Source organism: Ambystoma mexicanum, chromosome 6p (genome assembly GCF_040938575.1).
Source record: "Ambystoma mexicanum isolate Mex_15411 chromosome 6p, UKY_AmexF1_1, whole genome shotgun sequence".
NCBI lineage: Eukaryota > Metazoa > Chordata > Amphibia > Caudata > Ambystomatidae > Ambystoma > Ambystoma mexicanum.
The window spans coordinates 132,081,264-132,153,352 of NC_090935.1; the positions used below are offsets into that span (position 1 = coordinate 132,081,264).

At 43.9% G+C, this 72,089-nt stretch overlaps 1 long non-coding RNA gene across 1 annotated transcript; it reads left to right on the top strand.

Moving 5' to 3' along the window:
* Positions 1 to 23,872: 23,872 nt before the first annotated feature.
* LOC138510890 (uncharacterized) lies at positions 23,873 to 24,583 on the top strand. Its single transcript, XR_011280444.1, has 3 exons — positions 23,873 to 24,154; positions 24,266 to 24,377; positions 24,479 to 24,583. It is a non-coding gene; the product is annotated as an uncharacterized lncRNA (long non-coding RNA).
* Positions 24,584 to 72,089: the final 47,506 nt, after the last annotated feature.

The window sequence follows — 72,089 nt, forward strand, 5'->3', positions numbered from 1 at the left end:
AATGGACGGAACCCGAGGTCTCAGTAGCGATGATTAGTGTGGAAGAGGGATCGTCGGAATATTTACCAATGACGGAAGCACCAATCAGAATAGAAGCCCTGAATTACAATTCTGAATTAGATCCTGTTCAAAGATCGGAACTTTCTAGTTTGGTGAAGCAATATGCAGAAATATTTTCCTCAATACCAGGGAAAACTTTGTTGACCTGTCACCATATTCAGACCAATCCAGGAGCAAAGGTGAGAATGCGGCCTTATAGGATCCCGGAAGCAAGACTTCAAGCTGTAGAGAAAGAAATTCAGGAGATGCTTCGTTTGGGTGTGATTGAGCCCTCACATAGCGACTGGTGTTCCCCTCTGGTGATGGTACCAAAACAGGATGGAAGTATCCGCTTCTGCATGGACTTCAGAAGATTAAATGAGGTGTCAAAATTTGACGCTTACCCCATGCCAAGGATTGACGATCTCCTGGAAAAACTGGGCAAGGCAACATTTTTAACCACAATTAATTTAACCAAGGGGTATTGGCAGATTCCGTTATTCACCCCAGATAAAGAGAAAACTGCTTTTGCTTCTCCAGGTGGACTATTCCAATTCACAGTCCTTCCATTTGGACTCCATGGGGCGCTGGCCACCTTCCAACGACTGATGAACCACTTGATAAAGGGGCATGAGAGTTATATTGGTGCCTATCTGGATGACATCGTTGTTTTCAGCCAAAGCTGGTCAGATCATTTGAAACATTTATCAGCAATTTTTCAAACCTTGAAAAGGGCAGGCTTACACATAAACCCCAAAAAGACTAACTTGGCAAATTCACACACCAAATACTTGGGATATTATGTTGGCCAGGGGACCCTGAGACCTCAGCGGGAGAAGATGGATGCCATACGTCAAGTGCAGTTTCCAACAACTACCAAACAGGTTAGAGCATTCCTTGGTTTTGTGGGGTATTACCGTCGGTTCATTCCTCATTTTTCAACGTTAGCAGCTCCCTTGACGAATCTTCTAAGGTCGGATGCTCCACCCAGGAGCGAATGGAAGAATGCTAAGACTGAAGAAGCATTTGTCGCCCTAAAAACAGCGCTTTCCGATAAAGCTGTTCTGCATTGTCCAGACTTCAACATGCCATTTTATCTACACACGGACGCTTCAGGATCAGGACTAGGGGCAGTCCTCTTCCAAAACAAAGGAGAGGAAGAGAGACCTATCCTGTTTATTAGCAGGAAGCTGATGCCTCATGAGACAAGATATGCAACAATAGAGAAGGAATGCTTAGCAGTGAAATGGGCAGTTGAGTCCCTAAAATACTATTTGTTAGGTAGAAACTTCACGTTAGTTACCGATCATGCCCCACTGGTGTGGTTATCACGAAATAAAGAGTCGAACCCCAGAGTATTGAGATGGTTCCTGTCATTGCAACCATATTCCTTCCAAACTATCCATCAAGCAGGAAGTAAGATGGCTCAAGCGGATTTTCTGTCCAGAATGTACGCCCTTCCCGAACGTAAGGGCTTAAGGGGGAGGATGAGGCCAGAGGAGGCTGAGATATATCAGAGCCAATTAACTACAAACCCCATAGGCCTATGCTATGCAGGAAGAGTACATGGATGAGGTCATAAGTGAGGGGAGGGCCATAGCTATGGGAAAGACATCTGAGAGCTCCAATGAGAGATAAAGAGATGACCTAAGAAGGTGCTTTACTTTAATACTGGACGTTTTTTGTGGTTGTTGTTTTTTTTAGCCTGCCGAGAAGGGTGAGGAGGAAAAGGCTACCTCGGAGGAGGAAATCGTATATGAATGGGCCTACTGAGACAGAGGGGCCATGAAGGTTAAGTCAAGATACGCTCCCGTTGAGCATCTTGTGAAGTTGTCATAGTTTACCATAGTTTGTAGCAAAAATTCAGCGGAGAATCGTGAGAGAGGGACAGAGACTCCGTGTGGGAAGAGGGTCGCTCCATCTGCCAACGGAGCCCCGTAGTTTGGACCGGCTCGCTGAGGGAGAAGGGGAAGAGGAGCGGTGACAAGCCCCCACCTTCGTGGAGGAGGAGTCCGCTCGCCGAAGACAGCTGAAGCGTGGAGATCAGCTGTGAGGTCGATCAGCTGGGAGGACACTGCAGAGCAGTGTCGAGGCCCCCACCTTTGCGGAGGAGGAGCTAAGGAGTCCGCCCGACGGCCTGACGAAGACCGCGAAGCCGCATCAAAACGGCCGCTGCGGAGGAGGAGGAGTCAGTCAGTGCTACGACGACTGAAGCCGTATGATCAGCTGTGCGACTGTACCGGCACAGGCTGAATGAAATAGCGATGACAGAAGACCCAGGAAGCTAACGCTGACTCCGTAGGAGGTACAGTAATAGGGTAACACCCTATTGCAGAGCAGAGGCTCCCTCCCACGGCCGAGTAGCAGGAGAAGAGCCCGTGACATGAAATGAGGTGAGGAGAAGGCAGTTGGGACAATCGGGTATGACGTCAGGAGAGGCGGCAGAAAAGTTAAGACATTGACAATAAGAGAATCAGCGCCCTATCCATATTGTTACGAGGCCACAAGGGGGTCAAGGGAACTGTAAAGAGAAAGAAAGTTATAGAAGAGGCCACGTGTGAATCTGGAGGAGGTCAATCAGTATAGAAGATATGCACAGGAAGTTATAAGGGCATTACCCCTCTCATCAAAAGCTTATGGTCAAGAGAAGCAAAAAGACTGATCCAGGAAAGTAGTAGTCACCAGAGTCAAGAGTAACCTAGTTATTCGCCAATATTGTTTGTTCCCATGTTACAAGGGAAAAGGAAATAAGAAACTATTAAAACAAAGTTGAACCTCACATTTGTCTATTGTGTAGTCTATTCCCACTCGCTTTGTAACACATACCCAAATCCTTTGATCTAGTCCATAATATAGGGCGGGCAACCATATCAAAGGCCATGGTAAGATCCATGGATGCTATAAATACTGTCTCCTTGCCCTGTTGAAGTACTTCTCAATAACAGGCCTCCACAATCTGCACCAATTCCTTTTTTAAAGCCTATCTGTTTTTTGTCGAGAATATGGTTCACTTCTATCAATTCTTGAACATGTAATAAGACAGGTGAGGTGAACATTTTTGAGTCGACGTTGGCTATTGCTATAGGCCTACAGCTGTTGGATTTAAACGTCCACCCTTTTCGTAAATCGGGAATACATAATAGAGTTTCCATGAAGCTGGCATAGTCCTTGTTTTAAGAACATCTGCAAAAAGAATATGCAATACACTCGACCAAAATGGTAAATTGGATTTCAGAATCTTGTTTGACAGATTGTTAGGACCCGGTGTCTTTGAATTCTTTGATCTCACAATTATCAGAGAGACAATCTCTACTGTATTTTCTATTGTCCATTCCTGTTGGACATTATCCCATTTATCATCCCACTCCTCAAGTCCTTTATATAGGTTCTCAAAATGGTCAATCCATACTGACTCTTCAATAGGGTTAATGGCCATTTGAGTTTGTGTTGTCTCTACGCTGTTAACAAGATCTCAAAAATTCGAGGAATGTGGCCCTTCAAAGAACGTAACATATCCTCTCCATCCTTCTGGTACTGTAAGAGGATTCAATTCAGCACTACAGCTAAGTTAACGCCTAGTCTAGAAGACTGAATGAAAACCCTTATTGATATATCTTTAGGTCCAGTTCATGCGTTCTGGATGACTACCCTTGTATAACACCCCTCTCTTGGAATCCCCCTGACCCCACTGAGCCAAGAAGTAGTTCTGTTTTGCAAGTTTAAAAGGTTTATTTGATAAATTAAAATATATATATCACACTTTATAATAAATTAATAATTGAATAGCACACTTAATCTGATATGATAAAGATCAACAACGGAGAATCTGGCACTAGCACACTTCTATAATCACTAATGAGTTGACATGAAATGGATAAGGTAGCACACTGGTAAATAGGAACAAAAGTATAATGTGGTAGAGGATGCTTTATGTAAGCTCAGGTGGATGCAATATTCAATGAATACAGTACAGAAAATACGCAATATGATTTCAACCAAACAATGTAATCACTTTTCTCTGGCTACTCCCTCCCCCCCTCTTTATGCAATGCAAGGAAATGGAAGGAAAACACACAGTCCTCAGAAATGCAATCAACTGTAATTCAGTTCAATCCCAGCAAGCTTACAGAATACAGATAGGAGTTTTGAAAACACAGGCAATGCTTGGATATGTGCTGGCAATGAATGAGAAATATGCTAAATTTGCTTTTAATTCCCTTATAGAGGTTCAGGGTGAGTGGTATCTAGTTAATATTAGTCCAGGCTCACACTAGCAATGATGCAGGAATGATTAGCAGGTTAAACGAATTTCTGGCAAATGGAAAGCAAAACTGCTGTCTTTTTACACGTGAAGAAATTTGCAAATCGCGGTAAAATTCGCGGATGCGCCGAGCGCTATTACAAAGGAACCGCAAGGACTATCTCTACCGTTTTGGGGTCCTAGAAAAGCCTGGGATCTCAGCTTCCAAATGAAAGTTATTGCAAGTCTCTAGCCCAAACGGTTGCGGAGATATGAGTAATTTAGTAAAGGTCGTTTTTGGTTTTGTAAATTTTAAACGCACACTTTTTCAAAATGACAAGTGACAAATTTTTGCAGCTAGAATGACAGGTGACAGCTAGGAGGCAGTTCTACTTAGGTTAAATAGATTGAATTAGATGAATTTAAACTAAGAGATGTGTTCTGAGTTTTGCTAAGTACTCACAAGAGATTTTGAACAGGAAAGCGACTTGGTCACGGACTTCAGTCTGGTCAGGTCTTTCCGGGTTCTGCTCACAGCGCCTGGCCTCTGGAACTGCTCACAGGGGTCTGGTCTCTGCTAGGCACCGGTTCTTTGGGTCTCTCTGCTCTGGATAGATTGAAGTCTCTAGTTTGGCTTTCTGGAGTTTGATGGAGGTAAGTATGGATTTTTCCGGCAGAGCTTTCAGCGGCAGATGAAAAATGAAACCCCTATCTGTCCTGTCTGTCTGCTTTTATGTGTTTAGAATGTGGGTGTGTTCTAGCATCACTGACCCTACCTCTCTCTCAGCTTCTAATTGGTCAAACTTCCATTTCTTACTTGATTGGGGGAATGAAATGAAGTGTCATCAGGATGAGGTCTGTTTATGATACAGAGAACCCACCCCTGTCAACTTTACACACAATCTATATCTGACCTAAAAACATATTTGCACAGGTACACATTTGTTTAAAATTACATATACATGGTGTGGCTGAATTTAGCCATGTCTATGTCCAAATCTGCTCATTCTCGGAGCTTGCATTCAAAGAGTGTACATAATTGACTTTTTAACTGCTTTTCCAATTTCCGACATGGACCCAACTTTACATACATGTGTGCAGGGGGTAGGGACATTAACTGATGAAGTTTCAGATTTTTAACATGCACACATTTAGAGTAATATCCACTTTTCCGCTAAAACCCCCCTGAACATACCACCGGTTCCTACCACGTCTTAAACTGTGGGCAGAAAAATCACAAGAATTATGGTATCATTTATAAAATTTTCACATGTCCGCTCTATGAATTATCCCCCTTTTTATAAAACCATAGCCTTGCTGCAGGGGTGTGTCTTTTCAGGTCACATGGTACAGAAACCAGTCTTTCCAGTTTCTGCCAAGCCAGCTTGCTTCTCACAGGCAGTGCTCCTCCCAGCTTCTCCAGGAGGAAGCCACTTTTTACGACGTCTGTAATAAAAAACCTTTGCCTGAGTGGAGAGGGCTTTGTTCACTCTCTGGCAGAGCACAGGAAATTCAATTATCAGATAGATGGCATATCCTTAGCCTGGGCAGCAAAAGGAAGGTTGGCCTGGGAACACAGTGGTGACTCAAGTTTCACTGCTGATGGGTAGTTGCTAGGCAAAATCAAGTTCCTTAAGCCAGACTTTCAGCTAACTTTTTGTTGCTTTTAAAATAACTTGTAATTTTACACATGCAGCTAGAATGCTGATTCTAAGTGCAAAACTATGACATTTCAACAGTTACAAAGGCATGTGACACCAAACATAGGTCACTCATTTAATTTAACATTTTCGATTTTGGTGGTTTTAAATCCAGTTGTAGTTAGGCTTAAGCTGCTGACTCCATAGCATTTTTGTTATAAGCATTGTTTTTGGGCTCTTCATTTCCCAGATTTTGTAGGCACACAAAACTCCATTCTGCCAATGTCTGCTGGTGTTCAGTAAATATTTTGCACATGTTGCAAGGTTTGAAATAGGCATTTGGCTTGCCTTCAGAAAAACACACAGAGTGGTTTTAAAACGCCGGCTTTTGGATAGTGGTGAGTACTGGTACTGCACCCATTTTTGGGATTTAAGAAATGAATTCCCCACACTTCTAGGTTGCATTTGGCAATCAGCATTGCCATTCCCAATGGTTTCAGACTACTGTGCGGGTAGTCCAATGGTGGTTTTAAAGCGCTTTGAAGCTAACCGGCGCTACTGTTTTTCCTTTGGCAACCCATTTCCCTCATGGCAACCCGGCCTTTCATTCTCGCACTGGTGGGTGGCAAGTGAGGCAACCATTTTGGTGGGCGCACAAACTGCGCAGCTTTCCTGGATTTCAGCGCACATGTGGGTTTTCCGCCATCTTGAATTTTCTAAGCCCACAGCACCAAATGTTGTAGCAGGGTAGCTTAAACGTGGGTCAGGACACCCAACAAGTCCCCCCCACGCGACTGCACTTTGAATTTGAGTCGATGGGGAGTCGCGTGCACAAGGGTTTTGACCCATGCACCGGTCTGTCCGCATAATCTTCTTCCTCTTCTGTAGATGACACAGTTCAGCGTTTTCTTCTCCATCCGGTACTGATCGATCGGTTCTCCTCGCCGGTCCTGATGGGAAGATTGGGCGGTACCCCGGGCCCATTGGATCTCCGTTCCCGGTCTCCGGATCGTCCTTCTTGGTCATCCTTCATGGTTTCATCTCTCCTAGGATGATAAAGCAAAAGCGGCAATATCTACTCATAGACGTTTTTCCACCACTGTTGAGGTAGTGGGGCAGCATATGCATTTTATCATAACGAAACATTACATTCTTATTTTGAGAAAAAAAAACAGTATAACTAAGAGACAGTTTCATGCAAATCACAATATTTTAGAGACTAGATGTGGTATGTTTTATGGTTGGAACTGAATTAGTCTGATACAGTACCTGCTAGGATTCCAGAGGATTCCTCCAGTTGTTGCAGAGTGTGCCTGGGATGGCAACATTTCAACTGGTTTATGTGGACCCACTTGTCTTCCCCCTCTGCCGAAGGACCTTTGGGGATGTGGATTTTGTAGGCCACAGGGGAGATCTTATCGACGATCTCAAAGGGTCCCTTCCATGTAGGCAAAAATTTGCGCTGCTTGGCCTGGTTCCTTTGGAAGTTGTATAGATAGACCCGGTCTCCCACCTGATATTCCTTCCTGGAAGTTTTCAGGTCATAATGGGTCTTCATGCTATCAGCTGATCTTTCTAGATTCCGCTGAGCATAAGCAAAAGCATGTTGGAGGTGTTTCCTTAAATTCTCTACATACTCATGAGTAGTGGAGGCATTTATCAGTGTCTGCTCTTGGGTCCTGTAGAGCAAATGCTGAGGAAGCACCATCTTGCGCCCAGTCATCAACTCAAATGGTGACATTTTGGTTGCAGATGAAGGGGTAGATCTGATAGCCATTAGGACCAGAGGTAATCGGATATCCCAACTTGGCCCAGAATCTGCCACAAACTTCTTTAATATGCTCACAATTGTCCGGTTATATCTCTCTACTGCCCCAGAAGAAGCTGGCCGGTAAGCAATATGCAGCTTTCTCTTGACCCCCAGTATCTCCCACATCTTTGTCATTACCTCACTGGTGAAGTGGCTACCTCTGTCTGACTCAATCCTTTGAGGTAGACCAAAACGGGAAAAGATGTGGTTAATCATCAAGGCAGCTGCGGTTTCTGCCTTGCAATTTGGGGCTGGGAGACATTCCACCCACTTGGTAAACAAGCATGTGACGGTCAACATGTACTTATTCCCCCTAGCCGAGCGAATCACAGGGCCTACAAAGTCGATTTGTAAATCTGACCATGGCAGTGTCATTCCCCTCTTTTGTAAAGGCGCCCGGTGCGTGAGGGATGATGGCTGAAATTGTGCACACACAAGACACCCCTTCAAGTATTGGTCGAGGTCCTGCCCCATGTGTGGCCAGTAGGCAACCTCTCTTAAGATTTCCAATGTTGTGTGAAACCCCCTGTGACCGGCCGTGGCCGCATCATGGGCGTGACTTAACATCAGGCTTCGGAATGAGGTAGGAACCACCCACTGATCGTGGCCAGCTTTGGATTTCCTTACCAGCAAACCGTCTTGGATTCGGAACATTTTTGGACATTTCATCAACACTCTTAGGTCCTCTTTCCCAATGTAATCGGTATCCGTCAGGGGAAAGTTCTCAGGGTCCTCAAGGTGCTGGTAAAATTTACCAATTATTGGATCCCCCTTCTGAGCAGTAATCAAATCAGCATCAGGGGTCTCCTTACTCCATTGTGCAATTGAAAGGTTGTTGTTAGCATTTGTCTGGGACCTAGTGATAGCAGTGACCTGGATTTCCCCCAACAGGGACTCAATCTCAATTAGATCCCCTTGGATGGCCCCGGTTTTGGCCAGCTGATCAGCTAAGTCATTTCCAGTTTTGTCTGGTCCCTCTACTTTGGAATGACCCTTGATCTTCTTCCAATAGATGGTCATCCCATTCGAGGTGACCAGATCATCAATGTTTTGGATCAACTTCCCATGTTTCAAGGGTTTGTTGTTAGCACATACCATGCCTCTGGTCTTCCAATTAACCAGGTGCTCCACGAACCCGTTCCGTACATAATCCGAATCTGTGATTATGACCAGTTCGTGGAGTTGATGCTGGACAGCAGTGAGGATGGCCTGATGCACAGCCATCAATTCTGCCACCTGACTACTTCGGGGACCAATTTTGTATCCAGCGGAGGGTTCTGGGGACTCATTCACCCATGCATTCCCTACGCCGGCCACCAGTTCTTTCTCCCCGTTGTTGTCGACATGGTAAGAGCATCCATCCACATACACAGTGGGCATTCCCTCACACTTGTCTTCTTCAAAAACTTTGTGGGGGGAATTAAGGTATGCCTCCATGTTGTCCTTTATTTTTAGACTTTCGTCCTCGAGACAGTTTTCTCTGGCACAATCATGCAAGTCAGCCAGACCTTGCGCGAGGGGACTCTTCTTGTTTTGGCCATATCTGACCTCCACAGGAAAGCCTTGCATTGACAGAATCCAGGAAGTAATTCGGGAATTACTCACATTTCCGGCCCGGATTCTGTCACTTTGGAGATATTGCAGAGGCTGGTGTGGAGTCTCCACTATGATGTGTTCCCCCTGGATAAACGGGCGGTAATTCTTCAATGCCCACACCGTTGCCAGGAGGGCCTTCTCACAATCGTTGAATTTTTCCTCCACAGAGGATAAAGTTTTGCTCGCATAGGAGATTACTTTATTGACCTTGTCATGCTTTTGATATAATACTGCCGTCAAGCACGTATTAGAGAACCCCGTCTCCAGGAAGAACTCCTTGTTTCTGACAGGGTAAGCTAGGCAAGGCGCTTGTGAGAGGCTTCTTTTGAGTTGTTTTACTGCCTCGGCTTGTTCTGGACCCCATTCCCACTTGACCCCCCCCTTCAGGAGATGAATCAGGGGTCTGGTGATCTCTGCGTAGCCCTCAATGAACTTTCTGCTGTAATTAGTCAGTCCAAGGAGGCTCCTTAGTTCCCGCAGAGTTGTGGGGTCTTTCAGTTTCTGAAGTGCTTCCACTTTCTTTTCCTGGGGACAGAGACCCTGAGGAGTAATCTCATGCCCCAAGAAATTAACACGGGTTCTACACCACTGTGCTTTCTGAAAGGAAAGTTTTGCTCCGGCGGCCCTCAACTGTGTCAGAACATAACGGATCTCTGCTATGTGTTCCTCCACAGATGAACTTTTGATGAGGACATCATCTACATAAGCCAGGTTACCCCTCGTACCCAAGTCAGGCATGGCCTTGTGTAGAAAAATGTTGAATTCATTGCCGGAGTTGAGGTATCCGAAGGGAGTCCGGGTCCAGGTGTACTGCTGGCCCCCAAAGGTAAAAGCCAGCTTGTATTGGTCCTCCTTACTGACAGGCACAGTCCAGTATCCATTGGTCAGGTCTATTGCAGTGAATACCTGTGACCCCTGGATCTGGGCCAGCCCTTGGTCAATGTAGGGCAGAGGCCATCGGGAAGTATGGACCCGTTTGTTGAGCTCCCTGAGGTCGGCACAGAGTCTCCACTGGCCGTTTGGCTTCAATATTCCCAGCACCGGATTATTGAAAGTGCTGTGGACGGGACGGATTATTCCCCGGGACTCAAGGTTCTTAATTATTTCAGTAAGGGACTCCATTGATGCGAGAGGCAAGCGATATTGCTTCACAAACACTGGAGTCATGCCAGGGTCCGTGGGGATTGTTGTGGTGTGGATGTCGGTGCGACCACAGTCATATGAGTCTACCGCAAAGAGATCTTGGAAATCCAAGAAAACTTGTTTCAACTTTTGCTTTTGTTCCAGAGTCACACAGGCATCAGCTAGGTTGACTCTCTCTTCCACCATCTGCCTGAAGCCTGGAAAGACTTCTGGTTTGGCTATCTCCGCGGCCTCCTCCAGCTGGGTGGAGAAGTCCCTGGTCAGAGTGCTGATTTGGACCGGAGGCTTCAGGTGGGAAAGGCAGCCCTCATGGACCTGGAAAATCACCTCATCCCTCCTGAAGTCACAGGTCACATCTTCCTTACCATAGGGGCAGGAAGTGTACACCAGGAAGTTCCCCCCATGCCGGGTAAAAATCCTGTCTGGTGTTGTATTGTCATCACTGTCACTGTCAAAACAGTCCTTGGGGATTGGTCCTAACAGTTCATTTACTAAGTCGATGGAAAAATGTCGGTCATCAACCGCCATTCCAATAATGGTGCCTGCGGCTAGAGTAATACTCTTTAAGTCGCTGTTATCCACCTCTATTAGAATGGGGTCATGTTCTATGTTGACTAATGGAGTCGGGTTTACCCCCAACCCTTGCTGTTGGAGAGAAGCATTTAGATGTATGTAAGCATCAGGGTTTTTCAACTCTTGTCCCCTTTTAACTTTCACTTCCAGGGAGAATTGTCGGGTCCTTTCTGGGATGGTGACTTCCTCTTTAACCTGAATTTCAACTGCATAAGGTAGCAATTGAGCTGACCTAAATGCTTTTTCTGGATCATCAAAGCCCATGGGATTATCCGCTAATCGGGACCAAGCTTTGAAGTTTATTAGGTCCAAACTAATGGCAAAGCGATTGAGAATGTCACTGCCTAAGTAAAAGGCGGCAGGGACGTCTCGCACGACCCAACAATTATGGACTATGCTCTTGTTGCCAATGGAGATTTTGAGCATACACCTGCTTGGCAGGAGATGTTTGGAATTAGGTACTTCCAGGTCCATTTCCCATTTGTCTATCAGTTTGAAGGTGGGAATGGCTGGTTCTTTTGGGAGTTGGCGAAACATGGCTTCGCTGATGAAGCTCTTACCGTTGTTCACACACACTCGAGCGAGAACAGAGTCCTTCCCATCATTTAACTGAACAGGGATGAACAACTGCTCTCCAATTTGCTGAATATCAGCCAGGCTCTGAGCTGATTTCACATCTTTCTGGACTATAGGAGTGGGAGTTTCAGATTGTGGATTGGTATAGAATTTCAGAGTGTTTCCTTCCAGCGTGGAGTACCACTTTAGACTGGAAGGAAGGTTGATTTTCAGAAATAGAGAGGACCCCCCATCACCAGTCTGTTGTCCTACTGCTATTACTGTCACGTCTGGAATTTGGCTATTCTGGAAGTGAATTTCTACTTGGTCAGATTTTTGTTCAACCATGTGGCATGTGCCGTTTAAACTAACATGGTTGGCACTCTGTTTTAATTTTATTGGTCGGCTAGTCTGGGTCCAGAGGACCTTGTTTACGCAATCTATTAGGGGTGACAACCTTCTCAGGAGGTCATTCCCTAGTAAACAAGGGGTGCCCTCTGGGGTCACAACTATGACCGGGTGTTTCAACTTGTGTCGCCCGATCTTAATGTCCAAGTCTGCCGTCCCCTCGACGGGAATTTCCTTCCCGTCAAAGTTCTGCAGTTGTCCAGGAAGAGAGGTGAGAGGAATTTGGTAATTCTCTCCCCTTCCTGCATTCAGTTCATCAAATGCCCTTCTGGACAGAAGGGTAGCTTGAGATCCTGTGTCCACCAGTGCCGAGATTGTACCCTGCCCCTGTACTTGTACCGGGGCATAATATCTTCCCTCCTTCTCCTCCTTCACTCTATCTAGATGACTTTGCAGGGTGGCTACCTGCTCCGTGCATGCCCTGTTAAAGTCTAACTGTTGCTCCAGCTTTTTCTGGCTCTGCAGTAAGGAGTCCAAACTGTCTTGGTGCTCCTTCTGCAGGGCCAGAAATCTAGTATCCTGTTCTGACTTTTCCTTTTGCAGCACATCCATATCCTCCTTTATTTTAGTAATGTACAGTCTGCTGTCATTTTCTGACTCCTGGCTCCTCTGCAGCCTCTGCTCAGAAGAGTCCAGATCAGATTGGACCTTCTGTAATGCCATCTGTTGCCTTTTTGCCAGATCATGGCCTTCAGCACATTTATTCTGTATGGCTCCCATGTATAAATATAAATATGCCGCTATCCTAACAATCTTGTCGTGCTCATCTTTGGCCTTAGGAGCCATATATAGTTCACTCAGGGCCACGTGTAATGGACCCTGATCTCTATATATATCTGACCCTGTTTCCGTGACCTGTTGCATGATGGCCTGCAACCAGACTGTTTGGTCCTGGTGAGTCCACTCACCTCTCACAAATAACTTATGTAAGAAGTGCTCTCTGGCTATTTTCATATCTACCAAGGTCGTCATTCTAGAGATTGGTCTCTGTCCTGACTTACAGAAGTTAGTATTTTAGTTTTGCAGAACAGAACTTTTCTTGGAGTGTCCCTTTTGAGGAATGCTTCACAGCGTAATGCAGCGTGGTGATCCGACTGGATGTATGTATCCCGTCAGTTAGCACACTGTATTAAGCTGCACAAGTGGTATTCTAACCCAGAATCCCGGATACGAGCCCCCACTTTGTAAGAGGATTCAATTCAGCACTACAGCTAAGTTAACGCCTAGTCTAGAAGACTGAATGAAAACCCTTATTGATATATCTTTAGGTCCAGTTCATGCGTTCTGGATGACTACCCTTGTATAACACCCCTCTCTTGGAATCCCCCTGACCCCACTGAGCCAAGAAGTAGTTCTGTTTTGCAAGTTTAAAAGGTTTATTTGATAAATTAAAATATATATATCACACTTTATAATAAATTAATAATTGAATAGCACACTTAATCTGATATGATAAAGATCAACAACGGAGAATCTGGCACTAGCACACTTCTATAATCACTAATGAGTTGACATGAAATGGATAAGGTAGCACACTGGTAAATAGGAACAAAAGTATAATGTGGTAGAGGATGCTTTATGTAAGCTCAGGTGGATGCAATATTCAATGAATACAGTACAGAAAATACGCAATATGATTTCAACCAAACAATGTAATCACTTTTCTCTGGCTACTCCCTCCCCCCCTCTTTATGCAATGCAAGGAAATGGAAGGAAAACACACAGTCCTCAGAAATGCAATCAACTGTAATTCAGTTCAATCCCAGCAAGCTTACAGAAAACAGATAGGAGTTTTGAAAACACAGGCAATGCTTGGATATGTGCTGGCAATGAATGAGAAATATGCTAAATTTGCTTTTAATTCCCTTATAGAGGTTCAGGGTGAGTGGTATCTAGTTAATATTAGTCCAGGCTCACACTAGCAATGATGCAGGAATGATTAGCAGGTTAAACGAATTTCTGGCAAATGGAAAGCAAAACTGCTGTCTTTTTACACGTGAAGAAATTTGCAAATCGCGGTAAAATTCGCGGATGCGCCGAGCGCTATTACAAAGGAACCGCAAGGACTATCTCTACCGTTTTGGGGTCCTAGAAAAGCCTGGGATCTCAGCTTCCAAATGAAAGTTATTGCAAGTCTCTAGCCCAAACGGTTGCGGAGATATGAGTAATTTAGTAAAGGTCGTTTTTGGTTTTGTAAATTTTAAACGCACACTTTTTCAAAATGACAAGTGACAAATTTTTGCAGCTAGAATGACAGGTGACAGCTAGGAGGCAGTTCTACTTAGGTTAAATAGATTGAATTAGATGAATTTAAACTAAGAGATGTGTTCTGAGTTTTGCTAAGTACTCACAAGAGATTTTGAACAGGAAAGCGACTTGGTCACGGACTTCAGTCTGGTCAGGTCTTTCCGGGTTCTGCTCACAGCGCCTGGCCTCTGGAACTGCTCACAGGGGTCTGGTCTCTGCTAGGCACCGGTTCTTTGGGTCTCTCTGCTCTGGATAGATTGAAGTCTCTAGTTTGGCTTTCTGGAGTTTGATGGAGGTAAGTATGGATTTTTCCGGCAGAGCTTTCAGCGGCAGATGAAAAATGAAACCCCTATCTGTCCTGTCTGTCTGCTTTTATGTGTTTAGAATGTGGGTGTGTTCTAGCATCACTGACCCTACCTCTCTCTCAGCTTCTAATTGGTCAAACTTCCATTTCTTACTTGATTGGGGGAATGAAATGAAGTGTCATCAGGATGAGGTCTGTTTATGATACAGAGAACCCACCCCTGTCAACTTTACACACAATCTATATCTGACCTAAAAACATATTTGCACAGGTACACATTTGTTTAAAATTACATATACATGGTGTGGCTGAATTTAGCCATGTCTATGTCCAAATCTGCTCATTCTCGGAGCTTGCATTCAAAGAGTGTACATAATTGACTTTTTAACTGCTTTTCCAATTTCCGACATGGACCCAACTTTACATACATGTGTGCAGGGGGTAGGGACATTAACTGATGAAGTTTCAGATTTTTAACATGCACACATTTAGAGTAATATCCACTTTTCCGCTAAAACCCCCCTGAACATACCACCGGTTCCTACCACGTCTTAAACTGTGGGCAGAAAAATCACAAGAATTATGGTATCATTTATAAAATTTTCACATGTCCGCTCTATGAATTATCCCCCTTTTTATAAAACCATAGCCTTGCTGCAGGGGTGTGTCTTTTCAGGTCACATGGTACAGAAACCAGTCTTTCCAGTTTCTGCCAAGCCAGCTTGCTTCTCACAGGCAGTGCTCCTCCCAGCTTCTCCAGGAGGAAGCCACTTTTTACGACGTCTGTAATAAAAAACCTTTGCCTGAGTGGAGAGGGCTTTGTTCACTCTCTGGCAGAGCACAGGAAATTCAATTATCAGATAGATGGCATATCCTTAGCCTGGGCAGCAAAAGGAAGGTTGGCCTGGGAACACAGTGGTGACTCAAGTTTCACTGCTGATGGGTAGTTGCTAGGCAAAATCAAGTTCCTTAAGCCAGACTTTCAGCTAACTTTTTGTTGCTTTTAAAATAACTTGTAATTTTACACATGCAGCTAGAATGCTGATTCTAAGTGCAAAACTATGACATTTCAACAGTTACAAAGGCATGTGACACCAAACATAGGTCACTCATTTAATTTAACATTTTCGATTTTGGTGGTTTTAAATCCAGTTGTAGTTAGGCTTAAGCTGCTGACTCCATAGCATTTTTGTTATAAGCATTGTTTTTGGGCTCTTCATTTCCCAGATTTTGTAGGCACACAAAACTCCATTCTGCCAATGTCTGCTGGTGTTCAGTAAATATTTTGCACATGTTGCAAGGTTTGAAATAGGCATTTGGCTTGCCTTCAGAAAAACACACAGAGTGGTTTTAAAACGCCGGCTTTTGGATAGTGGTGAGTACTGGTACTGCACCCATTTTTGGGATTTAAGAAATGAATTCCCCACACTTCTAGGTTGCATTTGGCAATCAGCATTGCCATTCCCAATGGTTTCAGACTACTGTGCGGGTAGTCCAATGGTGGTTTTAAAGCGCTTTGAAGCTAACCGGCGCTACTGTTTTTCCTTTGGCAACCCATTTCCCTCATGGCAACCCGGCCTTTCATTCTCGCACTGGTGGGTGGCAAGTGAGGCAACCATTTTGGTGGGCGCACAAACTGCGCAGCTTTCCTGGATTTCAGCGCACATGTGGGTTTTCCGCCATCTTGAATTTTCTAAGCCCACAGCACCAAATGTTGTAGCAGGGTAGCTTAAACGTGGGTCAGGACACCCAACAGTACATCTTCCCTCTGTAAAAAATCACCCAGTTCTTGTATTGTGTCTCACTCGCTTAAGCTTAATTTGTATTTCTTGCTCTATCCAACCCTCTTTTCTAATTTGACAAACTTCCTTGCGCATTAGAACTTTGCGATCATGAATTAAGATGTCTGAACTATGTTTGCGGAATTGATTTTTATTATGACATAAATTATTTTTGTCCTTAAGCTTTACCATATTGTCCATTTAATATGTTGGGACCGATGTCACCAAATATCTCAATACGCCTTTTCCAATCCAGTTGTCTCATAATCGTGTATCATAGTTTTCATAAATTGATTTATTTTCTGTTGATTCCATTTACGTTGGTGCCTCTTGTGTTCACCCTAACACTTACATTAAAGTAGGTTGAGATTTCATTTGACACCAAACCTTCAAAGTGCACTACTAACATAGAGTGGTCATTGGCATTTGAATCGTTTAGATCAAATGTGTTCGTATTTACCCAAATGACTTGAAATAAAAATAAAATCAATCATCAATGGCCTTCCCATCGCTTTCTAGGTAGGTAAATTATTGATCACATCTCCAAGCCCCATAAATGCACAAAAGCTAACCACATTGACCCACAAAGTTTTCTATTCCCTTCCTTCAGTACTTTGTCCCCTAAGTGTAACATCCATTTATCATCGTCCCCATCATGGGGTGGTGTTCTCCTACGCAAAACGTGACTATCAGCATAGAATTTGCTATTGACCATTCCCCTCTTTTCACAATATGTTTCCCCTTACGATAACCCATGAATAAGCCGCCCTAGGGTCGCCCCCTTTGTCCCATTGTGGCATGCACAGAAATAGTATCAAAACCTTCCAACAAAAGATTTCCTCTTGCTCAGGTTTCTTGCAACAAGATAAAATCGAAACAGGACAATTCATCCATTAGTTTCAAATTTTTTAGCAAGTGTGTATGGCTATGGGAGTTCCAACTAAGTATGCTCAGCAAGCCAGGAAGATAAAGCGGTTTCCCCACCATCTTTAATTGGGTAATTGAGTCTCGCAGAAACAGGGCCAACCATCACCAATCTTGTGGGTCTGACCCCCTACGAACCTCAACATTCGCCAGTTTCTGTGGATTCTACTTTAAACACCCCCCCTATCATTATCCGTTCTCCTCTCAGTTTGAGAAGACACAGGATTGAAAACCATAATATGAAAAAACCTTGTCTCTGTAATGCCCCTGCCTCCTTCAATAACAACGATGTAACCAAGGGAGAGGGTATTACAAGGCGCCCATAGTCATATCGCTGCTTGTGTATGAAATCCACCCATAAGATATCAGCGGACGAAATTAATCTTAATTCTGGAATCTCTGTGAATAAAGATAAAATATAAGGGTGATTCAAAGAATATGGACCTCCCTCCTCAAATATGTAACTCATTGTGATGCTAGGTAGGTCTGGATTGACTGGCGTTGTAAGATCACCATCATTGTTACCCGGGCATCTTCTCTTGTTTTCACCAAAAGGAGCCACTTTGTGACTAGTGTCGATGCATCCTATGCCATTATCCAGAGCATTTGTATCAGCGTTCTTAGCCTTCAACGTCCCCAGCATTTCTCCTACGATCAGTTTCAGTGCCTCTTCTTGTAAATTCCCATTATTGTGACTCTTTAGGTCTGAGTCTTTAGGAATGAATACCTCCTTGTTTGCACTCTCTATAATGAGGTCCGTTCCCTCTCTACTATCCCTAATGCTATTTTTATCTGGTACTGTAGCTAGATTCCACTCATGACTTTTCTCATGATGGCTCAAACCTGTATTCACAGAGTAAACTGGATCTCTGTTTCTTACAGGTGGGGGTACTTCTTCAGGTAACACGTCCTGATGGCTGTTGGGCATCAAGGGGTGTACCCCATTTCCTAAAGACATATGTGGAGGAAAGTTCTTACAGGTAACGGACACAGGGGTCACAGTTCTAGACGAGGCGGCAGGATTTTTTAAATATTTCGAATATATCATTAATCCCATATTCAATTGTCTTCCAGCCTTCCTGAATCTTTTTTTATTTTTCAAAACATCGGAAAGGTTATTTTCCCTATCTTGATACTCTCTTTGAGTGGGCTGATCGACTCTAGATTTAAAGGGCTTCCGGCTACTGTTGGGAGGTTCTTGGGTATCTTTTACTTTATCTGCTTCAGGATTAAGGTGTTTCTGCACCCCCTCCTCAGCGCAATCCTCCCCTATTCTGTTTCGAAGACCCTTATCCCTCAAGAACTTTCTCAAGGATTTGTTCTGATTCTATAAATCCAGAGCTTTTTTCTGCTTCATTATTTTTTCTTTTATTTAATATAATTTCACTGTAAAATCGGAGGATCCTATCCCACCATTTTCAGGGTCAATGTTTTCATCGTTCTATTGAGCCACTGCTACCCACACCATGACTGAGCCCATTTTACTGCTTTCATTAGGCAGGATATTGGTTATTTCAATAATATACTCCTCTTCAATAGCCACACCATTGCTTGGTCCACCCTTAGCCACCTCCCTTAAACAGCAGTCCTCTTGCATTCCGAGTAAAACAGTACACAGTAAACCTTGTATTGCTTCTTTTAATTTCTCGTGCAACGAACCAATCACTCTGAGAACCTCATTCAATACACCTGTTTGTTTGCAGAGCTCCTGAATTATCACCCCGCTATGGATCCCCATCATTCTGGAAATCTCTGACCTTGGAGTGTTCTGTCTGTGTTCCTCTTCCCCCTCTTCATTGTGTATAGTTAGCTTAAGCAATGATACCTTGCTGTTTTGAAATATGGCCGGTGTGTCTGTAAACAATCTATTTGGGCCTAGCACTGTGTGGGGGCTGCCCCTTACCCCTAGAGACTTAGGGTCAAGATCCTTGCACCACCCTCTCTATACCGATCCTCTGCAAACAGAGATTGCGAGGAATAAGTAGACACTTCCCGAGGGGAGCTATCTACGTTGGCACTCGATGGTGTGTTTTCAGTGATATTTCTATTTTTTATTTTTAAATGGTTAGAACAATCCTGGGCACATTCTAATAACTCCTCCTCGATGTCACTTGAGTATGGTAACGGTATGGTAGCTGCCATTGGCAGGCTTGCTCTGCGGGTATTAATTGCTGCAAACATATCCGGAAGTGCATCCTTTTTGGACGACATTGTTTTTTTCCTCATTATAGTAACAAAGAGCACCTACACCCTTCACCAAAAACCAACTCGTACGTTCAATGGTACAATTCTCGTAAAGGTAGAAGAAAAATAAAGCAACAGCCAAACAACTCTGTGCAGTACGGAGTTGGCACAGTATCTACACAATTCTCAATACCTTTCTACAGGCAAAATAGGCAATAATACAGTAATTAGCATCAACCCCCTATTCCCTCCACCGCGCACCCCCACACACCCGAACAGCCAAACAGCAGGTACACTTGGTGTACACTTTGGGTGCATGCGCGGGTGCGCGTGCACGGGACAAAAGTAGGTTTGATGGGACCAGGGGGCGGGGCCCGTTGCTCAATAGAGACGCTGCTGAAAGGAACGTTGAAAGAGACTGTTATCCACAGGCAGCAAAAACAAAGAGCTGCTAGAAGCTGACCTTAAAACCTTCCAAGTCCAACACAGTAAAAAAAAACAATAATTACTTTCAGTCCAATAAATGTGTCACCGCCTTTATGGCAGATGGCACTTCCGCTTGCTGACAGAGGTCCCGCTCAAGACAAGGAAGGCAAAGTCCAAGGGCAGACGAGAGCACGAGAGTCCCCAGCCAAATAGCAGGTACACGTGGTGCGCGTGCAGGTGTGCGTGCTTGGGACAAAAGTAGGCTTCAATGGACCAGGGGGTGGAGCCCATTGAGCAGTTGAGACGTTTCAGTCCAGGTAAAGTTTTGCCGCCTTTACGGAGGATGGTGCTTCCTCTGGCTGTCGGAGGTGCCGCTCCAGACAAGGAAGCCAAAGTCCAAGGGCAGACAAGAGCACGAGAGTCCCCAGCCAAACATAAGGTACACTTGGTGTACACTTCGGGTGAAAAATGAAAAATATCTATACATTTATTGTCGCTGGACCAATAGACACAAATAAACTTTAGTTATATAAAAACTGTTAACACAATAAATACTCTGCTATATAACATATATACAATATGTTTCCTAATGCAACAGATGAGTAAAACTCAGCCACAACCTATAAAGAGAAGGATGAGTTAACACACTAGGAGCATTATGCAATTCTCCAGAGTCGTTCCCTAACTTTCGGGTTCAGCCCTAGGAAGTGGGGAGCCATGTGCTCAACAGTACAGTTGTGTGTAAAAATCCACAATCGCACATTTAAAATGAAAAGTGGGTCTTTTTGGGAGAGCTGTAGCAAGTCAGGAAGATGCTTGAGGTGATGAAGCATTGGTTCCCACTATTCAAGTTGGGCAATTTCCAAAGGTGAGAATAGTGATTGCATGCTAACCCAGCAAAAGAAAATACCTTCTTAAGGATATTCATGTTGTGCCAGGGGACCACCAGTAAGTGATGTAAGTACTCACCGACCACCGGCAAAGTCTGGACCAAACATTGCCAGTTTAGTGGAGGTCACTATTAGATTCGATTATTTTGGTTTTGCAGCACTCTGACTCTCAGCGGCTATGGAACAGAACGATTGTCCGTGGCGGGACAGTTGCTTTTTTCAGATTCCATAGGAGATACTAAGAAAATTCCACTGCAGCAGGCTTCAGGGCACAGGAGAGCAGAACAGCAAGGCACCTACAGCAACCGACACCAACAGGTAGTGACGTGGGAATCACATATGTGGGCAGCATTACACACACTCCTAATTTGGGACCTAGAGGGACTAGTCCTGTAGAATTTGGCGGGATAGGGCACAGCACCACAAGCAAGCATTGTTCCAAGTCTTGGGTTTCAAGTTGAGATGTCAGTGAGATGTCAGTGATTCTGCAGGATACCCTGAGGTAGAGATGGACAGTTCACTGTATGGCTCAGGAACACTTCCGAAGGGGCTCTTCAGTGGTTAAGTAGGGGGCGCTGAGAGTAGTTGTTCCCACTACTCCAAAGCGAAGAAGTGTCTTGGCGACGAACAAAACAGGGGTCCGATGAGACAAAAGAGGGTGAAAGGTACCAAACATTCCAAGGCATCTCTAGTCCACGAGTCTGTATCATTGTTGCAGGATACTTGGCTCCTTCTGTGGTTTCGAGAGAAATCAGGGGATTGACCTAGAAGGGATGCAGAGTCGCTTCGCTTATCCAAGATTAGCTTTGTGCCAAAATGGAGGACTTCCAATCGAAGATCTGCTCTCAAGCAGGCATCCCAGCCATGGACCAATCATCTACAAACTACAAACCTTCAATATCATCTCACCATCATTGTCACCATCCTCAAACAACTGCCCATCCGACACCCCACTCAGTGGTTGAGCAGGGTCAATACAGCAAACTGTGCATCACTTATCTCCCTCCTCATCAGTCCCTATGAACACCATCTTCTAATTAGCTCCCCCTTCAAATCTAGTGTAATAATGGTGCCCGAAGCACGATTTTGGGGCACTCCTGGCCTAAACAAAAGTTCTGACTGCACCCTCCAGGGCTTGTTGCTAATATTCCTCTCATGGCACCATCACTGTACAATGCTTGTGTTATCACCAGCACCCTAGAATAACAAATTCCTGATGTGGAGCACACCAAAAGTTCTTACAAAATGAGATTTTAATATTCTACTTACTTAACAGATCCCTACCTATCAACTTTACTGATGTTGCAGATGAAAACAGTAACAATGTTAACACCTCTTAGTCACCTTAAACGGAACCAAGTGTATTGCCCCAGAGAACCTTTGCATGTGTATTAACTTTCCTGACAAGGGGAGTCGTCCTTCTTTTAATGAGTGAATTAATTACACCTGTGTCCACAATGCAAATGAATTATTTATTGCCTACTTTTACACCTACCAGAGGTTCCTCTTCTTGGTCAGCAGTAACTGGTAGGACTGGCCATGCCAAAGCACTCTGTGGGCTGTCCTAATCTGGCTATGTTTTCAACCCTAGCAATATGAAGGGATTACCACTCACCACATTTGCCCTTGTACAGGGTGCCACTGTGCCGTGTGGAAAATCATTTTTGGCCCCTTCTTTTGGTGTGGGCTGTTGTCGCTGTTAATATGCATACACGGAATGCTGTTGGGCACTGGGAGTTGCATCTGTGGTGGTACTGGTGCTTAATATTTATATGAAGGCATCATTCCATAGTGCTGTTGATATGTGACGGGGGGGCCCCCGTTAACTGGCATATGCACAGGGATATTTTGCAGTTGTTTGCCTGCTCCTACAATCTAACACAAATGGCCCTTTCTCCACATGACGAAGATGGTCCTGGTCCACCAAATCTCAATTGTAAACACTGTAATAATGTGATAAAGGGTGATACCATCTCCCACCCACACACTGGGAAGAAGATCAAGATACAAGACGTTGCCACCTGCTTGTCAGCGGGGGCAATATACTGTATTAAATGCTAATGTGGCAAACTATACATTGGACAAACCACCAGGGCTGTGGAAGATAGATGGACGGAACATAAGTCCACCATCAGATGTAAAAATATTAGATCGCTAGTAGGCCGCCACTTCGTAGAAAATAATCACACCATAGCACAAATCAAGTTCCTAGTGATTGAAGTGGTAAAAAGGCCCCAACGAGGCAGTGATTATCTCTCCCTCCTCTCACGTAGAGAAAAATTCTGGATTGACCGACTTGACACCTTACAACCAAGAGGACTTAATGATGAGTTCTCCCTGAGTTGCTTTATTTAAATTTATAGACTTTTACTCTGACTTACCTTTTGATCTTCTTCCTAGATGGGAGTGTCTAGGGAGCGACTCTTGCTAAAACCCTTTGAATATGCTCACACTGTGATTAGTAGGTATAACACTGTATATTGGTCTATATTGATCAGATCTCAAGTGATTTCCTTTATGTTTTCACTCTGCTTTTCGAATGAAAGAATGGATATAGGTACGAAAGTTATTTCTGAATTTTAATTATGCCAAAATTTAAGTACTCAATGTGGTTTTATAAGGTCCACCGATTAGCATTGAAGTTCAGGAGAACCATGAAAATGGGCGAAATGATGTAATCACTTCATTTTACAAACTGTGGAAACTTATCCTTTATTCTAGTTGATACCGTCTTTATGTGGATTTTGAATAAAATTTATTTGGAATCAATATTGTTTTGTTGTGGATTATGCATTGTGCTTATAAAACTGTGCGTATGCATATATGTGTGCACAGGGCAATGAACATGTATAGTCTGAATTCTGTGACTAACGTCATCTATTCTCTTAATATCTCTAATGCTTTAAAGACATTATAACATTGTATCTGGCCATCATTTCACACTCTTAAAATGGCCGCCGTGTTTTTTCGTTCCTTTGAACTTAGTCCTTCGTCTATGTTGTTAGAAACTCATCAACATCACATAGAAATACGCTGCTACACGGCTTCCATGGTTACTGTGACCATGGACGTGTGAGCAGCCTTTGCAGTGCCTTTCCTCACTGCTCAAAAGGCCATCAGTAGGTACTTCTAATCATAACCCATATTCAAAAGCATGACCGCAGTGCACAGTATCTTTTACTTTGAACACCATGATTTTATTTAGGCATGCTGAACTAAGCATATGTTCCCCTATAGGGAGAGTGAAGTCGGATCGTACTGTTCCCTACGTAATTTGCCAACATTCCGTTTGGAAAATAACCTGCATACCTGACTAACGGGATACACGGATGTGCACAGAAGTCAAGCACCTCTGCTGACATCCTATGACTCAACTTACTTCAGAACACAAAAGGTATGTTTTTACGTTTTAGCATACTAGGTCTATTGCTAGTTAATGAGCAGTTCTCTGAATATACTCAGAAAGCTGCATCCGTAACAACACGTGTATGTGTTCCCCTATTAGGACACATGGATGGAGATTCACAAAGGTTTTCTCTACTACCACTTGGTCGGCTTAACTTCTCTTGACTAAATCAGTCAGAAACACGCACCACGGTTCACTCTTACTTCGTGGGGTACGTACATTCTTAATATATTACTCTCTAGTCTCTGAAAACACAAAGCCAGCTTCCAGCTCTAATCTATTCATACCGTGTTTTTTATATGTTGGGTATAGGATTAGATATCTCGCCCTTTGGGATTCCGTAAACTCCTCTGGTAACACTTACTACCCTCGTTGGGACTCCCCTGACAGCCACGCACAGTCTAGATTGATAAATGGGTGAGACTGTTTTACACTTTTCATGTTGGATTTTTTTCTATAGCTACCTCTATACATGTTCAGTCGCCATGTGCACGCATATATTGATAGTAATCTGAACATCCTCAGTATTTTTTATATACAATGTATCCCCTTGTGTGTGCCTTGTTACAAAGTGAATTCATATTTAATGGGCTTAATCCCGGATGTAATTTAAGTATACTTCTAGCGGTAGCCGCGGGCAACTCTGAATATTCATGCAAGAAATGTGACACTATGTTAAGAAGTGCATACTTCAAAATCATCATATTGAATGACCAAATGTAAAAAGTGTTTGTTTGTTTGATGATTTAATCAAAATTACGTTTTTTCTTTACATATTGTTTACATTTTCTTTATTATTATCTTTGCCTTTCTTTACATGCTCTCAACTGCCAGCAAAATGCACCACAGGCTTCTGATGAAGAGGTTGAATCCTTGAAACGCGTAAAGCCGATAATTGTATTTGGAGTATGCCTGTGCTTTGCCAATTGCGCTTCGTGCAAGTTAAACAAAATTAAAAACTTGACTGTGTGTTTTTACAAATTTGGTGTACAAGTCATACTATCTTTAACTAAAGAATACCTAGAGTGTTTCTCTATTTAACTACTCTTTATTACTACCTTTTTAGGTGGCTATATGTTAGTGTGCATGGGACGGGAGGGACCAATACTACGTTCCTTTTCTTCTCTTATATGTGCATATTAAGCCGTTGTGCCATGGCTTTATTTCCTCACGTGCACCTCTATACCTTTAAACCAGCTATGCTGTCTCTTAACTCAATCCTTTAGTAAATTACCAACCTTATGGTGTGCACCTAGTTCCCTACTTTCCACCAAACCTCATCCCCATCCTCCTCTACCTCCTCAGAATCCCCCTCCCCCTCTTTAATAGCCTCCCTGATACCCTCCCTGATAACATCCATGGTAATCTCTCTGGTGCCCTCTAATGTCAGGATAGCCTTCATACCTTCCTGTGCACTCTGGCACCATTCTTGTTTTCACCAATGGCATTCATGGCGCTCCCTTCCCCCATAGGTGGTCCTGTAATCACTGCTCCTTCAATGTTCAACTTCGCTAATATCTTCTGTACTAACTTTGCTTTAGCCATCTGCGCGTTATCCACCACTTCCTTCTCTACACAACAACATCACAGTTATTTAAATAATGGTTTAGAACGTTTTTCTATCCCTTTGCCTTGGGAAGAGGGAATGTACCTCCTCAAACTCTGTTTTTCATAGTGGAGGGATTCCAGGTCCTCCATACACTGGACCTCACCTCTATTTTATTTTGCAGTGCTGCCTTTCCTCCACAATGGATAAGATGCTGTTTCCTCTCTCGCTTTTCTTTTACCTCACAATTTATACCATGATGCCACCTTTCTCCTATGTGGAGGATATCCATTTGGCCACTTCTATATATAAAACCACTAAATATTGCCACATGGTCTTTTACACACCACACACTCACCATCAACTCGCTCTACACATGCATCATTAATAGTTTTCTCCCGCAAAGATGCAGTTACATCTATGCATTCTACCAAGTACCTCTGATACCGCATCCCATCAATGGCCTGCACAATCTGGGAGCAGCGGCACACTCTAGAGAGCAGATAGACCTTCTGGAAACACGACACTTGCAAACCTCTTCAAGTTGTGCATGGGGGACTTGTCAATGCAGATGTGTGCCGCACCTTAGGATGTGCAGCTGGGACACCCCCCACTTTACAGAGAGTCTGGGATCTCAGCGGGGTCACCAATTTGTAAAGAAAATAGCAACCCAAAACACGAAAAACAAAAAGTCACCCAAAAGTCCAAATAATCACTGCACATCTTTGCAAGGGAAAACAAGTTTTATTGCATGCAAACACGTCCCAGACAGTCCCATAGAACAAAAATGATTCGCAGCACATCACTCCCCACAAAGTTACAGATTGTATAGCGGTAAACCACAGAATTTGGTTACATAAGTTACAATGTTCTTCCACCACCCTCATTGGCTGCCTCCTATAGAATATGCTAATGTCCCCTTATAATCCCTGAACTGATTAGTCACATATTATCTAAACTCATTTGCCTAGACGCATGGTCCCCTAAATCATCATTAATAAATCCACATACGGGATTGATACTTTTTAACTAATTGCCATATTAATATTTAGTGACTGCCACGTGATATGCACCCCTCTGATCCAGATGCAACCAGAATAAACTGGTGAGGCCAACTCTGTTTTGGATACAATTAGTGTTTATTTGTGCACTGTCTGAGCCTCTGACCTTGTATTCCTCCCTGGGATCATGTCTGACTATCTTCCACCTGATTCAAATCTTCCTGCGCACCTCACTACGGTTCATAACTAGGAATTCAACAAATAAACACAGGGCCTACAATAGTGCCCTATCTATAACTTTCTTAACCTCAACAGTAATACATGTGTTGCTTGTTCTGTGTTGCTATATGCAATTTTCTAATATGTGTCAAACCTAGCTAAAAACAATGCGTGCGCCTTCTACTGTGCTTACCTCAGCCTGCTTTACTCAATAATATTTAATATGTGCTAATATGTTTTTCTCAACCTAAACCTGTTTGCCTGGCTGGGATGCTGTATGTGCGAACACTGGCTCCTGCTCTGCTGCGTGCAGCAAGACAGCCAGTTTAGGGCTGGGCTCAAAGGGCTGTCATTAGTATGATAGCAATTTGATTTGGCTTTAATAATTATGGGAGATAAGACCCATCATTGCTCAGGTATGGCGTATATTTAAAGTTAATAGAGGTGCATATCTTAAATGCAGCAACTGTGCTGAAATTACCTAGCTGCCACTGCAGCTGTCAAGAGGGCACCTATGGCACCTATGACCCCTGACCCTGCTGTTTGCCGCTACAGAGCAGGTGCTGCAGATCAAGGTACTGATTGAGCAAGGCAGAGGTGCACCCTATGCTTTTGGCATCAAGGATGCTGAAAGAGCGGTCTGGTTAGCAGGGCACGCTTTCTGGGATGGAAATACCAGCATCATGTTTTTATTACCGCAAATCCAGAAAAATCCAGGTCTTCTACACCCTTTCGACAGGAAATCCTTCACATTCAGTTATGCTTCGGACTGGTGGAACACATGGAAACCTCCAGCAGCCATCCTCACATTCTCAGTTTAAGTTCAGCTGACCTTCACTGAACACACATTCATGCCATGTACACAACATTCCAATGAGCTGTGCAACATTCACAAGCATTTTGAGACAGCCACTGGAGCAAGAACACAACACAGCACAACTCAGATAGATAGATAGATAGATAGATAGATAGATAGATAGATAGATAGATAGATAGATCTATCGTAGTTTTTATATAGCGCAAAATCAACCATAGGTCTCAGAGCGCTGACAAAGAAAGAAAGAGAAACACAAAACAACACAATTCCACTATGCTATGGTATCATCTGAATAGTTATCTCCCTCATCAAACAGGTGGGTCCTAAGTTGTTTCCTAAACACAGTGAGAGATACACTATTCTTAACTGTATGAGGCCGGGAATTCCAGATCATAGGATTCTAAAAGGCAAAGTTTGTGCCGCCAACTCGTTTGAGAAATTGACGAGGTTGGTGTAGATCTTGTTTGCCATTTGAGCAAAGTTCTCTTCTAAGAGGTGCCTTCATTTATATGTTGGCTAGATAGTTTGGAGCATCGCCAGCTAAACATTTGTAGACCATGACAGTACCCTTAAATTTGATCCGCCATAGGAGCTTTCTCCTGGCTGCTGTGACTTCATCACGTCGGAAAAGTCCAGCAACTGCTCTGACTGCTCCGTTCTGTATAATTTGCAATTTTTTCATGTTGCTCTTAGACGTTCCCATCAGGAGACTACTGCAATAGTCTAACTTTGAGTTTATTATAGCCCCAGCAATCAGGGCAAGGTTTTGCTTGGTGAGGTAGGGGCATTTTTGCTAAATCAAGTTTGATTAAAAAGCACAGGTGGATATCAGGTATGATACATGTCTCTTAAAGGAGAGATGTGAGTCCATACAAATTCTGAGAGTTTTCACATGGTCTAAGAACTTGATATGGGTATTATTGATTTTTAATTTTCTATATTTAGGGTTCAGTTGTTTTGTCTTCTGGGGGGTAACAAATACCAATACTTCGGTTTTCCCTTCATTGAGTAAGAGAGAGTTGTTTTGCTATCCGTTTTAGGTCTATGTGCAGGCTTATGTAACCCTTGGGGAGTAGCCAGCATCATAGTGTGGTGATATGTTGGCGTCATCCATGTTTCTGTGATAAAGAAGATGTCCAGGTTTTTTTTCTGGATCAGATCTGCTACTTCAGTAGCATGTTTGACAAGGGAGCAGGTGTTTAGTAGGCAGCACAAAAGTTTGGCAGTCAGAGAACTTGGGACGCTGACTCCCTATAGTCCGCTAGTGGTTATGGCATCAATATACCCTAAGGGATCTCCATTTCCAAGGGCCTTGATAGCTATCTCTCAGATAGGAGAGTCAACAGTGGTATTGGGCTGGTTAGAAAAGACTGCTAGCGTCAGGGGAAATATAGATGTATCCTTAGGGGGTGGATTATTACGCACTTGCTCCCATGACCCTGTCTTGCATGGTTTTTCTTCCTTAGTAGTATGAGGAGCATTTACCAGGGGTATATTGGTAGTTGCTGATGGGATGTATCCCCTACATAATTAGGTATGGTCAGAATGGTATAAGCAATTTGGTCTCTAGATTCAATAGTGTTTTGAATATTGGGTAACAGTGTGGTCACAGTTGAAATTGCTTGAAAACAATGATTTCTCATCAGCGACTGCTCCTTGGCTAATCTCGGAGCCTCTTGGACCTCCATCAGCCCCATGCATGATTGTACAGTTAAGCACCAGGGGCAGTACCTCTACAGACTTTTTTTACGGACCGTTACAGAACGTCTCTGACACACCAGCGCTGACGCGCCTGTCGTGACAGTATAACGGTATAATAGAATACAAGTCTTCTGGGACTTGTAGTTCTGAGGCTAGTTAAAACATGTAGCTGTCTTTTACCAAATTGAATGTCAGCACCAAGGGAAGCGGAACAGTTTGACAGTACGTCCTGAGGCGAGTACAACTATATTCATGCAATATAATGTAGCAAAGGTAAAAAAGGGAAAGCTAAAAAATGTATTAAATAAATATGTACCAGTATTACTTTCGATTTAAAAGCTAGTATTAAAACAGATGAATAGTGCTTCCCACAGCACATACAAAGCCTAACTTTCATCCCACATACAGCACAGCTCCTCTACTTACACAGCATTCATCTCAGAGATAATACTTTCAAAGCAAACAAGTATTAGCAAAGTCAACCGTTTTGGCTTCTGTGTGTGCACGGGATACCTTTGCCAGACACTGCCATAATGTAACTGCCCTGCCATAATATGTTAACAACTGCAAAATGGTGTGATTATCTGGGCTTATGATTGTTGATTTATTTATAAACAATCCAAAAAGGGTTCCTCTGTCAACCCTTGTTTTTAAAAGGACTTCAGTTTAGAGAACTGTGTAAATCAAGTAACTGAAAGAACACTTGGTTGATCCACTTTTTAGTCCACTAGTAGTACATTTATAGCTGTAATTAATTAAATAACGCTCAGCAGTCTGCTAAAAAATAACACTGGCATGTCAAATTGTGATGTTACTGCTTGATGCAGCTATCCCAAATAGATCTCAGGAGGTTGTGTTTGAACTGGGAGGGAAAGGTAGTAGTTGGGAAAGTTCATAGGAATTAGCATGGCCATGGGAGGTCAAGGGGTGGGTAAATAGACAGCAACACCTACAAGCTCTGTGTGTCTCCTCACATCATTGATCTCCTAGCTGTACTCAAATGCAATAGTTTTCTTTCTAGACACAACCCTTCTTTTCACAGCAGCAATTCAGAATGCCAAAACGGAAAATGAATACAACATACAATACACCTTATAAAGACTCACCAGACAAAAACAAACCACCACCACTAATCAAAAACACAAATATTGACAACTACTCATGAACATATCGGTCACACTCTCAGCCTCCTAAACTCTACTATCATAGTTCAAAGTCCACAATAAAACAATAGATGTGCACAGACACTCTACTGTAGGAGTCACTACATCTCAAACAGACTCACATTGGCAGCAGGAAATAACACACACCTTAAGTCCTGCAGCCCTGTGACGCCAACTACAGACCCTATCCAAGAGCTAGCAGATCCTGTTACAAAAACAAAAAAAGTGCAACAGCAGGATGAGCAAGAATTCCAGAAGTCACACCAAACAGCCACTTTTACACATGCCTGCACAGAGGCCCACGTGAAAACGTGGAGCATGCTTCATACGGACAGCCACACTAGAATACAGAGCCCCTACGGAGAGCTAAAACACAATCAACATACATGCAGACATAGTTAGGCGCACCCAATGGTTTTTAATCGCATCACAACTCACACTCAGAGAAAACAGAACATAAGCTTTCCATTGACGAAATAGGCATGGTCGATCAAATACTATTTAAAAATTGCATAACTTTTTATATAACTTTTTTATACGATGTAAAATTAATTGACTGCTGAAATACATATTACTTATTTATTTATGTATTTATGTATTTTTTATTTGTATAGGGCACCAAGCCCGAAGGCATCTGGGTGCTTTTCTTAAGAGAGTTGGATACAGTAGTTACTTGCAGTGGTGATAGGTTACAAACGTTACATTATTAGCTTGCATGGGTATTAGGTTACAGACATTGCTTAAATCGGTTGCAGGCATTGGTTGCATAGGTTTCAGATGGTGGTTACATTGATTAAAGTATGCGTTAGGCTGAGTTCCTTTGTCTACCCAGGATAAGGAAAACACATTGCAACATTTTATTTTAATAAACCTATGCTGTAGGAGACCCACAACATGTACACTACATCTCCATGCACAAAGGACAATGGTTCATAAGACATCTAATATAACGTTATATAAACTTCCCTAAGCATCTGCCCTGGAAAAACAATAACTTTCTACACTTGACATAGCTGACTATATATTGGGCCGCAAAAGATTAATCTCATTCTTCCCATCTATTCCCTTCATGACACGTATGTACGTCATAACCCTATATTCACTAGACACCTAGGTCCATATTAACCAAAAGGTTGGAGACCTGAAGTGGTGAATGAAGGAGAAGTTGGAGGAGCAGCGTGAGCATAAGGGAGGTGGCCCTTCAGAAGACAGCACCCTCACCCAACCAGAAGAGGCAGTGTCAGCCATGATCATGCGAGTGACAGTAGGTGGCATCGGTGGACCTGACACAGCAGCAGAAGATGGAGAGTCAAGGATTATCATGGAAGTCTATGTTCACTGTTCTCTTTGGAGGCCAGTAGATTCACGCAAGCATACGTACAACCCAGTACCACAGTGCATGTGTAGAGGAGGCCCCAGACATGGCCTGCACCCCTTCCCCTCATTTCGAGGTACCAGGAGCGTACTCACCAAGGTATGTGATGTATGAAGAGCAAATGAACCTACAAAGAGCTGCACTGGGACTCTGCCCAGTATACATCAAAAGATCCATACCGGTAGAAGCACCCATAACCAGACAACCGTGGGCAGCACGGTACCCTATCAGACAGCCATACCAGCCACTGATACGAAATGATGAGTACCTACACACGGTCCACGGAGAGACCCCAAAAGCCTTAATGGAAGGCCAGTGGAAATGACTCAAGAGCCTGAACAGACTTGTGAATGAACAAAAGCGGCTATCCAAGACAAGCACGCCAGTGCGAGTAACTACGAAATTAAATGTAATGGACACAGAGAAAAGACAATGTTAAAACGTGAGGAAACGGTGCTACGTGACAAGATGGAAGCAACCGACCACTTAAACGTGTGTAAATAGGCTTGAAACACAAGATGCTAAGAAATCGATACTGCTTGCAATGCTTAGTAGAAGATAGAGCGGCAAGCGCCAACCATATAGCTACCTCAATAAGGCACATTAAGTGCGACTCCATTTTGTAAAAGCAGAAATGTACCCAGGCGGCCAGGGGACTGACAGGCCAAGTTTCGTAAACCAGCCAAAGGCAAGTGAAGGAGCGGAATCGAAACTCAACGAAGAGTGGCTCATGCCTAGGAAATCGAGGTCAACCAGAGAAGGGGAGGAGAGCGTCAGCTAACAAGATTCCAACTTCAGAGCATACCAGCCTGCCTCATGAAGGTCAAGATAAGGGGGGCCCATGCAAGTGGCGAGGCTGAAACAGAACTAAATGCACTAAAAGCTGGAAACTGAAGCAGATTCATGGTGAACTAACACGTGACCAGCCAGGCGCGAAGGGGTACCATCGCCTGATGTCATCCAGGACCTGAGGATGCCATAACTTTTCCCGATAAGAGACTACAGTTTCGACGCCATCCTTAGCCAACTAATTGACACAACGCCCTAAAACACTGATTGATGGAAGGGAGGCAGGGTGAAACTTGGGACACCAGGCACAGGGGTGTCCATTCTGCATGCTGCTAATTAAAAGTGGAAATGTATGTCTAGGGGTGTAGCCTGCCCAATCACAATGGACAAAGTTATCTGGAGTCCTATATAAACTGTAACCAATAGGACGTCATAGATATAGTGACATCTTTCACGCGCGATGTAGAGGGATGGGCGTAGATGCCCACCCGATAAGAGTTATCCAATCTGCATTCCCTATTATCATATACAGATATAACACCAATACTTAAGTTACCTTTCCTAACCAATTATATTGCATGAGGATTTTTTATAGAATTAGACGTCAGTGATGATGATTTTTGCCTATAAGAATTGCTGTTCGACTGAAGTTCGAGGAAGTCGGAGCGAGATAGGTGATTGCAACGCTGCTGATTTCCATTTGTTTCGTCTGTTTGATGTACTTGTCATTAAACAGACTTCCCTTTGCCAACTTACGGAGTCCTCCTTATTGAGTCGTGTTGGAGTAATTGAATCCTGCAACCCCCTTCCTCACATGGTGCAGCTATCTTATCTTACAAGTTCTAGAGGGTGAGCGCTGACCTATGGGCCCGTCAGTGATTTCCTCTCCTCCTGAACACATGTACATAGTCAAACCACTTCTGTAAGGTCAGCACCAGTGTTGTAGCACATGTCAGTTGATTGGCATAATGTGATAGACAGCTGTGGGAAAGTAAATATGTGAGAGGAAGTTGAGAGGGTGATAAAGCAGGCAACACATCCAAAGACCAAAGGATGCAGTGGAGAAGGGCAAGGCACTTGGGAACCCAATCTTGACATGTGAAACATGCAGTGTCACCAGAGCCCCAAAATGGTAAATGCTTGTCTGCCCTCTATCAGGAGTACCGCCATAGAGCAACATACACAAAGGTGGTGCGCACAACCTGCACAGGTGCCTGAACAAATCCAGGAACAAAGTAAATGGGCAAACTGAGAAGGGTAGTGCCTGGGATAAGCTGAATTGATTCCACCCTGCACCGACGCCTGTGACTAGTAGTCTTGTCCAAAACAAATGACACACTCATGTTCTTCATCGACATTTTCCCCCTAGGACATGAAAAACCAACGGTGGATGTGTGCTCAGTCCATGAAATGCCACCAGTTGAGAAGGCCAGGTGTAAAGTGAGCCAACCATGGTGTCAACCGCATCCCAACATACACCAATGTTACAAAGAGAGGACAATGACTATAGACCCACAGCCTGGACAATGGGACATGCCACCCTCAGAAGCAATCACACCACGGCATGCAATCAGAAGAGCAAGAACCACAACTCCCCAATACCTAGTAAACTACATGGAAAGAAAAGATGCATCAGCATCAGCTCACAGTTTGCACCCAACTAACATTGATATGCAGCACACTAGGAGAAGGCCTACTTAGATTGACAAGAGAGCTTTCTTACTGCCGCAATTCAATCACACAGGAAGCAAGGGCCACCAGAGATGAGGTGAGGGTAATAAGTAAGATGTTGGGAGGGACAATGACCGCCATGCAGAACACCGCCCGAAGGCGAAGGAGTCGATAGCTGCCATGAACAGTGTTGCATCAACGCTCGAGGAGTATGTTACCACTATGGTCATGGGCACAGATCACAGTACAGCACCTAGCCTTTGATCCATTCGGATGACTTACAATAGTACATGTGTTGCATATGTGTTTGTTTTTCATGCATGTATTGTTCTGTTCGGTTGTATTATGTTGCATGGATGATTTTCATAATCTCTGCTCTGAAGACTAATACATTTTATTTTCTCTGTTATGTGAGCTGAGTCATGATTTCACTGTCTGCGTGCATTGCAAATGGCAGCTTGACAATGAGAATGTTGGCCTCAGGGGGTTTCATCTCTTCTGCACTGTAGGTACTTTGCTGAAAATGTTGGGGGAGGGCAAGTGATCTAAATTAAATGAGTTCCTGCCAAATGAGTGGGACAAAATGGTGTCTCACAAAGGTCGGGGGGCAGTGCCCCCCTAAAATTACACCCATGCCCTTCTGGCCTGTTGCATGTGTGAGTTGGTGTGTGGCTTCATTTGCATGCCTTTCTTGTCCTCCTGATGAACACACATGCTTTGGACAAGCGTTCATCACTTACAAACTGCCCTGATAGCCTGCTCATCTGTCATTATACATGCATGATGTATTGCCCTTGACTGCACAGACTGGGAGAATTCCTGTGGTGATACCATTGGTCCTCTTGTAAGTGCATGTGGTGAATATATACAGGGCTGACAATACCTTGAATAGTAGAGGTATGGAATGGCCTTGCACTGTAAGTGTGGTAAGGTCCCTCTCTCACTGACTCACTCTCTACATTATGATGTGGTTGGGGAAGTGTTACCTCTGGGTGACCTCATCAGACAGATGCAAGAGACTTTTCCTGCTCCTACAGATCCATTCCCTTCCCATTCTCCTCATCCTCATGAGTCCACGCATCAGCAGTATACCTACTTCATTGTGGAATTTTGGAGATGTGTACTTGTGTTTCTGTGTGGGGATGTCATACTGTGTTGTTGGTTGTGGTTGGTGAGACCTATGTGCTTCTTTGGTTAAATAAAGGATTAGAATGTCATGGATTCGAAAAGAGTATGCTGTGCGCTTTTGACCACGCCTTAAGTATGTGAGCAAGTTATTGGTAGATTCTGTCTAATCGGCAGCGTGATCTCTAAAACCCTCCAGCTCATCCACCAAGAGCTGGAAAAATCAAACAAGCAGAATTGTGGATAGTGGGTAGGGACCACACGCTCACGTTTACACAATTAGTGAATAAGTAACCAAAATAAAATAATCTCAAAATGGAAATTTCCACAAATGCATATATTCTCTTGTGAAAAACTTGAATTTATTCAAGGATTGGACAGCCGACACGTGTTTCGACCTACGGGTCGTCCTCAAGGCTGTATAGGTCCAACATTATACATATTAACAAATCACGAAGTACCACAATTTAATATACAAAAATAAAGAGTTATTCAGTTAGATATTAGATGGCACAAATTGAAAAAATAAAACAATACATAAGCACAAGTATTCATTGAAGAAACACATACCATATTCCAGTGCAGATGGGAGGGTTCAAGTGAGTGATGGTCACATACAAAAGGATTAAGAAAGAAATGCCATAAGGCCAAAACGAAAACAAAATCCAACAATATCCAATTAAATGATCCCTAAAAGGACCATTCTGTGGCTATGAATGTACTCAGAATGGTGCATAACTAAATAAAAATGAAAGCATAGAATTAAATATACCTCAAAAGGGTAGATCAAGTAAAATTAGGTCCTGTGCTAAGTGAAATGAGCCCTGTAGGATTTGCCACCACAAGTGCCATGCTCAATTGTCCCCCTATGGGTGTTACATTGTGAATTATTTAGTGTGTCACAATATAAGCAATAGCGCCAATATTGACCAATTGCAAGTACGTGACTTCCCAATTCACGAAAAGGAGAGAGAGAGGCATTCTTACAAAACCCACCCCATAGGTCAAAACACAGAATAAGCAAAGATAGTAGATGCAGCACTTTGGGCGATGAATAAGGGGTGAACGGTAAGCAAACATGTCAATTTTCTTCAACAAGGACATGTACTTCTGAGCAAAAAGAGTTCAATGTGACCTAATCAGTCTCTGGGGCCCAGAAGAGGACAGAGGGGGCAGTCAGCAGTCAACAGTACCTTGTTTGCAGTTCTTTGTGGTTCAGCAGCCCCAACCCAGAATTCTTGGTGCTGTCCCAAGATCAGTAGAGAGAAAAAGGCAGCAATGGTGGGTCCTGCTGGAACATTTCATGAAACATGCTCCATGCAGTTCAATGGTGAAACACACTAGAATCCAACTGTCATTGCTCTCAGGCTGCTGTGAGGCCCAATCCAATGGCTCAAGGACAAGATGAGTCCTTTCATGTGCTCCCAAACACAGAGGAGGCTGGCACGCAACTGCAGGGGTGAACCAACATATTGGGGCCCTGGGTCTTGCTGAGGCAGGCAGAGAGGTGGTCCGGCTCCAGCAGCTGGTCACTGCTTAGGTTGCTGTGAGTCCCACTCTATGGACGCAGTGACAAGATGGGTGCGTGTTCTGTGGCCCCACAGCATGGGGTAGACTGTAACACAACTGCAGGTGAGGTCCTGGGTACTGCTGTGGCTGGCAGACAGGCAGGTCATGTTCCAGCAGCAGATCACCCACAATGGTCCCTGCGGATGGTTACGGGACCGAGCGTGCTTCTGCATTTGGAACACCTGCCTCCACCTCACAACTGGAGAACTGTCACACCCTTGACAGATTGCAATTCATCTCATTGAGAGCATGGAGAATCCCATCAGCCACCCCCCCCCCCTTCACAGTTGAGACACAAGTGACACCCATGCAATACTCACTCATACAACGCTCCCAATATCATACTAAAGCTCACCCCCCCTCTCCCCACCGCAGGCACTCAACAATCCACAAGCATCCACAGATCCCTCCGTTACACAACATTCATTCAATTCATTTTAAGTAGAGGACATTCTGCGCTAAAAATAGTTTCAATATGTTCTGCCACACCTGTTCATTTTGATAGGAACACTCTGGGGTATAAACAGGAAAGGCCTGTCCTCCAATCGTCTCCAAATGTTAGACTTTCCTGATGATATACAGGAACTGACTTCATAGTAATCTCACATGGTAAAAGCACCTTTCCCCCGAAGTGGTTCAAGCCGCAATAAACAACATCTCCCAGGGTCATTACAACCCAATTTAAATGCATTAGGAGGAGAACGGATCGCACACGATAACCTTTCCCGGCAGATAACCTTTTCATCTGCTATTTTCTGGGTTGTTTTTCGAGGATATAGGAGACATATAGTCCCAACTCTCTTATCATAGAATAGTCATTTGTTGCAACATGTTTTCGATTACTTGCATGAATATTTTATGGAATTCGACAAAGATACAGGGTGGCTATCTCCATAACCTGTCTTCCTCCTTCTCTTATTATCCCTTTGAAGCAGGGGACCAGTGTAGCAGCGACGCTCTGTTGCTAGCTCCAGGGGGTGTCGAACATAAGCAAGATCACGTGATGCTGTCAGCGAATCCGTCCCCATAATTATATCATGGGCTCGACGCACAAACAATCATGTACGTAAAAAAAGCGTAGAGGATGCTCCACTATTCTGTTCAGAAATTGACATGTCGTCTTAGTTGCAGGAGAACTACACATTTTTTGGGGGATTGTGCACCAGGGCAAAATCGACCCTGCCCAGCCCGCTTTAATTGTATGATGTATTATTACAGACACCCAGCATCCAGGCGGGTGATGGGAGTGCATTTGACCATGATGGGCATGTCATTGCTCAACATGAAACAAACATACGTACATTTGCCTGGCTGCAGATGCAGTGCAGTGCTTTGCGTTTCTTCGCATATCAAGGTGAATCATGATGTGTGTTAAAAATGCTCTACACTGTCCATTTACAACGCTCACACCCCACTAATGTGGAGAATTGTGTATGGGGGAAGCTGAATGGTTCCATCACCTTTGTGAATCGAGCACTGTTGTTTGGTGCTTTTAAAGGGGATGCGTTAGACCATCTTGTCATAGCACCGCTATGTTGTTTTATGACTGCAATCCCCTCACTAAGAACACACAATCAGGCCACACTGCAAAGGAAGATGTGTCTAAATGGTTCTTCGTCCATGGTGACCTACCACATTGCATCCGAGAGGCGTAGGAACGGAGGACAGCACAGGGTCCACGCGCTGATCGTGGAAGCAAGACCATAAATAGCAACAAAGTTTCGAACCCCGGATCTGTGCTTAAAACCAGACTCAAGTGTGGTATTAGGCACCGTGTGTTATGAAAAAATAAAATAAAAAAATAAAAAACGGAGTAAATGCATACAGTTTCAGGTGATTGCACTCTAGAGCACTTACTTAAAGCAAAACGTTCTGCAGGAGAGACACGCAATTAAAGGGGCATGAGGCTTATTAATGATTGCTTCTGCATCGATGCAATGGGCACATAGGCCATGCCCAGCAGTCTTTAGTGTCAGTGTTGGACTCAAAGGACAAGCCACTCTACTTGCGAATCTAGATAATGACATATTACTGGTCTCTCTGTCTACTATGTGGTGCGCGCAAATAGAACTTTGCAAGCATGGGTGACTTGTGATAAGTCCCTGGCTGTTGACTATGAAGAACATTTTTTAGATTGGTTTGCGGGTAATAAGGGGAATTTTAAACAACTCGCTAAAATGAGCTATTAGGCCATCATAGCGTATTTTCAAATTTCTCTCAATCGGGGGAGAGGTAATGAAAACGGAGCAGAGTGAATTGTGTTCGTGTGGATCACTTTTCAGGTACCAGTTCAAAGTACACAAACCTTTTAAGCACATTGTAGCAATCCGATAATATAGGTTTCATTGTTTTCATAACAGAAGTGAGAGAGTGGCTAGGAAATTAACCAGTGGTGACTCTTCCATACTAAGGGAGGAGGTGTCGACCCGCCAGTATCCATGCCCATTTTGGAGAGGCCAAGTCAGCCTAGCGTAAACTCTGAGCTCTCCATAGATGCTTTCTGATACAATTGCAAATTCAAAATGCTCGTTAAAATCTGATGCCACAGCAATATAATTGATTTACTGGGCATCATTGATGTAGAAAGTATGATAAGTGCTATTATGTAGAAAAACTGGCATTTTGATGAGACCAGTCAGGCCATTTCTTACTGTGGCATGACATTTTTTAATGCACATCTTTGATAAAGCCAACATGAAAATTGTATGTGGCTATATTTTGATTTTGGTGAAGCAAGTATAGCTATGTCTGAATTTGGCAAAGCAATTTTACAGGGCATCTTTGATGAAGCAAGCATGAAATGTCTACGTGCTAGAATGACATTCAGTGCAGCCGGTCTAGCTATGTCTTACTTTAGCATGGCATTTTTACTGAAATTATATGATAAAACAAGTTTGGTATGTTATTACGTGGATAGACTGGCATTTTGGTTCAGCCAGTTTAGCCATGTCTTTAGAATGGGATTTTGATTTGGGCATCTATGATAAATCAAGTATGAAGCGTTATTACATGGCTAGACTAGTATTTTGGCGCAGCCACTGTAGCAATTTCTAACTGTGACATGCCATTTTTTTACTGGATATCTTTGATAAAGCAAGCATGATGCATTATTATGTGGCTAGACCTGTGTCATGGTGAAGCAAGTTTGGACATGTTTTCAGCATGGCTTTTTTAATGGCAAAGCTAACTGATGCATGTTTTTACATAAGGATAGTGCCATATATTGTCAGAACCAGAGGGGACATGTTTTCCTATATTATAATTCCTGGCATTATATGCTAAGCAAACATGTGTATCCTCTTATATGGGAATACTTGCATATATTGGTGCAGCCAGCATGAAACGTGCAATGGTAGGGGCACAGCCATTGTGAAACTATGTTTTATAGTGGCACATATTGCTGTCAAAAGCTCCAGTAAAATGAGCTCGGAAATGCTTGTGTGCACTGTTGGTGACTTGCATCTATTGGATATTTTGTATAAGTTACACACCACAGCAATTGCAAAATGTGCCTAATTACCCAATTTGTCATTTAACGTGTGTTGTAAAATGCACCATCTTAATCCATTATTCAAAAGCTTTTCTGGGGGGAGAACTCCCATGACGACCCCCCCCACTCCCCCCTTGGTTTGTTCGGCCTCGCTCGCTATCCTCGGCCATTCTGGCATATTTCTGGGAAACAAATAAGCCCCTTCGATTAAAATATTCACCAGTCGCCATTGAAATTTAATTGGAATAACTACGCTCCCATGACATATTCTTGTATCTCAGACAAAGAAAATGCATTACCTTTACATGAAATAAACTTTGACTCACTTTCTGTACTGTGTTTTAACTCAAAGGCTTAAACTCTCTAGCTGGTAATGGTGACATGCACACTTAACCATTTCAGTTTGAAAATATAATGTACTGCACACATCCGTCTAAAAAATACTAGCTGATCTCATTGCATTATATATATCACTCTCTCAGACGCATTGTCATCTGTGCATTTGGTCGCACCACCCCAGTCTTTGATGTCAGCAACAAATCAAGTGAAAATTCACATTTCTCTTGAAGCAAGTGCCGTGTTTTAAATATTTAAATGCTGAGTGGCAGCGAAAGAGAAATCCCCAAGTTGGGTGCTGGCCTGGTATTTGGAGTCATACTTTGTGTCATCCAGCAGGAATGTCACCTCCACACGCATGAATTGTCCATAAAGTGGGCGGCGGGGCAAAGGGGACTCTGCAGGAAGCCCTGGTGTTCTGACAGCCCCTGTAAGGGACCATATGACTGGGCTACAGTTTCTACAACTGGGATTGGTATTTGTCATTTGATTTATTTTCATTATTCATCTGTATGCACCTTGTAACATGTGCAGGTTCAGTCAGTGTCCAGCAGGCAACATTAAATAATGTCCTGCTGCTCACAGAAGAAACATATAATTGGTGTTTATCTTAGCACAATCGTTGCCAAAACAGAATGGCAGTTTGAGAAATAAAATGTTGTGTATTTTCTATAGAAGAAGCTATTTAGAAATGTAATCCTCCACGGTTGTAGGTCAAAGGATCGAAAAAAAGGTCGACAGGACAAAGGATCGATTTTTTTTTTTTTACTTTTCTTTTTTTTGGGGGGGGTCCCCCCCCCCCTTTTTTTACTGAAAATCACCTTTTTTTCCAAAACGAAAACCAAAAAATATATATATATAATTAAAAAAAAAAATTCGATCCTTTGTCCTGTCGACCCTTTTTTTTCGATCCTTTGACTAGACACCATCCTTCCACCCTGCTCTTCTAGAAGGACCTGAAGACCCACCGCTTCAAAGAACATCCCCCCCAATCCACCAAATCCTATTTCTCCCCCTCTCTCTCGTTTCCTCCTCCAGTGATGTGCCTGTTATGCTAGCTTCTATGCTACCTCGGCACCCTTCTCTATTCCCGTTAAACAGCATACCATTGCTTCCTAGCTCAGTTTGCACGTTACAAATTTTGTTATTGTGACAAATCCTTTGATGTCGTCCCTTCTCCCCCAGGCAGAGCCCCTTCCCATGAGGCCAGGGAGATGATGCCACTATCCGATAGTCCCCCTGTGGGTGTTACTCAGTTGGAGGATCTCATGAGGGGACTAGGGACGGCTATTCAGGGAGAACATGATATGGTCAAAATACATCCCAACCTCCCTCTCCCTCATTCCCTGGGCACAATACACTAATCCCCCAGACATCCATGTACTTGTGTAGAGTAAAATAAATACTGAGATGAGGTAGAGTAGGCACTACTTGTCTGAAGCATGCTGGAAAAGTAAGATGAGGAAGAATACAGCAAACACAATAAGGAATGAACATACTTGAACTGGGACAAAGACGATGTGTGGAGCAATGAAGAGTGCCATGTGGAACCACAGCAAGAATTCCAGTCTCTATGGACGTTCTGCAAGAATATAAATTGAGCCGGGACTCATAAAAGAATCAAGCCCTCCCTGGAGGAACCGTGAGGGCCAGCACGGGCCAGAGAAGAGGTAAAAGGCAGACCAGGACTCTGAGACGGGTGCAAGTAGGTCTGGAGGTGGTCCAGAATGGAAGGATCTGGGAATTGCGGGAAAAGGAAGACCTGCGCTACCGGAAACAGTAGTGTAGAGGAGAAACAAAGTACCCCCACCTCAACTGTTTCGCCCATATTGCCTATATGTTGGGAGTCAGAGTATGAAAACTGCACAGTACCTTTAAGAATACCAATACCTAAGAGTATTCTAGATGCAAGATTCCCTTTGAGAAAACCATACCTGCATCTAAGGAAATATGATAGTCATTTAAATGAGATTCCTGAAGAAGCAGAGCAAATCAACGGCAAAGACGAATGGTGACGTCACACAGAGTCGAGCTGATGTATATAAAGGATGTAGAAACATAAGATAATGAAGATATAATATAAAGCATCGACAGACTACTAAGGATAAGTGACATCTTGGGATCAAGGTGAAGAAGTTTATACCACAGAACTGATAAAGACATCAAGCTATTTTACACGTGTACAGCTGCAGCAGAAACGCAAGCAAACAAAGTAATCATAAGGCTAGATTTATAGTGAATAGATTGCGGCACGTGCCAACATATACATATATATATATATATATATATATAATCAAGTGAAGAATAGATTTTTCCACTACCCATTATAGCTTTGCTGAACTTTAATAAGAAGGACTCCTTTTCAGTGTGTTGCAGTTGAAAAGCAGCTTGAATTATAAAATGAACCTCAGAAAGTAAAGTTGCATGAGCCAAAGAAGCCAAGCTCTTATCAAACCAGAGCAAACTGACATTGTACAGAAATCGTTTGAAAGAACAGAGCTCCTGTTCAGAAGGCATGAACAAAACAAAAGACATCAGAGGTTGATTAAAAATAGTATTTTAAAGACACATAAAGCTCGATTTCATGGTCTCCAGTCATGTGGAAGAATGAAGTTGGACAAACGAGATGGTCACACCTACGCACGAGGGCAGAGCGTGCCTTCACTCCTTGAATTTCTCAGAGCTAAGAACAATCTCAAGGCCGAGCACTTCAAAGCCTAATTGACATTATACTACTGAGGTGATGATAGATTGATATGCTAATTGGTGGGAAGCAATGGTTAAGACGAGCTCACCAGCACCTGGATGGCCAGCCTGCATGCTGCTAGACTTTGGTGGAAAAGTACTGATGGAGGTTAGAGTGCCAACCAATTGTAGAGGACTGCGTAATTAAGGGTTCTATAGTTTGTGTAATGTGGGATGTTTTTTATCCAAGCCCTACCTCAAAACTGTGCAGTACTGAGGTACAGGTGAAAAACATCATGATGGCCAGAGATTCCCAGAAAATGCCCAGGGAAGTGCATGAAGAATAGGCTGCCACCCATTTTGCCGATGTTATGGGCACAGAAGGGCACTGGCTAAAACCACCATTGGACTACCCACACAGTAGCCTGAAACCATTGGGAATTGCAATGCTGATTGCCAAAAGCAACCTAGAATTGTAGGGAATTCATTTTCTTAAATCCCAAAAATGGGTGCATTACCAGTACTCACCACTATCAGAAAGCCGGCGTTTTAAAACAACGCCAGACTTTTTTCTCTTTTTGTGTAAAACTGAATAATTGAACCCAAAGCAGGCCAAAGAAAGACTTACTGAGAGGTGGATCCAATGTAAAGTTATATTCTGAAGTGACTTGAAGGTTTATACAAGACTGGCTGAGCTGTGGATTTCAGCAGTTTAAGTAAATTTGGACTGAAAGACACTAAAAATCTAAATGTTTAAAAGAAATGAGTGACCTACTTTTGAGTGTCACATAGGTTGCAATTGTTTAAATGTCATAGTTTTAAACTTAGAATCAGAATAGCTGCATATGTAAAAATTGTTAGTTTTATTTGAATGCAGAAAACTGGGTAACTAAAAGTGACATTAGCTGGGGCCTGGCTTAAGGAACTGAATTCTGCCCACCAGCTACCCCCGACAGGAGATGAGACTTGCACTACAGCTGTGTTCCCAGGCCAGCTGCCTTTTGCTGTTCCCACCAAAAGGGATCTGACACTTCTCTGATTGAATTACCTGGGCTCTGCAGGAAATTGAACAAAGCCCTGTCCTGACTCAGGCAAATGTCTTATTGGTGGGAGTCGTAAATGTGGTTTCCTCTTGGAAGGAAAGGGGAGGAGCACTGCATGTGAGAGCAAGCTGGCTTGGCAGAAACTGGGAGGGGGAGAAACTGGAGACAGAGGCTGAGCTTGAAGAAAGTGGAAAAACTGGTTTCTGTACCATGTGACCTGAAAAGACACACCCCTGTAGCCAGAATATGGTCTTAGAAAAAGATGAATAACTCATAGTACTGACTTGTCATGATTATTTAAATGATACCATAATTCTTGTGATTTTTCTGCCCACATTTTAAGAGGTTTTTAGAACCGGTGGCATGATCTGGGGGCAAACTAGCAGTTAGGAGGGTATTACTTAAAATGTATGCATGTTAAAAGTCTGATACTTCATCAATTAATGCCTGCATGCCTTGCACACATTTGGGTAAATTTGAGTAAGAATATGATATTGGTAACCTGACCAAAAAGTGAAATATGTTGCCATTTCTCAATGCAAGCTCCCAGGAAGAGCAAATTTGGACAGGGTATACCTCCTGTGATATGTGATCGGTGCATGTAATTTTTAACAAATGTGTACCTGTGCAAATATGTCTTTTGGGTCAAAATATAGATTGTGTGTAATTTGACAGGGGTGGGTTCTCTGTACCATAAAAAGACCTCATCATGATGACACTTCATTTCATTCCCCCAATCAAGGGGAAGAGGAGGAAGTGGCCAATGACAAGTGGAGAGGGGCTGGCTAGTGATGCTGCTCACACACCCACTTTCAAAACACATAAAAGCAGACAGACACGACAGATAGGGACATTCAATTCCATTTGCTGCGGAGCATGCTGCCGGACCATACAACATCCAGAGATCCAGACTTCAAATCCATCAATCTCCAGAATCCAGAGAGGCTAGACCAGCAGAACCAGAGAGCTGACCCAGATCACTGTGAAGAGACCCAGACCAGACCGGAGTCCAGTCCAAAACCTGACCAGATCTGTGGCGAGGCCTAATTCAAAAATATATTGTGAGTACCTAGCAGAACTGTGCAGAACCAATCTCTTAGTTAAAATAATATAATTCAATCTATTTTAATCTAAATAGAACTGCCTAAAAGCTGTCACCTGTCATTTTCTAGCTGCTAGCTGTCACTTGTCACTTTGAACTTTAACATTTCAAATCTGAAAAACGACCTTTACCATATCGCTCATATCTCCGTGACCGTTTGTCTTAGAGACTTGCAGTAACTTTCCTCTGAAAGCTGGGAATCTTGGCTTTTCAACAAACCTAGAACCACATTCCTACCTCCTAAAATTTTGCCGCAATCGTGAAAAAGGCACTCGCGAATTTTACTGCGATTTGCAAATTTCTCCACGTGTGAAAACAGCAGTTTTCTTGCTTTCATTTCCCAAACATTCGTTTAACCTGCTAGTTACTCCTAGATCCTTGCTAAAGTGAGCCTGAACTCATCCCAAGTATATTTCACTCACCCTGAACCTCTAGAGGGAATTAAAAGCATTTTAGCATATTTTTCACTTCATTGCCAGCACATATAAAATCATTTTGGGCCTGTGTTTCAAACTTCTGTAGTCTAAGCTTGCTGGGGTGAACTGAATTACATTTGATTGCATTTCTGAGAACTGTGTGCTTTCCTTCCATTTCCTTGCATTGCATAAAGGGGGGAGGGGATTGCCAGAGAAAAGTGATTACATTGTTTTGTTGAAATCATATTGAGTATTTTCTGTATTGCATTTTCATTCAACATTACATCCATCTGAACTTATATAAAGCATTCTCTACCACCTTATTCTTCTGTTCCTATTCACAAGTGTGCTAGTGCCAGACTATCCATTATTGATTACTGCTCAGATTCAGTGTGATATTCAATTATTAATTTATTATAAAGTGTGATATATATATATCTATTGTTTAAATTATCAAATAAACCTTTTAAACTTGCAAAACAGAACTACTTCTTGGCTCAGCGGGGTCAGGAGGATTCCAAGAGAGGGGTGTTATATAGGGGTAGTCATCCAGAACGCATGAACTGGACATAAAGATATATTAATAAGGGTTTCCATTCAGTATCCCAGACTAGGCATTGACTTAGCTGTAGTGTTGAATTGAATCCTCTTACAAATTGGGGGCTCGAGCGGGACGTTTGGGTTAGATCTACCATTTGTGCAGATTAATACAGCGTGCCAGCTGACCAGATACACATATCCGGTCGGATCACCACGCTGTGTTATGCTGTAAAGCACTCCTCAAAGGAACGCTCTAAGGAAAAGGTCTGTTTTGCAAAAATAAAATACAAACTTCTGTAAGTCAGGAAGGAACTCAAATTCCAGAATGACGACCTTAGTAGACATGAAAATATCCAGAGAGCACTTCTTACATAAGTTATTTGTGAGAGGTGAGTGGACTCACCAGGACCGCATGGTCTGGTTGCAGGCCATCACGCAACAGGTCACGGAAACAGGGTCAGATAAATGGAGAGATCAGGGTCCCTTACATGTGGCCCTGAGTGAACTATACATGGCTCCTAAAGCTAAGGATGAACAAGACAAGATGGTTCGGATAGCGGCATACCTGTACCTATATATGGGAGACATGCAGGATAAATGTACTGAAAGCCAAGATCTGGCGAATAAGCGACAGATGGCGTTAGAGAAGTTCCAATCTGACCTGGTCTCTTCTGAGCAGAGGCTGCAGGGGAGCCAGGAGTCAGAAAATGAGAGTAGACAGCACATCATTAAAATAAAGAGGGATATGGACATCCTGCAACAGGAAAAGGCTGACCAGGATACCAGATTTCTGGCCTTGCAGAAGGAGTACCAAGAAGGTTTGGACTCCCTACTGCAGAGCCAGAAAAAGCTGGAGCAACAATTAGACTTTAACAGGGCATGCACGGAGCAGGTAGCCACCCTGCAAAGTCATCTAGATAGAGTGAAGGCAGAGAGCAACAAGCTGATTTTGAAAGACCTGGATACCCAGGCAGAGTTTGATGAAGAACGCCAGAACGCTGGTGCCTTTCAAAGGCAGAGGGACGACCTGGCGGCACAAATGCAGGCTCTTAGTCAGGAAAGAGACGCCTTAGGCCAGGAAGTCTGCCATTTAAAAAGAAAAACAGAAGAAAATCACTTGGCCCTCCAGGCGCTGGGTGACCTCCAAAAAGAACGCCAGAACTTGTTAGAACACACCAGGAGGGTGGAGGATGCTCTGGCAAGAAAGGAGCAGGCCAATAGGGACACAGCTCAGGAGGTAACCCTCCTGCAGCAAAAACTGGCCCAGTGCTCCAGGACCAATCAGGAGACACAGAGAGAGAATGAGGCTCTCTGCCAGCACAATGATAGACTCCAACAACAGGTAGCGATGCAGGAGAGACTGATAGAGGCTAGTAAGGCCTTAACTGAGGAACTGAAGGCGCAGGCTCTTGCATTGCAACAGGGAGCAGGGGCGGATAGAGACCAAGTTCGCTGGGAAAGGGAAACTCCTGAGCATAACCCCAGGAGCCCTAGTACCAGAGGCCTTTATTTCTCTCAGTCCCTGGACTCTGCCACCCCCATGTCCCCTGGCGCACATGAGCACAGGGCCACAGGGATGGCAGATTACTATCCAGCCAGAAGCATGGGGCTCATAGGCCAGTACCACCCAGGAATGGAGGGGCGGGCATCCGGGTATGGGCACCCAAGCACAGTGCAATTTGATGGGGAACCCCAGGTGAGTAGGCCCATTAAGGGCATCCTGAAAACCTCTGCCCAGTTAGGTCAGTGGGGGGGGTACCCATCAAATCCTGGCAGCAAGGAGGGATCTGAAGACTCCTCTGAGCGGTACAGGACACAGGAGACCAGGTCCCCACATTCTGCCAGCCATTACCAGGCTCGCAGAATCCGGGAAAACCTGGAAGAACAGACGGGAACCTCTGGGAGTAGTGCCTCTGAGTCAGAAGATGAATGGACCAGGGTTACCCGGACCAAAAGGGCCAATAAGGGCAAAAAAGGGCCTTGCTAAAGGACCCCTTAAAGCAGATTAAGGCAATCAGGAGCGTCATCACGCCTTATCATAAGAACGCCAAGTATTCTGTTTGGGAGCACTTAGAGTTGTTTGAGCAAATGATGGAGACTTTCCATTTGAAGGACAGCCAAAGCTGTACCCAATATGTAAAGTGGACATTCTCCCCAGAGTACTCCAGTTTCTTTGCAGGGCTGGAGGACCAAAATCATTCCAGGTGGTCCACCTATAGGGCGGCCATATTAAAACATTTTTCTGTTCACAGAAATCCCCAAGAGGCTCGCAAGGCAGCCTACAATTTGCAATGTGGGGAGGATCAGGCCCCACAAGAATTTGTGCAGGAGTTAAAGCGTGCTTTTGCACAGACCACAAGAAGGGTGAGCACGGATAGCAGAGAATTTATTAATACGTTTTTCCATGCCTTGCCCAAATACATAATGACCCAGCTTGTGAGGGATTTTCACGAGAAAAGATCTTTAGACTGGGTCATTGAACAGGCGACCCGGATCTATGAGGTGCAGAAGCCAATAGAAAATAAAAATAATGCGCCCAAAAACCCCAAAGCCAACAACACCCCTGCTGCTGCCAAGGTGGCAGAGGTAAAGGTCATCCCCGTTTTAGAGTTGGAGATGGGGGGGCCTAAAAACCTACCTGCACCTAATAATGCTAGGCCCAGAAGGTCCTCGGGCCAGTCACAAACAGGGAGTCAAGGAGGTAGTCCCACAAATGGGGTCCCTCGCTCTCCTGACTATGTAAGTCACCGTTACAAGGGAAGTCGACCCATCCTGGGTTATGTGTGGACTCCTCCAGCCCAAGGGGGGGATCCAGCCAAGCACCTAACCCAGGGAACTTCCCTCCTAACTTCCCACCGGAGGGCAGAAATTCTCCAAATCCTGGGCAGAACTTTTTCCCCAGGTATCCACCCAACTTCCAGCCCCAAAATCCTCCACCCTTCTTTCCCCAATTCCCTGAGCCCAGACAACCGAATCCGGGAGAGGGGAGGCCAAGGGTGGAGGGGTACCCAAATCTTCCCAACCAGGGGTACCACCAAAGAAGGGATAGCTACCCTTCCCGGGATCAGCCCAGGGGAGAAAACAGGGCCCCGTATCAGCCTGAGCGGGTTTCCCAGTTAGAGCGCCAGGTCCAAAATATGGCACGGGATCTGGGTCAAATACTGAGGGCACAGCAGAACCCTCAGATGGGCATGCCGGCACAGAATGCCCCAAACTCTGGACCTGGTACTCCAGAGCAATGACGGGGGCAGCACCCCGATAACTCACCGGTTCCCAGGGAGGAGGCACAAAGGGAAGGGGGGTGTAAAGCCTTGGAAGAAGCTTCCTTCCTCACTTGTAAACAGCCCCTGGAAACCCAGGAACCGGAAACAAAATCTCTTGCCCCTGAAAGTCTGCCTTCTAAGGAGCAGAGGGGGGGTAGGAGAAACAAAAGACCCAAACAGACTCAGTTTGTGGAGGAGGTACATATCTTCCAATTTGAGGGAGAAGGATCCTCAGAGGATCCTGGGAAAAGGATCTTCTCCTTCAGAGAGGGGGGAACTCCTCCCAAAGAAAAATGGGTCCCTAGGGATGCAAATCCAGACTGGGGAGATATGGAGACTGAGCTACCGCCGTCCATCATCTCATCCCAGAACCCACAATACCAAAATCCCCTGGTTCAAACCCATCCTGATGACTGCCTCCAAAAAGGGGGGGGCGGCCCAGAACCGGAGCCAGGGGAACCCACAATGGCTCTGATCTCCAGTTGCCAACTTTTTCTTTCAGATTCCCAAGGCTCTCCACAGAATTCTGCCCAAATCTCTTCGCTAGCGATGTCCAAAACCAGAAAGTTAGCCCACCAGTTGTCCAAAAATGTGCATTATCTGTGCCCCCTTGAGGAGAAGGAGGGAGATACTATGCCCCGGTACAAGTACAGGGGCAGGGTACAATGTTGGAACTGGTGGACACTGGATCTCAAGCTACCCTTCTGTCCAGAAGGGCCTTTGACGAACTGAATGCAGGAAGGGGAGAGAATTACCAAATTCCTCTCACCTCTCTTCATGGACAACTCCAGAACTTTGGCGGGAAGAAAATTCCCGTCGAGGGGACAGCAGATTTGGACATTAAAATTGGGCGACACAAGTTGAAACACCCGGTCATAGTTGTGACTCCAGAGGGCACCCCTTGTTTACTGGGGAATGACCTCCTGAGGAGGTTGTCACCCTTAATAGATTGCGTAAACAAGGTCCTCTGGACCCAGACTAGCCGACCAATAAAATTAAAACAGAGTGTCAACCATGTTAGTTTAAACGGCACCTGCCACATGGTTGAACAAAAATCTGACCAAGTAGAATTTCACTTCCAGAATAGACAAATTCCAGACGTGACAGTAGTAGCAGTATGACGACAGACTGGTGATGGAGGGGTCCTCTCTATTTCTGAAAATCAACCTTCCTTCCAGTCTAAAGTGGTATTCCACGCTGGAAGAAAACACTCTGAAATTCTATACTAATCCACAATCAGAAACTCCCCCTCCTATAGTCCAGAAAGATGTGAAATCAGCTCAGAGCCTGGCTGATATTCAGCAAATTGGAGAGCAGTTGTTCATCCCTGTTCAGTTAAATGATGGGAAGGACTCTGTTCTCGCTCGAGTGTGTGTGAACAACGGTAAGAGCTTCATCAGCGAAGCCATGTTCCGCCAACTCCCAAAAGATCCAGCCATTCCCACATTCAAACTGATAGACAAATGGGAAATGGACCTGGAAGCACCTATTTCCAAACATCTCCTGCCAAGCAGGTGTATGCTCAAAATCTCCATTGGCAACAAGAGCATAGTCCATAATTGTTGGGTCGTGCGAGACGTTACTGCCGCCTTTTACTTAGGCAGTGACATTCTCAATCGCTTTGCCATTAGTTTGGACCTAATAAACTTCAAAGCTTGGTCCCGATTAGCGGATAATCCCATGGGCTTTGATGATCCAGAAAAGGCATTTAGGTCAGCTCAATTGCTACCTTATGCAGTTGAAATTCAGATCAAAGAGGAAGTCACCATCAAAGAAAGGACCCGACAATTCTCCCTGGAAGTGAAAGTTAAAAGAGGACATTATTTGCAAAACCCTGATGCTTACATACATCTAAACACTTCTCTCCAACAGCAAGGGTTGGGGGTAAACCCAACACCATTAGTCAACATAGAACATGACACCATTCTAATAGAGGTGGATAACAGCGACTTAAAGAGTATTACTCTAGCCGCAGGCACCATTATTGGAATGGTGGTTGATGACCGACATTTTTCCATAGATTAAGGTAATGAACTGTTAGGGCCAATCCCCAAGGACTGCTTTGACAGTGACAGTGATGACAATACAACACCAGACAGGATTTTTACCCGGCATGGGGGGAACTTCCTGGTGTACACTTCTTGCCCTTATGTTAAGGAAGATGTGACTTGTGACTTCAGGAGGGATGAGGTGATTTTCCAGGTCCATGAGGGCTGCCTTTCCCACCTGAAGCCTCCAGTCCAAATCAGCACTCTGACCAGGGACTTCTCCACCCAGCTGGAGGAGGCCGCTGAGATAGCCAAACCAGAAGTCTTTCCAGGCTTCAGGCAGATGGTGGAAGAGAGAGTCAACCTAGCTGATGCCTGTGTGACTTTGGAACAAAAGCAAAAGTTGAAACAAGATTTCCAAGATCTCTTTGCGGTAGACTCATATGACTGTGGTCGCACTGACATCCACACAACAACAATCCCCACGGACCCTGGCATGACTCCTGTGTTTGTGAAGCAATATCGCTTGCCTCTCGCATCAATGGAGTCCCTTACTGAAATAATTAAGAACCTTGAGTCCCGGGGAATAATCCGTCCAGTCCACAGCACCTTCAATAATCCGGTGCTGGGAATATTGAAGCCAAACGGCCAGTGGAGACTCTGCGCCGACCTCAGGGAGCTCAACAAACGGGTCCATACTTCCCGATGGCCTCTGCCCTACATTGACCAAGGGCTGGCCCAGATCCAGGGGTCACAGGTATTCACTGCAATAGACCTGACCAATGGATACTGGACCGTGCCTGTCAGCAGGGAGGACCAATACAAGCTGGCTTTTACCTTTGGGGGCCAGCAGTACACATGGACCCGGACTCCCTTCGGATACCTTAACTCCGGTAATGAGTTTAACATTTTCCTACATAAGGCCATGCCCGACCTGGGTGCGAGGGGTAACCTGGCTTATGTAGATGATGTCCTCATCAAAAGTTCATCTGTGGAGGAACACATAGCGGAGATCCGTTATGTTCTGACCCAGTTGAGGGCCGCCGGAGCAAAACTTTCCTTTCAGAAAGCACAGTGGTGTAGAACCCGTGTTAATTTCTTGGGGCATGAGATTACTCCTCAGGGTCTCTGTCCCCAGGAAAAGAAAGTGGAAGCACTTCAGAAACTGAAAGACCCCACAACTCTGCGGGAACTAAGGAGCCTCCTTGGACTGACTAACTACAGCAGAAAGTTCATTGAGGGCTACGCAGAGATCACCAGACCCCTGATTCATCTCCTGAAGGGGGGGTCAAGTGGGAATGGGGTCCAGAACAAGCCGAGGCGGTAAAACAACTCAAGAGAAGCCTCTCACAAGCGCCTTGCCTAGCTTACCCTGTCAGAAACAAGGAGTTCTTCCTGGAGACAGGGTTCTCTAATACGTGCTTGACGGCAGTATTATACCAAAAGCATGACAAGGTCAATAAAGTAATCTCCTATGCGAGCAAAACTTTATCCTCTGTGGAGGAAAAATTCAACGATTGTGAGAAGGCACTCCTGGCAACGGTGTGGGCATTGAAGAATTACCGCCCGTTTATCCATGGGGAACACATCATAGTGGAGACTCCACACCAGCCTCTGCAATATCTCCAAACTGACAGAATCCGGGCCGGAAATGTGAGTAATTCCCGAATTACTTCCTGGATTCTGTCAATGCAGGGCTTTCCTGTGGAGGTCAGATATGTCCAAAACAAGAAGAGTCCACTCGCGCAAGGTCTGGCTGACTTGCATGATTGTGCCAGAGAAAACTGTCTCGAGGACGAAATTCTAAAAATAAAGGACAACATGGAGGCATACCTTAATTCCCCCCACAAAGTCTTTGAAGAGGACAAGTGTGAGGGAATGCCCACTGTCTATGTGGATGGATGCTCTTACCATGTTGACAACAACGGGGAGAAAGAACTGGTGGCCGGCGTAGGGAATGCATGGGTGAATGAGTTCCCAGAACCCTCCGCTGGATACAAAATTGGTCCCCGAAGTAGTCAGGTGGCAGAATTGATGGCTGTGCATCAGGCCATCCTCACTGCTGTCCAGCATCAACTCCACGAACTGGTCATAATCACAGATTCGGATTATGTACGGAACGGGTTCGTGGAGCACCTGGTTAATTGGAAAACCAGAGGCATGTTATGTGCTAATAACAAACCCTTGAAACATGGGAAGTTGATCCAAAACATTGATGATCTGGTCACCTCGAATGAGATGACCATCTATTGGAAAAAAATCAAGGGTCATTCCAAAGTAGAGGGACCAGACAAAACTGGAAATGACTTAGCTGATCAGCTGGCCAAAACCGGGGCCATCCAAGGGGATCTAATTGAAATAGAGTTCCTGTTGGGGGAAATCCAGGTCACTGCTATCACTAGGTCCCAGACAAATGCTCACAATGATCTTTCAATTGCACAATGGAGCAAGGAGACCCCTGATGCTGATTTGATTACAGCTCAGAAGGGGGATCCAATTATTGGTAAGTTTTACCAACACATTGAGGACCCTGAGAACTTTCCCCTGACGGATACCGATTACATTGGGAAAGAGGACCTAAGGGTGTTGATGAAATGTCCAAAAATGTTCCGAATCCAAGACGGTTTGCTGGTAAGGAAATCCAAAGCTGGCCACGATCAGTGGGTGGTTCCTACCTCATTCCGAAGCCTGATGTTAAGTCACGCCCATGATGCGGCCACCGCCGGTCATAGGGGGTTTCACACAACATTGGAAATCTTAAGAGAGGTTGCATACTGGCCACACATGGGGCAGGACCTCGACCAATACTTGAAGGGGTGTCTTGTGTGTGCACAATTTCAGCCATCATCCCTCACGCACCATGCGCCTCTCCAAAAAAGGGGGATGACACTACCATGGTCAGATTTACAAATCGACTTTGTAGGCCCCGTGATTCGCTCTGCTAGGGGGAATAAGTACATGTTGACTGTGACATGCTTGTTTACCAAGTGGGTGGAATGTCTCCCAGCCCCAAATTGCAAGGCAGAAACGGCAGCCGTCTTGATGATTAACCACATCTTTTCCCGTTTTGGTCTACCTCAAAGGATTGAGTCAGACAGAGGTAGCCACTTCACCAGTGAAGTGATGACAAAGATGTGGGAGATACTGGGGGTCAAAAGGAAGTTGCATATTGCTTACCGGCCAGCTTCTTCTGGGGCAGTAGAGAGATATAACCGAACCATTGTGAGCATATTAAAGAAGTTTGTGGCAGATTCTGGGCCAAGTTGGGATATACGATTACCTCTGGTCCTAATGGCCATCAGATCTACCCCTTCATCTGCAACCAAAATGTCACCATTTGAGTTGAAGATGGTGCTTCCTCAGCATTTGCTCTACAGGACCCAAGAGCAGACACTGATAAATGCCTCCACAACTCATGAGTATGTGGAGAATTTAAGGAAACACCTTCAACATGCTTTTGCTTATGCTCAGCGGAATCTAGAAAGATCAGCTGATAGCATGAAGACCCACTATGACCTGAAGACTTCCAGGAAGGAATATCAGGTGGGGGACCGGGTCTTATCTATACAATTTCCAAAGGAACCAGGCAAAACAGCGAAAATGTTTGCCTACATGGAAGGGACCCTTTGAGATTATAGACAAAATCTCCCCTGTGGCCTACAAGATCCGCATCCCCAAAGGCGGTTTGGCAGAGGGGGAAGACAAGTGGGTCCACATAAACCAGTTGAAGTGTTGCCATCCCAGGCACACTCTGCAACAACTGGAGGAATCCTCTGGAATCCTAGTGGGTACTGTCTCAGATTAATTCAGTTCTAACTTAAAATATCCGACATATCGCCTATCAAATTCTGAGTTTCTCAATGTGGGTGTTTTTGTTTTTGAATGCAAAAAGAAATGTGCATGTTCATATGTTTTGACTATAAATTTATATGCCACCCCACTATATCAATGGTGGGGGAGAAATGTCCATGAATAGGTATTGCCGCTCTTCCTTTGTTGTCCTAGGAGAAATAAAACCGGGAGACGGGCCAAGGAGGACCATCCGGAGACCGGGAGCAGAGACGCAAGGGGCCCAGGGTACCGCCCAATACTCCCATCAGGACCGGCGAGGAGAACCGATCGATCCGACCGGATGGAGGAAAAGATGCTGAACTGTGCCATCTATTGGAAGAAGATGAGTAAACATCCCAGGTCTTGCGAGTCCCATCAGTGAAACAGAATGGCCATCGCAAGAGGGGGGCTTGTGGGATGTTTTTATCCACGCATCCAAGCCCTACCTCAAAACTGTGCAGTACTGACATGGAAAACATCATGATGGCCAGAGATTCCCAGAAAATGCCCAGGGAAGTGCATGAAGAATAGGCTGCCACCCATTTTGCTGATGTTATGGGCACAGAAAGGCACTGCCTAAAACCACCATTGGACTACCCACACAGTAGCCTGAAACCATTGGGAATGGCAATGCTGATTGCCAAAAGCAACCTAGAATTGTGGGGAATTCATTTTCTTAAATCCCAAAAATGGGTGCATTACCAGTACTCGCCACTATCAGAAAGCCGGCGTTTTAAAACAACGCCAGACTTTTTTCTCTTTTTGTGTAAAACTGAATAAATGAACCCAAAGCAGGCCAAAGAAAGACTTACTGAGAGGTGGATCCAATGTAAAGTTATATTCTGAAGTGACTTGAAGGTTTATACATGACTGGCTGAGCTGTGGATTTCAGCAGTTTAAGTAAATTTGGACTGAAAGACACTAAAAATCTAAATGTTTAAAAGAAATGAGTGACCTACTTTTGAGTGTCACATAGGTTGCAATTGTTTAAATGTCATAGTTTTAAAATTAGAATCAGAATTCTAGCTGCATATGTAAAAATGGTTAGTTTTATTTGAATGCAGAAAACCGGGTAACTAAAAGTGACATTAGCTAGGGCCTGGCTTAAGGAACTGAATTCTGCCCACCAGCTACCCCCGACAGGAGATGAGACTTGCACTACAGCTGTGTTCCCAGGCCAGCTGCCTTTTGCTGTTCCCACCAAAAGGGATCTGACACTTCTCTGATTGAATTACCTGGGCTCTGCAGGAAATTGAACAAAGCCCTGTCCTGACTCAGGCAAATGTTTTATTGGTGGGAGTCGTAAATGTGGTTTCCTCCTGGAAGGAAAGGGCAGGAGCACTGCATGTGAGAGCAAGCAGGCTTGGCAGAAACTGGGAGGGGGAGAAACTGGAGACAGAGGCTGAGCTTGAAGAAAGTGGAAAAACTGGTTTCTGTACCATGTGACCTGAAAAGACACACCCCTGTAGCCAGAATATGGTCTTAGAAAAAGATGAATAACTCATAGTACGGACTTGTCATGATTATTTAAATGATACCACAATTCTTGTGATTTTTCTGCCCACATTTTAAGAGGTTTTTAGAACCGGTGGCATGATCTGGGGGCAAACTAGCAGTTAAGAGGGTATTACTTAAAATGTATGCATGTTAAAAGTCTGATACTTCATCAATTAATGCCTGCATGCCTTGCACACATTTGGGTAAATTTGAGTAAGAATCTGATATTGGTAACCTGACCAAAAAGTGAAATATGTTGCCATTTCTCAATGCAAGCTCCCAGGAAGAGCGGATTTGGACAGGGTATACCTCCTGTGATATGTGATGGGTGCATGTAATTTTAAACAAATGTGTACCTGTGCAAATATGTCTTTTGGGTCAAAATATAGATTGTGTGTAATTTGACAGGGGTGGGTTCTCTGTACCATAAACAGACCTCATCATGATGACACTTCATTTCATTCCCCCAATCAAGGGGAAGGGGAGGAAGTGGCCAATGACAAGTGGAGAGAGGCTGGCTAGTGATGCTGCTCACACACCCACTTTCAAAACACATAAAAGCAGACAGACAGGACAGATAGGGACATTCAATTCCATTTGCTGCGGAGCATGCTGCCGGACCATACAACATCCAGAGATCCAGACTTCAAATCCATCAATCTCCAGAATCCAGAGAGGCTAGACCAGCAGAACCAGAGAGCTGACCCAGATCACTGTGAAGAGACCCAGACCAGACCGGAGTCCAGTCCAAAACCTGACCAGATCCTTGGCGAGGCCTAATTCAAAAATATATTGTGAGTACCTAGCAGAACTGTGCAGAACCAATCTCTTAGTTAAAATAATATAATTCAATCTATTTTAATCTAAATAGAACTGCCTAAAAGCTGTCACCTGTCATTTTCTAGCTGCTAGCTGTCACTTGTCACTTTGAACTTTAAAATTTCAAATCTGAAAAACGACCTTAACCATATCGCTCATATCTCCATGACAGTAACTTTCCTCTGAAAGCTGGGAATCTTGGCTTTTCAACGAAAATAGAACCGCATTCCTACCCCCTATAATTTTGCCGCAATCGCGAAAAACGCACTCGCGAATTTTACCGCGATTTGCAAATTTCTCCACGTGTGAAAACAGCAGTTTTCTTGCTTTCATTTGTCAAAAATTAGTTTAACCTGCTAGTTACTCCTAGATCCTTGCTAAAGTGAGCCTGAACTCATCCCAAGTATATTTCACTCACCCTGAACCTCTAGAGGGAATTAAAAGCATTTTAGCATATTTTTCACTTCATTGCCAGCACATATAAAAGCATTTTGGGCCTGTGTTTCAAACTTCTGTAGTCTAAGCTTGCTGGGGTGAACTGAATTACATTTCATTGCATTTCTGAGAACTGTGTGCTTTCCTTCCATGTCCTTGCATTGCATAAAGGGGGGAGGGGATTGCCAGAGAAAAGTGATTACATTGTTTTGTTGAAATCATATTGAGTATTTTCTGTATTGCATTTTCATTCAACATTACATCCATCTGAACTTATATAAAGCATTCTCTACCACCTTATTCTTCTGTTCCTATTCACAAGTGTGCTAGTGCCAGACTATCCATTATTGATTACTGCTCAGATTCAGTGTGATATTCAAATATTAATTTATTATAAAGTGTGATATATATATATCTATTGTTTAAATTATCAAATAAACCTTTTAAACTTGCAAAACAGAACTACTTCTTGGCTCAGCGGGGTCAGGAGGATTCCAAGAGAGGGGTGTTATATAGGGGTAGTCATCCATAACGCATGAACTGGACATAAAGATATATTAATAAGGGTTTCCATTCAGTATCCCAGACTAGGCATTGACTTAGCTGTAGTGTTGAATTGAATCCTCTTACAGTAACCAATGGGACGTCGTACATTTAGGGACGTTCATATTCGTCATTTTTAGGGAAGGCTTAGTTGCCCCACCTGAAGTTAAGTAGCCAATTACATTCAGTCATTATCCCATACTAGCATGGATTATATACTTAGATGTTCACTGAGAGCCTTTCACCCATAGTCATAGGTTTTTGTAGTTTGCCATCTAGGATGACTAACACATAGGTTAACATCATTGATGATGAGTTTTGAGTATGTAACCTCAGTTTTTTATAAGATATGTTGAGTAAGAGGTTTGTTGATGTTCGTTATACTCACTGTTTTAGATAATTGATATTAAGACAGTTATCCTTTTGCCAAATTACTTGTGTTTTTTCGATTATTGATGTATGAATAAAAAAATGCATCCCCATCCATCTCTAGGGTAATTGCTACTCATCTTAAAGGGATGAGCTATTCAGTCTCGTAGTAGCTGAGGGGATGGTTCAGAGCCATTGAGATAAGTAAACTTTGGAGTCCAGGCAATATCTCATGGCCTCTGCCATTCAGCTGAAAGGACGTGAAGCTCCCCTTTAAGTATCAAAAGCTTGCAAGCGCTGTGTGACTGGTCCCCTGATTTCCACAGAATCGCCTCCCACGTCTAGGCGAAGCTGATCGGAAAGAAGGTTGAAAGGCAATAAAAGTGGCTTACAATCCCGAGAGTCGGAAGATAAACATGCAAATGGTGTGTAAAAACTGAGGTAGATGGCAAAATGATGTTATGGGTGATGAGCGAAGAAAAGAGGTAATATAAGGGAAAAATGAGTAACAGAGGGAGGCGGGTTAAACATAACTTAGAGACTAAGAGTGTTATTGAATAGACATTGACTTGAGTGTGGCCAAGCAATATAGATATTGTGTGAGCGGCCACGATAATAGAGTACACCCCATGCCTGTGTTTTAAAGAACGTATCAGAAGAAATCTTAATTTAGAGTCTCATAGCGGATGACGTAGGAGATGGATTTGAGTAAATACAAATCTAAAGAGATTGATTTAAGTTCTGTATGGAGCATTGTTTTAGGGGGTAAAACAGGTCTCAGAGAAGGGCTGTAGAGAAGAATATATGTGACCGGTCAAGTATGTCTGTTTGTTTGTTTTATTTATTTATATAATAATGATGACATCATAATTGAATAAGACTAGTGACAAATAGAGAAGCGCAAAGTTGAAAAAATTAATTAAGTGTTTAAAATTGAAGTTGGTGTTTTTTCTTTTAGCAAGATTAAAGTAAAAAAAGTGAGATTGAAGGGCTTGGAGCCTGTGACGAGTGGTGCACGCTTATATTGTGTTGTTTTTCTGAAACATACCATTTTTAAAATATGTGATAAAAACAAACAAGTATTAGAAGTCAAAAAGTGACAAAATAAGAATGTAGGATGTTACTCCACGTGGGAATCTCTGCAAGCAGTTGCAGAAACATGCACCTAAGCTTAGACAGTATAGCGCCGAATGGGTTTAAGTAATTGCAGATAAAATGTTAATGCCGTGGCCGCAAGGTGGGTCACGATTGAAGGCAGTCCCGCAGCATACGATGACATATTTGCATGCATCATATACAGGGAAGAAGCTAGACAAGCGACTAGCGAGTTTAGAGCTTTGGAAAATTTACCAGGAGGAATGAGATGAGCCACATCATTTAGATTGAATACTTAATGTATGCAAAGAGGGGGGCGAAGAGCCTTCTGGTACACCCGCCCCTTCTGAGATAGAAGGTGAAAATAAGAAAGACGATGGGTTATACGCATTAGGGGAGCTCAAAGCAGCAGCAGGATACAGCAACCCGGCACATGAGTCACCTGCGCAAGGCAGTGATGAAGGTCCAGAGGAAAAAACGGAGAGAGATGTAATCTCTAAGGTCCCGAGGGACAAGGAGAGATGTGAGAAGGAAAGAAATGATCAAGCAAGCATGTCTCTAAATATAGGAAGAGAAATAAAGAGATGGAAGGGAGAAAAAGATAAAACTGACGAGTTGGCACTTCTACAGAACAAATGGATGGGTGGTCAGATTTTGCTTAAACTCGATGGTAAAAGCATTGAGGATAGACGGCAAAGGGAAGATCAAGATGAGCAATATAAAAAGGATAACGAAAGGGAGGAATGATGGAAAGACGAAGGGGAGAAGGAATGATAGACAAAGACAGGAGCAGTTATACCAAGATGAGCAATTGTAAAAACAGGAGAGAGTAGAGGAGCAAAGAAAATGTCTTAACAGACAGAGCAAGTGAAGAGCAGGAAAGGCTAGAAAGAAAAAGAATAGAAGAGGAGGAACAAAAGCTAAGGCATAAGAGAATACGAAGGTGAAGCCTGCGCTAGTTAATGGCGCGTTCAGACTGCTGTTTGACTGTGCTGTGCTGTTGTACTTACCTGCTGCTGTCTTCTGTGCCTCCTGACAAGAGCCTTTTGTGTGTTTCCTCGAAGCACGAGAAGAGCGTGTTTGTTTGGGACCGCGGCTGTTGCTACTAAACTTCAAAGGACTTCAAAGGAAATAAGGCACTGTTGCCTTAAGTGCTACGGCCTGCGTAGCTCCACCCACCCAGGAAGTAAAGGGTATTTAATCACAGCATAGATGCCCTTGCGGCGTGAAGGCTGCGCTAGTTAAGGGCGCGTTTAGAATGCTGTTTGGCTGTTTGCTGTGCGCTGGTCGCTGACGGTGGTGTGTTATCTGCCATCTGGGCTGAATAGCTTTGTATTAAATATTAGGTGCCAGTGATCTCCGGTGCACCAGTGGATCAGACTGCACGCGACGACCTTCACAGAAGGGGTACGTTGCCCTGTTATCCTGTGAGCCTATTTGTCTACTTGGCTGGCCCTAACACTATGTGGAAATGTCTCTATGAAACTTTGAGCAATTACCAACTGAGCGGCATCTGAAGCGGTATTTGTCTGTACTTTGCCTGAGTGCCTGAGTGCCTGAGTGCAATAAAGCAGCACTGGCTGAGCTGGTTTGGGATTTACTACTGGCTTAGCAACGCCTTTCTACAGTACTTGCCTAGAATAGTACTGAGTCATTTGGCGGCCTCATCTTACATAGCCGCTTTGCATGGAGGCCCTGCAGCTGTGGTGATTGCAGGACTTGGTCCTTTGAACCGCGCTTCTTGTATTACGACTGGCTCTGCTTCATCTGTGCTGTTTCCTAGCCCTATACCTTGAGATTCATCTATTACCCATTTGGCTACCGTTTTGCCACCAGTTTAGCTGCCAAATCTCGATCTATCCAGTGGATCCTGTCTGGGTGTTCCTGGGGACTGTGGGGGTTTGCCGCTTATACTGGCACTCCCCTTTGACCTAGGGATTGCCTATTTGTTTAAAACAACAGCTATCCGAATATATCATGCATTGTTGCTTACGCAATGGGGGTGACCCGGACTCGATTGCCACTCAAAGCCTTTTAATGGTACCTATTATGGTCCATTTCATGGAGTTAACTGAAATGGGCAAGTTGGAGCCAAGGCCAGGGCGATCACGTTCAACTGCTCCAACCAAACAATGCCTGCATGCATCTACATCTAATCTGACTACCCCCTATGTCTCTATCCATGTGACATCGCCCAGCTTGAATAACCAGGATCTGTGGGCAAATCTTCTAGCTGGTCAAGGCCATATTTTCCATTCCCTGGCTCACTTCCTGCGGATGAATCAGTCCTCGCAACATATGTCGTTCAGCAACGCCTCATCGCATGGTGTACCTCAAGTCCAATGCCATCCCTCCGAAAGAGGAGTGCGGGTCCCTCGGTTTCAAAGACCTATCTACACCCCGGGACTGAAACCTATATCAGGCCAGCGTGTTATGGACAACTATTTTCCTAAATCCATCACCACTAGCACTGAACTCAAAGCTCAACCGGCAATTAAATGCAAAGCTGTGCTAGATCATTCAGTCATGTTGTCTCAGCCTTGCTTTTCCGGAATGAAGGACCTCACAGACATTAGCATTATTGAGATGAAGGATCAAGCTGGGGCAAATCTGAAGCCTGACTTACCTTCTTCGCTTCGACCCGTAACTGGCAACGATGAGGTGGCCGTGATACTGGACTCCCCACCCCTCTGGTGGAGATTCTGTCTGAAATATCTCCCGACTCTGATCAATTTAACTATCCACTAATACCACCAGTGGGGGAGAGGAGGGGTCACTTGATTCATCGGTGCTCCATCATACACTGAGGGAAGTTGATGAATTGATTTGTTTGACACAGCCTAAAGTATCGGCCCTAAATGTTGTTCTGAGCTCTTTTGTTTCTTTGTACGATAATGTATGTGCCGAACTGAAGTCAACTAATGTGATACTCTCTGAGGTTATGTTTAAATTAGAAGAGTTGAGAGCAGAGGTTTGCAGTGGGGCTTGTGGGGATGGGTGGCATGGTAATCAGAAACCCACGCCCTCATGACCACTTATTGCAGGGAGTCGAGCAGGTGATCTGTTTGCCGGCCCCCCTTGGTGCCACTGATTTTACAATTGTTGAAATCTCAGATTACACTATTATAATTGAATCCCCTACAAATTCACCCCCAGATGTGCATTCGGTCCAGAATCTGCCATACAGTGCTGCACTATTCCCTGCAGTGTTGGGTCACTCTAATGCCATATCCCCCCTTGAGGAAACCTGTACAAAGGATGTTGTGACTATTGAAATTCCTACGGCAAAACGGCAATATAATAAAAGATGTGCCAAAGGGGAGTCAGGCAAGAGACAAGCAGAGTTTTTTAAAAAATTGGTTCTTATCTATTAGAGATGCCCATACTTCTCTATTTCGACCTGCACTCTCTCCCATGGTGGAACACGACTCTCCAACTATGGCCTCTACCCCAGTAGCAAAGAAAGTGGATTCTAAGAATCAGACAGATTTTAGATGGGAAAGTCACCCTGATGGAGGGAATCCTGGGGTTCTGAAGGCTCCTGATTCGGGTGAGGCCCCATGTGAATGTACTACAACAAAGGTGGCCCCTAAATCCTCTGCTCTTAAAAACCTGACTGTATTTCCTCCACCTTTAATTCCCACCTTAATCTCTACCTTTGAAAGGTGAGAATAATACCCCCCCCAGGGAATCACTGAACAAATTGAGTCAGTTTGGGACCATGTCGGGGGGCTTCTACCTCAGGCGAGATACAGTCCAACCAGAGGAGGAACACCTTAGCTAGCCCTACCTCATGTAAGGAGATTGAGTGGGATCCACTCTTACCCGGAACGGCCGGGGTACTGAATGAGGGCCACAAATTGAGTATGGGTTGTGAGGGTGATAAATCAAAGTTCTTGGAGCCTGAGGTTGATATCACGGACATTACTACACACCCCCGAATTTCGGCTGAGGTAAAGGATATTCTACAATGACTTTATCTCTCCCTTAAATATGTACCTCTGCCAGAAAAGGTAAGCCTGGGTAATTTGGACAATCTTCCCATGAACAGAGGGCCCTCTAATGGAGGGAAGAAAGGTATCCCTTACCGAATCCAACTTAGTAGCACCACAGACCCAACTATCAACATCTGTCTGAATCGTGCCAATATTTTGACCATCTTTACTGAAATAGCACCACTTGCCTTGGTGGTATCTAAGGATATCCAAAGGGTCTCATTCCCAGTGAAGAGCCAAATGGGTGTGAGTATCATTGATCTGGCATCTCCACTAGTGGGGGAACTCATCCTAACTCAGAGGGAGGCTTTATTGGAGATGGGCATTGATATTCATAGGGTGGAAGAGGAGAAGAGGTCTATTGGTCAGCAAGTGGAAAAATTCTACCATTGCTTCCCTGGGTAAACCAGGCCTACAGAATAGGGGGGGGGGGCACGGGAGTAATTAATGATGTGAATTGGGCAACGATAATCTCCTCTCTGTGGCAGAAATTGGTCCCATGATCAGTTCCTGGATGTAATAACCACGAGGGAAGACAAACATTTTTTGGTTAAATCTTGGAATTCCCGAGGTAATTCACACCTCTTCACTGATCAGGATTGAGTTAAAGAACTTAGATAAGCCAACTGTGAGTGCCTACAGGAGACTTGGCTTATTTCTGCCCCTATTCTAAATGGTTTCACTATTTTCACTCAACCTGGGAAACAAGGACCTGCGGGTAGACCGTCAGGGTGACTGTTGATATCCATCGATAATTCTTGGGGGCTGACGATAGTTAATATTGAAAATTAGCCATTTGGGGGACTGGGAATTGAATTATGTTCTGGTAACAATAGGAGTAACCTGCTCCCTATGAACATTTATTGGCATAAAGGGATTCCACCCTTAGATGAGTTCCTGGGTAAAATGGGATATCATTGATCTTTGGACTAAGAGAAATTTCAATGGAAGAATTATGGTGCTTGGTGATCTTAATGCAGACTGTGACCAACATGAACCCCTATGGAATGGGGATGACATAATTGAGGGGGTGTCAGCAAAAAGATCTTGAGGCAGCAAATGGAGATTGGGGCTGGAGGGGCGTGGTCTCCATCCTCTTGTGGGAATAAATTCTAATCAAAACACCACAGTGGACTTTAATACATGACACAGAGGCCCCAGCAGCTCTATGATAGACTATATCTTTGTTGATTCCTTCCTTATGAATCACTGTCAATCCTTTTAGGTGAAGTCTACTGCCTAGAGTGACCATTTTATTCTGATGGCCTCATTTGACTGCTTTCAAACGACTGGGGTCTCCATGACCCATCCCTTTGTAATGTCTAATGTGGCTGGGAATGCAGTCAAGTGGTCTAATCAGAATATACTCCAGCTCAATTCAAGGGTAAGGCGTGCCCTTGACTAGTCCTCCTATGAATGGAAGATTGGATGTTTTAACTCTATTGAGTTCCAAAACCTTTTGGAGGGCATAGTCACTGATATTGGAGCTGTCCAGGGGAGTAGATGTAAATCGGCGACTAGACATACTCATGTCTTCAGCTCAGTAGCTGCTGAGGAAAATAAATCTATGAGGAGAGAGATCCGTATGATAAGGCTCAACCACCCTGAGCAAGCTATATGTATTGACCTAATTAGAAAGGTGAGACAGGCTTACAGAAACCGTTGTAAATCCTGCAAGCACATCGTTTTACAAGATGCAGAATTGATGCTTGGTATACTGATGAAAGCTGATGTGAGTGCGTTTTGGTATCTTGTGAATGGCGAAGACCCTAACTACGCCGTATCCCAGCTCAACTGCATTTCTGAATGTGCTTGGGCGAAGTTCTTTGAAGATAGTTTTGGGCCACCTATGTTGTCTAGCGATATCCTAACTGTACCCTCAGCTAAGAAAAAGACAACTGGGACCCTTATTTAGATCTGGCCACTATCCATGCTCTAATAACCAGATCAAAGTATTCGCAGGCTCCCGGCCTTAATGGCCTGACTAATGCTACCTTAAAGGGTGACCGTAACCTCTGGTCCAATCTCCTGTTTTTGCAATTTAAGGACATCATCTGCACAGGAACTACTCCTACATCATGGAATACGGCACACGTGATCCCGATTTTCAAGTGTGGGTGCAGGACTGATCCTAGCAACTATCGTCCAATCTCATTGATCGATGCCGACTGCAAAATCTTCTCGGCATTCCTGCTCTCACACTTGGAAAAATGGTCATCTATCCACCACCCTCTAAACCAAATCCAGACTGGTTTTAGAAAGAGTCACTCAACTAACATCAACGGATTGGCCCTGTAATGTATTCAAGAGGAGGCCTGGAATCTATCAAGGGGCTGCACATTTATGGCATCAATTGATTTAACTGCTGCATTCGACTCCATTGATCGAGGAAGGCTTTAGGCAAAATTATCCAAGTGGGGGTTGTCTGAGGGGCTGCTAAGACTTATTGAGGGTGTCTATGAAAACTGTCGTATTCAGGTCCGATTGAATCAGAAAGGGGATCTATCGAGAAGAATACGTTCTTTCCGGGGGGTGAGACAAGGCTGTGTTTTAGCACCTTGTCTCTTCAATCAGTATTTCTCGTAAGTAACTATATCCTTGGCTAATGAGGGCCTAGTTTCACCAAAAATTGGCAAGGAGAAAATCGGTTGCCTAATCTATGCAGACGATATTTTGATCTTTGACTGCACCAAGGTAGGGCTACAAAGATCGCTGAAGAAATTCAAAACTTTTGCTAATGTCAACGGGCTAGTAATCAATCCAACAAAAACAAATATCCTTGCATTTAAAAAAAGAAAGGCCCAACTAAAGGTTTTGTGTGTTCTGTGGGAGCTATGCCACTGAGGCTGGTTGAATCGATCCAGTACCTGGGCTTCCAGATTTTTGCCTTTAAATCTGTGAATGAGATCTTGTTACAGAAGGCAAAAATTCTGCAGTCCCAGGTTCTCCGAATTGATCACAAGTTTGGTAGATTGTCTTTGAAAACCTCGAGGATGTTCTATGAAGGGAAATAGTCCCTAAGATGATCTATGGACTAGAGTTAAGATCTGAGAACCTCTGAAATGTGTTGAACAAAATTGAGGGGAAAATCTGGAGGCGCATCCTGGGAGTCCTGAACACAGTACTAATCGCAGCTATTCATTTTGAGTTGGGACTAGTGTCATTATGTGCTCGGGTTAAATGGGCTCTACTGGTTCTTTATTCTAAAATGATTTCGCCCATACCCATATCTTGATAATTCTCAGGTACTAACGGCCCTAAGACTATGAGCAGACCTAATCCTGTCTGAGATTGGGATGACTGTAGAAACCTTAATTAATAACCCGGTGAGGACGAATCAGGCCCTATTTGACTATGCTTGAGCAGTGAACACCGATCAATTCTATTCTTACCCATCGATGAGTCATCTGACACATGAGCATAGAAGACGGGGCACTTTATCTAGGATTCTGATACAATTCCCTAACAGATTCTATCGAGGTATTCTCCTGATGGTAAGATGGAACCTGCTCCCCACTAGTGAAATCCAACTCAGGATATTCCTTATCGCTCCTGAAAATGCCTCTTGTAGTTTCTGCCGGGGTAAATTTGAAACTCTTAGGCACCTGGTTGTTGAATGCCCCTCCCTAAAGGGCCTTCGAGCTAATTTCCTAAAGCAACTGGTAATGTCTCCTTATCTCCATGATGAAGACTTAATGTGGAAACATTGCCTCACAATTACAACATATGTGAAGGGCTGTCCTTAGCTGGGTTTATTAAATCTCTGCACTTATAGGCTGGAAGGATTCTACCAGAAGTATTGGGACATGTGATTACAGAGCTCTGATTTTAGGGAATATTTTGTTTGGTTGTACCACCAGATCAAATAATTGCTATTTTTTAAAATGTAAAACCTTTATTTCTGGCTCTTTATCTTTTATTATGGTGTGTTTCCTTCTTTTATCTGTGTTTTTATCTGTGTTATGAAACAGTTGTTGTTGATTCTTTTCTCTGCTTTTTATGTGGTTTTTCTGTTTGTTATTGATTTTATGTTTTTTGTAAAGGTTTGAATTAACCAAATACAAATAAAAAAATAAAAGAAAAAAAAGAATACGAAGACGAAAGGATGAGGAGATACGAAGAGCAAACGAGAGACAGGCTAAGAAAAAAAAAGAGGAAGACAGGGTGAGAGAGGAAGCAAGGAAGCAAAGAGAATTTGATGATGACTTGGAACGAAAAAGAAGACAGAGAGCACACAATCTTGATCGCCTGGAGAAGGAAGTCTGAATTCCCAATCCATAAGTAGCATGGGAGAACATAGAGGAGTTCCTCCCAGAATATGAGCCATAACCAGGTCCGTCTAGAGCAAATCTAGAAGATGAGTTTGACTCTAGAAGCATTGGGGAAGCGATAGATAAAGTTTATCATGAAATGAGAGTCCAGAAAGAATCGAAGGGGCAGGGAAAAAATGATCGACTCGAGAGTACACAGTTGTACGAAATAGAGGGAGCCTCATGTAGTACGAGGCAGAAGGAGTTGTCTTTAGACTAACTCTGAATAGAGATGAGGAGGAGAGAAGTTGCAAGAGTTGGGTACAGGAAATGTCAGACAAAGATAAAGACACCTTCCGTGGGGAAGAGAGAGGTGATGCATTTGGTCCTGAGGGATGTTTTTCAATGGATAAGGAAGTAAGATGGTCATATTTGAACACACCTATACCTAGGGCGTCATAACCATTGACACAGTCCATGGTGAGAGGGGATAATCGCCACCATACGTGAGCAGGTTAAGGTTGCTGCCAGGAAGAAGGCAGTGCGGAAATATCGTCCCTGCGGTGGACAGACAAAAGATGAGAAATGAGAATGAGTTTGGGGCTTCACAGTATCCCTTGTTAGAGAAAGGGGGCCCAGACCACAGTATATACCATGACCCCAGATGGACAAAGATAATTTAAGGTGTAAACTCCCGAGCTTAACGTCTGGTGCTGGAAAATAGATACATGAACTAGAAAAGATGACGGGAGGAAACACATTGGTTATAAGGGACATTAAGGATCTCCTAATCACCATTCTTAGAGAGAAAGCTGATTACATTTGGTCGAGGGCAGTAAACACTGCTCATAATGGAGCACTGTTCAATAACTGCAGGGCAGCAGTCTGAAAAGCGCTTAGAGTACTGTATCCGGACACATCCAATATGGGATCTATAATGACTAAAAAGATGCAAGAAGGAGATGATCCGTTTGTTTACATTTAAAATTTCCAAGAGCAGTGGGCTTTGGAGACACGTGAAGCTTGGGAGAAATCTATACCTGTGTTCTATCACATAATATGCCAAGTGCTGCCAGACTCAGTACAGAAGCAGCTCAAGAAGTTAGTGGGTATGTAAGCAAAACCATGGTTGGAAATTCAGCTGACCATTGCGCATTATTGTAGACTCTTGCAAAGAATCGCCAGAAAGACAATGCTAGGAAAGGTGAAGAGGCGAAGAGGCAAAGCTAGTACAGAAACAATTATCCAAGTATGCCATTGAAGGGGCAATGCTGACTAGTGTAGACGGATGGAATTCACAGCAGAAAGCAAATTTGCCGCAGATGAATAATAAAGGGCAGTTTGACCGGGGTAATAATGGATTGTCTGTACAAGGAAGGGGAGGATTTCGAGGAAGAGGTTGGCAAAATAATCAAAGGAACTTGCAGAATAATCTGGGAAGCTTCCAGAATAACCAGGGTGGGTTTCAAATTATGCAGAACGATAATCAAAATATGCAGGATGAGCAGGGTGGGAGACCTCCTTCAATATGTTGGGCATGTGGGATGACATGGCACTTTTCTTGCATGTGTAGAAGTCAAGGTTTTGTGCAGAATTATCAATTTTCAAGAGGGAGGCATCAAACCTGCCTGCTTAATCGCAGCCGAATGGAGATGGGTTAGCTCAGAATCAAATGATGCAATATGCAGAAGAGCCAAGAATGCAGCAAGGCTTGCAAATACAGACGGTAGCAGTCAATCCGCCACAAGGGCAGTCACAGGAGTCACCTATGTAAATTCAGCAGAGCAATTGCACAGGACAGCTTAGTGACTCCTAGAATAGGGGGTGTTACTGTCGATGGAGGGAATCCTTTTCCAGGCAATGGAATGCGACTGTACCCACAATAGGACAGCTCACTGGGAGACCTGATGTGTTCAATACCATCAGTGATGCCAAATCCTCAGGACGAACAAAGGGTAGATGTAAGTATAGGAGGAAAATCTTTTTTGTTTCTAGTAGACACAGGTGCAACACACTCATGTATACGAGAGGGGACATTTTCGATGTCTGGCAATGCCATGAATACTCAAGGTTTTACAGGAGCTATAAGTAGGGTTCCTTTTACTGAAGAATTATCAGTCTCTATAGGAGAGTGTGACATTTCGGTGCCATTGCTATATTCAAGGGTGACACCTGTCAATATATTTGTCTGAGATTTAATGACAAAGTTGAATGTGACAATTTTGTTTACTGATGAAGGCATAGTGTGTTCAATACCAGGAACATATTATTTAAACATGAGTGAATTTATTCTGGCGTTTGCAGGACAAATAGCCATGTGAGCGACACCTTTAGAACCAGAGGTTTTCCATTATGGAGTATGCATTCTGTTAACATGGCTACCAGGCCTAGCAGGCAGAACTATGAGAATACGTGATGAATTTGTATTTAGACCAAGAATACCTATGCTTGAAGAAGAGGGACGAGTCTTTCCCTTAGAACTACAAGCAGACATAGTACGAGGAGAAATGGCTTTGCTTGATGGAAATGGCAATGAAGGCAGGACGATGGTGTGTAGTTATCGCCATCCGGGAAGGTTACAGATTGACTGACGTCACTTATGAAGATCTGTTAAGAGATCATCCATCTGATGAAGAAGTAATATTTGAAATGAGCATTACTCATTGGGTGAGAGCACTCAAACGAGAAGTTCCTCAGAAATCATGATAGCACAAATAGCACAAAATCATCCTGAATATTTTGACGAAGATATGAGGAAAGTGCCAGTTTCATTATGGACTATAGGCCCCTATGACGTAGGCCTGCTGAAGGGGGTTGGAGAAGTGAAAATTAAATTGAAACCAGGAGCAACTTTAGCTCAAGCACAACAATATTCTATGTCAGATGAAGGTATATTTAAGACAATTTCCACCATGATGGATCAAGGTACCTTAGTGACATCAGAGGAACCCTGTAATACTGCAATGTATCCAGTGAAAAAGGGGAAAGGGAGTCATGGAGGCTAATTCAAGATTTAAGCATGATTAACCAGATTATAGAGGCAGAGTTCCCTCTAGTTCCTAATCCGGCTACAATCTTATGCAATATACCTGTTGAAGCACAATATTTCACTGTGATTGACTTTAAAAATGTGTTTTTCTCAATCCCATTGCCCAAAGACTCGCAGGATCTGATATCATATACTTTTAGACAAACATATCTGAAAATCACTCGTTTACCAGAAGGGTATTGTGGCTCTCCATCAATTTTC